We start from the raw sequence: 60,948 nt of genomic DNA, 5'->3' as shown, positions 1-60,948 counted from the left end.
TCAGATGGATGTCCATAATGCCTTTCTGCATGGTGACCTTCAGGAGGAAGTATACATGAAATTGCCTCCTGGTTTTGAGAGTTCTGATCCTGATTTGGTGTGTCGTTTGAGAAAGTCGTTGTATAGCTTGAAACAAGCTCCACGATGTTGGTTTGCAAAATTGACTACAACTCTGAAAAAGTACAACTTTTTACAATCTTACTCTGATTATTCTCTGTTTACATATATTAAAGGCAAAATTCAGATTAATGTCTTGGTGTATGTTGATGATCTTATTATTTCTGGTAACGATTCCGCCGCACTAGTTGGTTTCAAAGCTTATCTCAGTGATTGGTTCAAGATGAAGGATCTCGGTTCTTTGAAGTATTTTTTGGGTATTGAAGTTTCCCGTAGTTCGAGAGGTTTGTTTTTGTGCCAAAGAAAGTATACTTTGGATATCATTTCTGAGTCTGGTTTGTTAGGGGAAAAGCCAAGTGGCTTACCCATTGAACAAAATCATAAATTGGGTCGTGCTACTGGTGACTTACTTTCAGATCCCGAGGCTTATCGAAGGCTTGAGGGACGATTGATTTATCTTGGGGTCACTCGACCCGACTTGGCATATTCTATTCACATTCTTTCTCAGTTTATGCAGGCTCCTCACACCGAGCATTGGGAGGCAGCTCTGCGAGTGGTTCGGTACTTGAAAGGTACCTCGGGTCAAGGAATTTTGTTAAGTGCAGATAGTGAGTTGTCTCTGCAAGGTTGGTGTGATGCCGATTGGGCGGCATGTCCCTTGACTCGTCGTTCACTAACAGGTTGGCTCGTGATTCTTGGTCATTCTCCCATCTCTTGGGAGACTAAGAAACAACCTACTGTTTCAACGTCCTCTGCAGAAGCAGAGTACAGGTCTATGTCCGGGGCTACTTGTGAGTTAAAATGGCTCAAAGCTTTGTTGTTGAGCATGGCTATTAATCATCCCAAGGCAATTCCGTTGTTTTGTGATAGTCAGTCTGCTTTGCATATTGCAAAGAACCCCGTTTTTCATGAACGGACGAAGCACATTGAGATTGATTGTCACTTCATTCGTGATGCTATTAATGAAGGTCTTATTTCTCCATCGTATGTTTCTAATTTTTCTCAATTAGCTGATATCTTCACGAAGGCTCTTGGGAAGTCGCAGTTTGATAATCTTTTATCCAAGTTGGGCACTTTTGACTCCCGTGCTCCAACTTGAGGGGGGTATTGTGGATATATTTTCCGAGATATTATAGTATATTTGATAGAGTTTATTTATGGTAATTATGTTTATTTTTGTTATTGTTTCCTAGTTTCTAGGTTACCAAAGATAAGCTAATTCTAGGTTTGCTTGTACTCTATATGTTGAGGTTCCATAATTATGAGAATTGAGCCAAGTATTCACAAAGTTTAGCAAATATATAGTTTTGCAAATCCTCCACCCTCAAATTCTACACATTTTTTTTTTATTTTTTTCTTGGAGAAAATTAAACACCAATAATTATATATATTCAACTAAATTTTCCAATGTCGAATAAATATAAATTCACTCACAAACACACTGAAAACAACAATTGAATATGAGAGTACATAAAGATTTTGGGGTTATATTTTGATTTGTAGAATTTATAAATTTCTCTATCTTCAAACCCTAAAAATCTCTCAATCTTTAAACCCTAAAAATTTCTCTATTCTTTATCTTCAAACCTAGCCACCATAGTAAAACTTAAGAGCTATCATCGATTTTTATCAATGGTAAGCCCCAAATTCTTCTTCAATTTATGTTTTTAGCCAATAAAAATCACTAGCTGTATGGTGATTATAGTTAGTCCCTCTATGTAGGGTTTAGTAAGTCCCTTCATGTAAGGTTTAGTCAGTTCCCTAATGGTGGGATGTTTAGTATTATTTGTTTGTTTGTTTCTCGTATGTGCAAGACAAGGAAACAAATTTGAAAGATTCGTCTTGTAAATTTGTAGAATTGTGGGTTTGTTGGTATAGGGGTGCAGATTTAGAAGATTCGTCTTGCAAATTTGCATATCTTGATGGCTAATCAAGTTTTATTACTCTTGTGACTATACATCAATAGAGCTTCGTCAAGCACGATGCGAATACATCTAAAATTATTCAGGAGCAATTCAGAAGCGGTGATGTCATTAGTTTAGGAGTGTTTAATTCTTGCATTCAGAATTTAGATCACTTAAGGGATGATTGTAAGTGTCAAATGACTATTATTATGTAATTAAATCACCCCTCCCTAATCTTAAAAAAAAAAAAAAAAAATCAATAATTTGCTTTAGCAACTAAATACGTCTAAGATAATTTTTCGTTGTAAAAAATGTATCCCGCACATCTTAATTTTAACCCGAGGTGTTAGTGAACTAAATAATACGAAGTACGGATTATATTACTTAAAATAATATATTTTCACTTTTAATTCTCTTATCTAACAACTCATGATGCTTGTTAACTTTAACCATATAATAATTTTACAATAATCAACTTTTGGTGGAAAAATTTTGAAACTAATTTGATTTATTTCATTTTCCCCTTATGAAAAGGGTTTTCTAATGTTTTTTTTTCTTCCTATTGAAAAAAAAAAAAAAAACAAAAAATTAATTTATTTCAATCTGCGAGGTAGGAATGTAGGATGATTTTAAAACTAATTTGATTTATTTGAGTTCTAGATTTTTGGAACTAGTCACTACCGAGTCAATGAATCATACACTCAACCAAAAATATAGAGAAAAGATGAAATCTATAGTCATGATCCTTAAAAAAACAAAATTCTTTAATCATAAGAGTTAGGAAAATAAGTAATGAGGTGAATTTATAGATGCCACGTACCGAAATAGAATAGAGAAATCTAGAAATGTAGATGAGATCAAATCCTTGTTGGCAATGGTGGGTCCCTTTGCTCATGGTTGTTCCATAAACATACAGCATGCATACACGAGAAAGACGCATTAGTACTTCTTCTTGTCACATAAGCCGTCTGTATTGCTTACCACTCTCCGGCTATGTTCATTTTCCTTCAATGGAACATTACCATATTGATATTTCCTAGCTTTAACAAACTACTCCGTATTACTCGGTACATTATTTTAACAAAATTGCATGGAGTCGTAAATTATTTGCAAGTATATATTCATTGTTATTGATCATTTATGGAGTACGGAGTAGTATATAACTTTAATGGCAGAAAACAAAGCTTAACACTGAAAAATATGATCTTAGATATTCTCATTACAAGAGAAATTCTCTTAGCATATACTTCCATTGCTTTTACTATACTATATAGTACTCCATACAAAAACTTTGTTATTAAAGTATACATTGAGATTCGCATTTTCTCTTTAATTTACGTGTAACATTTTAACTTTTACACTATTTATATACTCATGTTAGGAGACGATCCCTTTTTAAAAGAGTATTACTCCCCCCATCCCTTAATTAGATTCCTACTTCTCTCTATTATGTGAGAAATAAATGATAAAAGTAGAAATCTAATTAAGAAATGAAGGGAGTATAAAATACAATTTTAGGCAATCCCAATTCTATTATGCACATGTTACAGCATTACATATTAGGTTCAATTAGAAAATTTCTTCAAAAGAGTACTATAAAATACAATTTTGTTACATCAAATACGAGAATGTCAAGGTACAACAAGATCCTACCGTATAAATTACAATATAAATTACCTTTGCTAGTTGTCCATAAACTTTGTAAAAATGCTATATATATTCCTAGCATTTCTTAAAATATTCCAAACTGGATCCCCCCAAAAGCAAAAACTACACAAAAATGAATTAATAATGAAAGAGGATAAACCAAAGAAAAAATGAGAATATTCGAGCATATTATACAAGTATGAAGTATATCCAAAAAGTATCACAACCAAAAATAACAAGCTAAAGGTAACTTAAATTAAATTTTTGAGAAAATTATTGAACAAAACAATAGTAAGAATCTGACGTGGAACTTAGCTGTCTACAGTCTACTCCTAGTTCACCATATGCGCGGCGACTCGATGGTCCCATGTTGATCCAAATTTGTGGGACCCATTTTTAAACATCATTCGCCTTATAAATATAACTATAAAACCAACCCCTTAAAATTCACATAAAACAACAAATACCATCAAATTTTTGTGGTAACAAAAATAAACCTACTACTAGAATATCCCTCCCTTTCTTTCTTGTGGTAACACGTGTTATATTATAATATATGGCTATCACCGGAGCACCGGGAAGGTTCCCGGCGGGTCGCCGGGTGTTGGCGTATGATAATTCGATGGGCGACGAAAAGTTGGAGTATTACGACGAGCTAGCGGTTAGCTCGTCGGATTCGGTGTTCGGGTTTTTGGAGGGGTCTATTGAGAGCACGACGAGTAACGAAGGGTATCATCAAGAGGGTGATGCTATATTTGATGATGAGGAAGAAGGGGAGAATTCGGGGAATAGTTTTGAAGAAAATAAGACTTTTTGGGAAAATCAGCATAATCTTTTGCAGGTATAGTTTTATCTTTGTTTTCTTTTGAGTTCTATATTAATTAGCTAACTTTTTAGGGTTGGTTATATGATAATTAATCATTTCATATAGCTAATTTCATGGGGTTTTATACTAGAAATGTTTTTTTGATTTTTATAGGGAAATTTCAAAACACCCCTGCAAAAATATAAAATAGAGTTGGTTGAATTAAGTTTCATACGACTTTAAAATGGTTCATGCAAATTTTTGTTTTTTTTCGTTCAATTTATAAAATTTAAATTATTGTACCAACTGATAATATGTACGAAATATAGATTATTGAATGTCTTGGTAATTAAGTTTGTTAGCTAGGATTAATAACTTCACCAGAATCATTACACAACTATGATAAATCGTTCTAAATGAGGTCACTTTAAGTTTATAATTTTTAAATCAGATTATTTTTTAGTACGAAATTATAATATATGTGAGTATTCCTTCAAAAAGAAAATACGACTATTAGATAACATATGAACTTTTGCATGAGATTGTCTCGAACTAATTTATTAATAATCATGTAACATATTTGTATGATAAATTACAGGCGACATTATGCCGGACTACATCTCTAGAAACAGGTATTAGAAATGTGACGAAAGAGGCATTGAAAGAGTTGCAAGGTCAAGGGCATTATTGTAAATGCGGCAAAGCAGTGGCGGGAAACAATTGCCGAAGTTGCTTGATAAGAGAGGTTTCTAGTCGGCTTCGAAACGCCGGATACAGCAGCGCGATTTGCCTGACTAAATGGAGAAGTACACCAGAAATCCCTGCAGGTATAAATTCGAATTGTTCATATTCTTATTGTAAATAATATTATCTCCGTTCTTTAAAATTATTTCCATTTATAATATTATCTATCCGTAATTAATAGTCAGGTTTCGAATAATTTTAACTCGTACCAATTTAATATTGATAGCTATCTACTCGACTACTCGTATAAAAATATGTATAATCGTCAGTTAATTAATAAAAATATGATTGTGCATTGATGACATGACTCTAATAAAAATATTCTAATTCTAAATAAAATTAAAATACTACATCCGTTAAATATTAGTTACTCCGTATAACTTTGGGTATTATTTGTAAGATATAAAATATTCCAAAGTTTCAATTAATTATAAAATTAATAATATTTTCATAGTTACCAAATTGCTTATTTTACACTGCTCAATCAAATGCATAAATGGTCAAAAGTGTCAAAACTAATATTGGAAGATTTTCTAAAGTATTCAATATAGTTAGTTGTATGTGCTGGATCTGTGTCATTTGATAAGTATTTTGAGCAAGTTTTGGATCGAATTTTACGGGTCTGCCTACCTTTAATTTCTTATACCTTTTCTTGTTTGTATTTTTTTAATCTTATTTATATGGTGGATTGAAAGTTGGTATAGATCTCATTCAATGATATGTACATGTAACGAGTATTTGGAAACATCTACGGATTAGTATTATTTATAGTATTTATCGTAAAAATAAAGTACCTCAAAAGTTTATAAAGTCTGAAAGCTAAAAGTCCATAATTTAACTTCCTTTTTTTTGCTAGTTGAATTCGACAAATTTACTTCTTTGATTTTAATTCCTTAATAAAATCCTCTAGAAATTATACACTATTATACTCCGTATTTTGTAGTCGGTTAAAGTTTTAGTTAACCACCCACCTCTAATTGTTGGTGTTATTAAAAGTATTAATCTTTGTAGACGAAATTGACTAACCTCACTATCAAATTTTTATTCGTCTTTTTTTATTGCCCTTTGTCTTTACTAGTTTAATATCTTCATCAAGGAATCTGTTTTTCATATAAGGGGGCCATAATGCAAGTTGTTTGTTGGTTACTCTACAATTAGATCTTTATGGACTTGGATCTAGATCCAGCCAGCGTTACTTAAGTGGGATTGAATTGACTAATGATCCATACTTTGAATTTGCTTAAATTAAAGATGTAGCATAATAACTCCAAAAACCCACTGCACAATAAGTAGTACAGTAATATACTAAGACAAAGACGAAAATACCCATCAAAATTGAGAGTAGCAACATAGACAAACCAATCGAAAATTCCCCTTCGCCTTACTAGCTAAGGCGAAGGAGGAAAATAAAGGGGCTTTGTGCAGGGGTATATATTACCATTTAATACATTCTTTATATTATAATAGGATTATGAATGAATACTGAATTACGAGTTGATCAATGTAATTAATACTGATATTTTATTAAGTTAATACTCTTCACTTTTGATTCTTATATACAACTCTAAGGGTTTTATGTGTATCGTTTAATTCTTGACCTCTAAGTGAATGTTAGAGCTCGAGTTATTTTTGTTTTAGCACAATTAATTGGAATGTTTGTGCTAAATGTTTACACATTTCTTCAACAGGTGAGCACACATTCATTGATGTAGTTGATAATTCAAGCTCGAAAAGGGGAGAAGTAAGGGTGATAATCGAAATAAGTTTCAGAGCGGACTTTGAGATAGCAAGAGCAAGCGACGATTACAACCGATTAGTCAATCGCTTGCCCGAGGTCTTTGTAGGGAAAGCCGAACGACTAAAGGCCTTGATCAAGGTATTGTGTGCTGCAGCCAAGAAGTGCATGAAGGACAAGAAAATGCACATGGGACCATGGAGGAAGCAAAAATACAAGCAAGCAAAGTGGTTTAGCACTCCTTATGAGAGAAAAGAGGAGGTTAATGCACCAGCAAATCGCGTTAATTCGAGTCAAATTAGCAAGCCTGCACGGACAGCTTCTATGCTAACAATAGCATTGATGGATATGCATAGGAAACCAGTTGCAGTTGTGTAACAATTCCTCCATTTCGCGGGTTTTCATCATTTTATTTTGTATTGTATGTAATCAATGATCGTTTCTTTAGTCTTGAAGAGTGTATAGGAATTGCGGAATGTATTACTAGTATAGTAGGTAAGAGTGTGTGTTGTAGTTGTGACTTTAGATTTCCAAAGTTGGCTTTGCAATAGTGTGAAATCTTCATTTCTTGTTACCAATTTTCTTGTTAGTTAATAGTTGATTGAAAAGAATTTAATACGGAGTACTTTCTCTTGTTATTTAGTAAAGTTTATATGTAATAGACTTTGATTCAATTGCTAAACAATTAAGAATTTAACTATTTTGATTTTCAATTGCTATAATACGGGTCGATTCTCACCAAAATCGTTATGACATTTTAATTTTGGTTGTGGATCCTCCCACAGTTGATGACTTCCAAAGTTCCAAGAGGCAAAAGGGAAAGGGGCAACATCAATCCACAGTTGTGCACAACTGGCTTGAGTTAGGCATCTTGGCCCATCTTTAGCGGGAAATCTGAGGTCTGAACCCGTATATTAAGTTGGGCTCGAATAATCTAATCCAGCAAGCTCTTTGCGAAATTATGGAAGGCCCAACTACTTTTTGCAAAACTAATTTTGTATTGGATGGCCTAGTCCGGAATAAATTGGGCCTGACTTTGATTAAAATCTAGTTGATTAAAACTCGTACTCCTTAGGACGTTCCCTCTATTTGATCAATAATATCTTTAATTAACACTATGTAAAGTATGAAATATAAAAAAGGAAATGTTGTCACCATGAATCCCAACTTTGCTCCATCCGCCTATATTAATCCCAACTTCAATTTATTCTCTATCATTCCCAACTTTGCACCCTATTAATTTTTATCATCCCCAACCGGTCATCCAACCTAATGTAGAAAGTTACCAGACACGTGTCAATACGTGATAGGTTCAAAAAAAAATTTAAATAAAATAAAAATTCAAAAAAATAAATAAATAAACCAACCTTACCCAACAGCAGCCAATAGGTGGCAGGCCTGCTACCTCCGAGAGGTGGCTCCCGAGTCTGCCCCTGTCATTTCCGGCAGGGAGGCAGCTTTCTCCGGCAAATTTCGACTTACCCGCTGCCTTCTACGCCAGACCCCTTTCTCCTCCCTCCCCCTGGTGCCATCTACCTGCGAATAACCCGAATAGCCAAGACCCACCACAAACTCAAATAGCCAAACCCCACCACCACCACAAACATGAATAGCAAAACCCCACCACTACCACAAACACGAACAGCAAAACCCCACCACTACCACAAACACGAGCAACCAAATCCACACCTACCCCTAACCCTTACCCTAGACCCACCACCACCAAGAATAACCACCACAAACACGAAAACATACCTTAAATTAGAAATTGGCTTCGAATTTCACCTCAAATTTGGTTAATTAGGCCAAATTCGACCATGAAAACTCTAGAATTTCCATAGTCGAAATTGACTTTAAAAACCATACAAAATCAAAAGCAAATACAGGGTAGGGCGGCATTAGGCGTTGAAGGGTGGCGGGGGGTTTGGCGTGGCGGTAACGGCGTCCGGTTGGGTTGGGAAATGAGTAGAAAGAAGAGAAAGGGAGGACGGGGAGAGGGAGAAGACAAGAGGAGGACGGAGAAGGAGAAGGAGACCGAGAAAGAGAAGCGGGAGGGCAGGAGAAGGAAGACGGAGATGAAGAAGAAGATTACAACGGCCAACGCTCCAGGGGGAAAGGGGGTTGGGTTGTCATGGCAGCAAGTGAAGGGGAGGCTGGCCATGGCTAAGGGAAGGGGATACCGGGATAGTGATTTTTTTTATTTTTTATTTTTTTTTCTTTTTTAACCTATCATGTTGCTACATGTGTGCAAATAATCACAAGTCAGCAAAGTTTACCTCTTCAACCGGATCCAAGTCACTTGGCGGTGATAAAAATTAATAGGGTGTAAAATTGGGAGTGCTAGGGAATAAACTGAAATTGGGATTATTATTGGCGGATGGAGCAAAGTTAGGACTAATGGTGGCAATTTTTCCTATAAAAAATTGATATTCAAAACTTATATTGGGATAATTCTAACAAGTACCCATGTGAGGACTATGTTTGATCTTACGTATAAAACATATCTCCTTCGTTCCAAATTAGATGACACATTTCTTATATCACGTTTGCCAATGCAAAAGTTCAATCGAATATATCTTTAATTATATTATTGTAAAAAATACTAAAAATTGAATTTTAATTAAGTACATATTGACTATGGTTTTTTATACCTAAAATCACAAATGTTAGTCAAGCAAAGTTAATGAATAGTGTCAAAAATCAAAACGTGTCATTTAATTTAGAGTGGAAGAAGTATTACACATATAATATTGGTTAAGGTGGTGTATTAAATAGTGCCAAAATCAAATAAGGACACTTAAAAATAAGAAGGGAGTACTCCATGCCTCCATGGTTTGACATAGTAGATTAATAATATTCCCTTCATTTTTCATGAGTGGTGGATGATTTAAAAAAATTAACAAAAAATAATAAAAATTGTTATAGAATAAATAAAGTTAAAGTGAATAGAACTTTAAATTACGTATAAAAACAATAAATGAGTAAAACCAATAAGGAGTTATAATAAAGAACATACTTGTAATAAAAGATCAATTGAAAACCTCCAACAATTTTATAGTTGAAATGATTCATATGAAAATCATTAAAGTAGCAAAAAGGGAATTCAAAAATATCCAAAAAGCAAAAAAATAAAAAAAATAATAAAAAAAAAAATTCTATAACATACTTGAACCAAAAGATCAATTACATTCTTACTTTTATGTTTTGGCATGCTCAGATAATAATTATCGGTTAGATGCTAAATTTCTCTCAAACATAACCAAGTGTAAAGAAATCACGGGTTCAAGCCATAATTTTTACCTTTTTAATAAATTGCTTTAGCATAATAAAACATAAAACAAGAAAATTCTTAGGCTCATTTCATTTTGAATCATCATTTATCACTTAATAGTTAATACTTCCTTGGTTAATTTAAATTGCTTATAAGTCTGCACTATTTCTATGCTACGGAGTTCTTGATCACATATTTTTACCAATCATTTAAAACAAATTTATTGTTAAAATGTTGTTAATACATTCATTTAAAAAATGAAAGACATATGCTGCTAGTGGGTTTTTCAGTAAAATCAGAAGAACTTTGACACGTTTATATCAATGCCAAGTTAGGAAAAAAAACTTTATATTTCTCTATTTGTCTTCAAGAAGTTTTATTTGTCCGGACATGATTGTCTCCTCACAAACAATTATTGATTAAAAAGAAAAAAAAAAGTTACTTGCGCCTAAACAATGCTCTAATGGAATATAAATATTGCACATTTAATACATTGTTTTCAAAAGTAAACATGAAATGTGATATAGCTTAGTAATAAACATTGAATGTGATATTTTGAGGTTGCATGTCAAGTTCTTGTATAACTTATATTTACATGTTTTAAAATTTAATATATGACATAAAAGGTCAAGACTATAAGTCTATAATGCATCACATTATATAAAACCTTTATTTTAACTCTTTTTAATATACTTTGTATAGATGGCGGGATTTGAGAGCAATAAATACTTCGTAATCTATAGTAGTCGATGACATAAAAGTTTAACTGTTTCAACAACATTTAGATATTTATTAAAGCAATCATAATTACATACATTTGATTTGTTCATTCCATGACAAAGACGCAATCTTAATCTATCATTCACGGAATTTGGAAGCATATTTGCGCCTTACCAGAGGAATTAGATATATGCAATTTAAGCGTCTTTTTCTCCTGACTTCATGTTTATTAGGCTCAGCCGCTCAGCCCCCCCTATTTTCGTGGGGGACCCTTATTCCACTTTCCCTTCAAATATTTCATCATTTTGATGCTTACAATTGGATATTCCTTCATATTCCCGTTTTATTTTGTGACATAAATTCTACTTTTCCCTTCTTTTTTTCCCCTCTCTCTAATAATAGTGGGTGAGGCTCGTATACAAGGGATGACAATAGGGCGAGGGACCTAAATATTAGGTCTCCTAAGTAAAGAGTGTCATTTTGATTAGCTTGTTTGCTAATTTATAATTTAGATTATTTAAGTATGTAATTATATAATAGTATAAAATTATAAAAGTTGGTATTATAATATCTCCTTCATTATACGGTTTTACTATGCAATCGAATATTATATCATTATTTGACACATGGGCCCCACATTCGTCCACTACTAGTCCTGATTAAGTCGAGCACAAGATTGTTTGTTAGCACAATATGTTTACCTTATTCACATGTTATGCACTTATGCACGGTGGTTTATCTCATAATGCCAGATAATACCTCCGTTTTTTTTAGGTGACACGTTTTGACTTTAACACTATTTACACACTTCTCTTTGGCCGTGTTTTGTGCTTTATATGTAATGAAAAATATAGTTATGTGGGATTTTGTTAGATTCATCACAATATATATTATCAAAATATCAACTTTTCATAATTTTTGCTTATCGGTAATTAAAGATATAAATGGTTAAAGTTATGTACTGGCAGACGTGACTAAAAAAACGTGTCAACTGAAAAGAAACGGAGGAAATATCATATTAGATCATGTCAACCTTCGTATTTATGGGCTAGGTTTTGGGAGGTAAAGAGAAGAGCTGAGGTAGGAGAGAATCCAACCTTTAAATACCCTTACAATGGAATAATAATTTAGTCCAAGAGTAAATTTTTTATGAAGTGAGCCGAGTCTTATTTAACGGATTTTCTATCATACTAATTGACCAAAATAATAAAAGTTGAGCCAATTAATTAATAAGAAAGGGTTTAATTTCACATATAACTAGTGGGTGACCCGGACGTTGCACCGGGTTACCACTTTGATTAAATTGTTTTTTTTATGAAATATATGATCATCTTTTTTGACAAAATGAAATATATTATCATCGATTATGTATGTTATGCATAAATGTTAAAAATAATTTTACTAATTGATAAAGAGTATAGAAAGATAATTTTTAACACCTTATTGTTTGTGAAATGTTGATTTTTTTCCTCTTATTTTTTTTTTCAAATTGCTTATCTCGTATTTCCCTTTTAATTGATGCATGTCATTTATAGTTATATTTATATGTATAGATGGCATCAATTATTATTGGCTAAGATGGTAAGAAAGTAGATCTTGTTTCCTTGAGGTCTAGTGTTCGAAATCCATCAATGACTTTTTAATAATAGTTGGAATGATTTGTTAATTGGTAATGACGTGTCATTAAGTGATGATGTGGCACAATACTATAAGAGGGGAATGACGTGGCACATAAACGATTTTAGATAAAAAATAAAATAGAAGAATTAAATGAGTTTATACTCCATTGTCCTTATTTTATTTTATGCCATTATGAAATTTTAAATTACTCGGACTCTTCATTTCATCTGAACTACCTGTGTCAGACCCTTGATACTCAGATATGGGTTGTAACTTATAAGACACTTGGACACTTTTTTTTTTTTTTAAGAGTTCAAAATCATGAATTTTTCCCACAAAACAGTCGAGTCGGACACTTGATCACGTACCCGTGTCGAATATGGATAACCGTGTCATTGACAAAGATGAACATATAAAATTGGATTTAAACATGGAATTATTGAGGATTACAATGTTTACACTTGTAAAAAAAAAAAGGGTGACCTAGAGAGAAAGTACATTGTTTGGCTCTTTGCACCTCACATTAGACAGTAGTCACAATCTTATGTTGTGTGATCAAACTCCGGTTGAAAATATTGATAGGATGAAAAAGCCCCTACCCTCTTTTTTTTTTTTTTTATTCAAATGAATATGCTTACATCCAAAGAAGAAAAAGAACGAAAATAGAGAACAAAACACACGCACACAAAGCTAGAAAAGAAGAGACAAACTACCAATGGAGGGATTAGATGTGGCAAAGCCACACCTCGAATATCCTCTTCTAAGATACGACTAAGTTCCACCATAACATTATTATTAAAAGAATCTAATCGAGAGTCCTGAATGACTCCATGGTTAGCCAACCAATCCGCCGCTCTATTGCCTTCTCTGAAAACGTGCACGACTTTTACTTATCATCGATCATCATTGAGTAGCTTGAGGCATTGCCGAATGTCATGGATGTTTTCACCATAAGCCACTTTTTGGGTGTGTAATGCGTGAACACGGGCTTGATTGTCAAGCTGAACTTTGAGCTTATCAATTTGCAAATTTCGTGCTATCTCCAATCCCCTTACAAGAGCTAGTACTTCAGCTCTAAAGGTAGTACTATACCCAAAATTCGCAGCAAAAGAAGCAATCTGATTTCCTGCATAATCACGAATGATGCCACCACCACCAGCTGGTCCAGGGCACCCTTTGGCTGCTTCATCACAATTTAGTACATACCAGCCATAAGGGGGAGCATGCCAAGTGATATTCGCCGGAACCTTGTATGCTTCTTCTTCTCTGTGTCCTCTAAAGAATCCCAAATTGCTCGACGTGCTTCATCATATCGAACTTGGAGAAAATGCCCCAATATCAATAGGTAATTCATCTCTTCAATTGTACACCTAACAATTTCTCCATCTCCATATCCACCAAACTGCTATGCCAAAAAACATCGGCCATGATTCTTTTCCTTCCAGCCCATCATCCCTAGCATTTTCAATTATCCAGTCTTTGATATTTCCCTGAAAAAATCTATGCATAATAGATTCGTCCACAACCTTTCACCTCACCAATTTTGCAGCAGACAATCCCGAATGATATGCAAGGTGCTTTCCTCCGCAGCACCACAAATGTAGCACTTGGGATTATCTGTCATTCGCCTCTTGAAGAGGTTCAAATTCCCTAACACACGGTCATGCAAGCTAACCACATGAAGGCCCTGATTCTTTGTTGAACTGGAGCTTGCCATACAACATCCCAGCAGTTCTCATCCAGTACATCCGTGTGGTGCTTCATAATTTGAATAGCAGATTTAATTGTAAACTTACCTTTCTCACCATCTTTCCAATAGACAAGATCACCTATCGAAGGGTCAGGCCGCACCTCATAATTATGTAATTTTCTCAAATTACTTTGATCCAAATATGGAGCAAATATGTTCCATCGCCAACCGTGGCCTTCCTCCCACATTTCCCCTACTGTCGAACCAGCTAGTTTAATAGGAAGAGGTTGGGTAACCATGCTGATAAGGGGTTCATCCGTGGCCCACTTATGGTCCCAAAAGAGTGTCTTTTCACCATTGCCCACCGCAACTCTTAAACCTTCACTTAGAGTTTTTTCACTCTTCGTTATCCCACTCCACACATTCGACATACCAACCTTGGGCTCAAACATATCCATGTCACATCGGCCTTTACAATATTTAGCACGCAACACCCTCGACCATAAAACATTGGGCTCCAATAACATCCTCCACCCAAGCTTTGTAAGGAAGGCTGCATTGACTTGCTTTGCCGAGAAAATGCCTATCCCACCCTTTTCAATTGGTCGCTGCAGCACTTCCCAGGAGATCAAGTGAACCTTTGTTTATCTTCGTTCCCTCCCCAAATAAACCTTCAGGTTTTTTTTTGTCAATTTCTTCACACACCGACCTTGGGATTTTGGCCGATTGCATTGTGTGCAGTGCCATTGTCGAGAGAGAAGATTTGGCGAGAATAATGCGACCAGCCAAAGAAAGATATTTTGTCTTCCATCCGGAAAGCCGTCTATCTATATTTTCACATAGATGATTAAAAGTTTCTTTCGTGACTCAACTTGTAAGTGTAGGCATGCCTAGATACATCCCAAGATCTGTGGTTGCTTCCATTTATAATGCTGTGCTAATTGACTACTGCTGCTCCTCATCCACGTTTGCCGAGAAATACACTCTAGACTTAGCAAGGCTAATTTTTTGCCCTGAAACTTGACAGAACCGATCTAAGCAAGCATGAATATTTTCTGCCTGTTCAACAGTAGCTTCGACAAATAGGATTATGTTGTCGGCAAAAAATAGATTGGATAATGTTGGACCATCACGACTCGCATAAATAGGCTTCCACTTTTTTTGAATAATCGATTCTTCAATCACTTGATAGAACCATTTTATGCACATCACAAAAAGATATGGTGATAGCGGATCACCGTGGCGAATTCCTCTACTTTGTTTAAAACTTTTTGAGGGTTCACTATTCCAAAGAACTTGCAAAGAAGCCGTTGAGAAACACTCCATAATTACTTCAATCATGAAAATCGGGAGATTCATTTGTACCATCGTGTCCCTAATGAAAGACCATCTTAATCTGTCATACGCCTTCTCGAAGTCAATTTTAATTGTCATGTACCCTTTCTTCCCTTGTTTTCTCCGCATTGTATGAATCACCTCTTGAACTATCACTATGTTATCAGTGATTTGTCGACCTAGAACGAAGCTAGCCTGTGTGTTCGATATCAAGTGAGGAAGCACCGGTTTAAGTCTGTTGACAATCACCTTGGTGACCACTTTGTATGCAACATTACAAAGTCCTATCGGCCGAAAGTGAGAAGCGAGCTCTGGATTGTCAATCTTCGGAAGTAAAGCAATGAAGGTCTCATCGAGTTGCTCAGGAAGCCCTTTTCCCTCTAGGATAGGCATTATGGTTTCATACACTGTATTTGCCACAACATCCCAATTCTTTTGATAAAATAAGGCTTGGAACCCTTCTGGACCCGGGGCTTTTAACGATCCCATTTCTTTTATCACTTCATCAATCTCCAACCTTGAATAAGGTCGAACTAAACTGCTCCAGTCTTGAGGGGATAATTCGGGAAAAATATCTTATGGCACATCGAAGATAGTAGGCTCATTCTCCTCTATAAACAGCTTAGAGAAATATTGAACAATGTGGTTTTGAATTTCAATCCCCTAACCTTCTTCTTTATACAATTTTCAATCGGGTCAAAATATTTAGTGAAAGATACAAAATAAATAAATACTCCTTGCGTTTTTAAATACTTGCTCCATTTCTATTTTTTGCACTATTTATTTGTGCTACTTTGACTAAAGTTTGTGATTTATAAATAAGAAAAGATATAGTCTTGTAGGTACTTGTTAGAATCATCTCAATGAATAGATTATTAATTTTCAATTGTTAAAATTTATAATTATTGATAATTAAAAATATTATTGATCAAAGATTAGCATCGACATACGTGCTCAAGAGAAATGGAGCAAGTATTTAAAAATGGAGGGAGTAAAGAATTTACATCAAAACCTATTCAATAAAATATAAATTTCATGAGAAACTATTTAATAAAAAACGTGGTAAGAAATTAAAGTAAAATGTTTTAAGCTACTATCTGAGGCCGAATTATTATTGTTGACTTGAATTCTACCAATTTACCATTGACCAAATTTTTCCACATCTACGGTCTGTATTTCTTCTTCTTACCACATTTGAGGAAAAAAAAAAAGAAAAAAAAAAAAATTCAAATATGGAGTACTGTACTTCAATATTGACATTTGTCGCTTTCCTTAGCATCGTATACAATTCGTATGCTATTAAAGGACACTTTTTATCAATTTAAAAAAGTTATATAAAGCTTTAAGGACACCTTGCTCATACTTTTCAGAATTTTGGGAGATTAATTTCTCCTTCATTCTCCTGTCCTTCATCCTCTCTAATTATTGTTTGAAGAGGAGAGAGAAAAATTTCAAAATTCAAAAACATTATGCTTTTGACTTTCTCCTAACTACCCTTCTGGTATGTAATTCCTTTTGATTCATATTTTATTTTCGATTCATTTTTGCTAATTTTTTTTTCTTAATCTCATTTATGGTTTCTGGGTCTTTCTTATTTTTAATATTAATATTACATTATTTGTTGTTGCTGTTGATGATGCTATTCTTCATTGATTTCTCGCAATAATTTGCCATTTTTATTGTTTTTTTTTAAATTTTTTTTTTGGGTTGTTTATGATTTTCGATAATTTATCTTAATTATGTCTTTCTTTGTTTGTTTGATTGCTAATTTAGTCGTCTATAGCTGTCGTTTTCTAGGTTTTAATTGAATTGTTTATGCATCTTATCTGAGTTGGGATTTTAAAGGGCTTTTAGGAATGGTGTTATTTGACTTTTAGTTTTGATTTTTCTTTGTGAAAGTAGTTTTCTTTTTGTGGGTGTTAAATTGTTTCTTGTCAATAATCGCAGGCTTAAGATTTCTGAAATTCGATTCGATTCGATTTTCGAAGATTAGTTGGTTTCTGGGTATTCAGAAATTCTGGGCTTGAAGCTCTATTTTGGTTTGTATATACATAGTGTAATGAGGTTGATGGATGTGGTTTTGGGTTCCGGTGTTGATAGTTTGGGGTTTATGTTTTGATGGAGGAGTTTGTATATTTGGGTGCGAGTAGATTTTTGATCATCACATTTTGTAGTTTTTAAGGGTTTTGATTTTGTGGGAGGCCAAATGGATGAAGAGTCTTCTTCCTGGATTAGGAGAGCAAAGTACTCGCACACCGTGTGTCATCGACTTGATTCATCTAAATTGGCCTCCGTTCCATTAAGATTTCGTACAGTTGAAATCCCGAAATTTAAGCCTAAGGAGCCTGATACCACCCCTGTACGCAAGGTTGGAGAGCCTTATCAGCCTCAGATTCAAAAGAATCCGTTGACAAATAAGCAAAGATCTGTATCACCTCTGCCGGAAACTTTTGTTTCTGATACATTTAAGGAAGCTCGGTTGGAGAAAAAGAGATCGTCTACTCCTCTTCCGAGAAGGAAGGAGTCTGATAAGAAAACAATTGATTTTCCTTTTAGTTTTGATTCTCAAGACGGCAGGAAATCCAATGGGAGGAATACTAGTCCATTGAGGAGTTTCTCTCCTATGAAAAGTTTTGGTAGATTGAAGCAGAGGAAGGATTCTGGTTGGGCAAAGTACTTTGATCATGGAGGGGGAAAAGTTACATCTGTAGAAGCTGCTGATGATTACATGGTCGATCTTTCACAATTATTTCTTGGGCTTAGGTTTGCTCATGGAGCTCATAGTCGGCTTTACCATGGAATATACAAGGATGAACCTGTTGCTGTGAAAATTATTAGAGTACCAGATGATGACGAAAATGGAAGCTTGGCTTCTCGATTAGAGAAGCAGTTTAATAGAGAAGTTTCTCTTCTATCACGCCTCCACCATCCTAATGTAATTAAGGTAAACTTGCTTTGCTCCATTTGTCACTTTGTAGGATAGGGAGTTTCTTTTTATTTAAGGTATCCTGTATCCATGTTTTTTGTTGCATATTTTCCATTATTTGCAGCTGATTCTTCCTGATTTTAATTTAGAATTGAACTTCGTAGTATTATATTAAGTATATATATGTGTTCATGGGGTTGTTTTCAATCTTTTCATGATTCGCTGTTGGTATCATCCAGGATACGGAGTTTTAATCTTTTTTTTTGGAAGTGATATAAGGATTTTGTTGTTAAATTGTATTGTAGTTGCAAACCATTTACTATATCTCATACTGAATGTGGTGATGACAATAATTTGGCTTCCTTATATAATGAATTATTAATTTATTATCATCTACAATTTTGTTTGTACCAGTTTGTGGCAGCATGTAGGCAACCGCCAGTATTCTGCATCGTTGCCGAATACTTGTCAGAGGGTTCTTTGAGGTCATATTTACACAAGCTTGAAAATGAAACACTTCCTTTACAGAAATTAATCCCTGTAGCACTCGATATTGCTCGTGGAATGGATTATGTGCACTCACAAGGTGTCATTCATCGGGATCTCAAACCTGAAAATGTTTTGATTGATCAATCTTTTCGCATGAAAATTGCTGATTTTGGGATTGCTTGTGAGGAAGTACATTGTGATCCTTTCGCTGATGATCCTGGAACATATCGCTGGATGGCCCCTGAGATGATTAGGCATAAACCTTACGGAAGGAAAGTGGATGTATACAGCTTTGGACTCATGTTATGGGAAATGGTATCAGGAAATATTCCTTATGAGGACATGACCCCTATCCAGGCCGCTTATGCTGTTGTTAATAAGGTTTGTTTGTGATTACTACTTACTAGTCAGTGGTTTTGCTAGTATTTGTTTGCTTGTATATCAAGTTGCATGTCTCTATTATGTGGGAATTTTTGATGGATCCAACTTGCTTAATTTCCACTTATTTACAATTAATATTAAATGTTAATGGTAAGATACGCTACCATGCCACATGTCACTCTTAGTCGGCTTCAATTTCAAAGATAATCCCTTTTCAGTTAAAAAAACGTGTCTAATAAGATAAGAATCATATGCTTTGGTCAGAGGTGTGAAGAACTTACCATCTAATTTACAACAAATTTATGTTTATTAAACCACCTTAACCTCTAATATCTTGTATCTAAAGGCGAGAGAAACTTCTCAAATTAGAAGAAAAAAAAATCATCTAAACAATGTTTAACTTTTATGCAAATAATTATTTTTTAATGTATATTCTCTTATGTATTAAATTTCATTTCTTATCAACAATTAGATCAATTTAACAATATTGACCTCATATTATCTGCATTGGCCTAGAGCATCACCTTGGCTGATAATTAGTTTGAGATTATGCTTTAAAATTGATTTTTCTTAAGTTTATGTTAACCTATTATCCCCTGTTGAAATTCAATTTTAAGTGGTTTCATTGTAATTTGAATGTACTAGCTTACACTGTTACAAGTCTCTACTCTCAAATGATTTTGTTAAGTGTAATATAACTAGGCTGCAAGCTGTGCAAATATAATTTTTTTTTTCCTCTTTCCGATTTTGTATCACATACTTGATTCAGGAGGCAAGCAATCTTGGTGACTTGGTGTTTTTCCAAAATTCAAAGCTATCTCATACCTTGGACTGAGGAATTGAGGATAGTATTGTTGTCTATAATGAAAGCAATTGATGTTGATATTTAGCTACAAGTTTGCAGATTAGTCTTTTAGAACTGTTGTCAGTGTCTTCCTTTTTAAATCTTGTAAATAATATGCACAAGTAGCTTATATCTGACCCAAAACCATCCGAGATTGCAGAATTTGCGGCCTGCTTTCCCAAAGAGCTGTCCTCCTGCCATGAGAGCTTTGATTGAACAATGCTGGTCTGCACAGCCAGAGAAGAGGCCTGAGTTTTGGCAGGTCGTGAAAGTTCTTGAACAGTTTGAATCTTCACTTGCCCATGATGGGACCTTGAAGTCAGTACAGAATTCTATTTTTCAAGATCATAGGAAGGGATTTCTTCATTGGATACAAAAGCTTGGTCCCCCTCATTCTCATTCCAAGTCAATGCCTAAACCTAAGTTCAACTGATTCTCCTTATGGCCTTGCTTTTGTAGTTCAATCAGATTACCTTGTAATTAATAGGCTTATTTTTAGTCTTTGTTGGTTGTATTACTATTTCACATCAATGCAAGTGGAGTCAATAGAATAGTGGGCATGCTCTGAGTTTGAACGCTTCTTTTACACACTACATGAGTACATGCACAGCAATATACATTTAAATATTGAAAAAGAGGTGGTTGGTTTTGATTGCAACATCATTAGTTTTTGTGGGGCATAATTTCGGATTGGCCTTTAAAAATAGAAATATATTTTCATTTAACTTTTTTTCCATTGGAGATTAGTCAATTAGTTATTGGCTGTTACTAGCATGATTGATGAAAGCTTTGTGATCTTAGAAGAGTTGTTGACAGGGGTTATGTTTCAAGCTATTCGATAGCTGATTTGTGCCTGTGTATATTTGAAAAGTTCACATGCCGTTAATATTTGTGTTACATGGAGATCTTGTTTTCAACTTGAATCTATATTTAACACTGAAAGTAACTGTAACTGGAGGAGAAACAGTTGTATCTGAAAGCGCTTGATGAGTGAACGCTTGTTGCTTCAGCCTCACGCATTTGAAGAGTCACTTGAATGTGTAACTAAAGCAGGTAAATCTCCCTTTATTTCTTTAAGAGATCTTTTTGTGTATCTAGAATTCTCCTACTTTCTAAGCCTCTGTTTTTTTCATGTCGGTAATAAGATGTTTAATCACTTGGTCCTCTTATCCTGTTCCTCCTGCAGACATTACTGGACTTTGCTCTGTCCACCAAGTTCACTCAGGTGTGATCTTAAAAAAAGGATGGGTGGCCCTAAAATTCTTTTGCAAGTTCTTCCATTGTTAGTTCTTATACATATAAGGTCTTGATTTGTGCTTTATTGGGCATGATCCTTCATTGAATGAGTGTTAACTGTTTGTTTTTAGAAGAGAAGAGAGGGGGGGGGGGGGGGGGGGGGGGGTGGGGGGTGTTATTGGTAACTTAGCATAATTTGTTTAGCTTGGAGAGAAAGCAAATAGTTAGTTCTAGTTAGTTCTATATATAGAAGAGATCTGTGTAAGGAAGGCATGGAAATATTAAGGAGTGTTTCATTTTATTTTAGTTGTATATGGGAGAAAATTAAGTGTTTTGTAAGCTTGAATATTATAACCTTTTCTGTAATTCTCATACTATCAATCCAATTCATCATCATCTTTTGTTACTTTCTGGCCAAAATCCAGTTCATTACTGAGGTGGTGATTAGACGCATGGCTAATTGCCTGCCTAATTGTTTTGTTGGTATGTGTGTGCGCGTGTGAGAGAGAGTTTTGACATATTACAATTGGGTTTGTAGGAAGACACAAAGGGTTGGATGTAGAATAAAGTTATTCTCCATGTCTTGGGTATCACCTGCTATAGATTTGTTGACATCTGCTGAGCATTTTACTTTTGATTTGTAAATGCATCGCTGGTCCTCTTCTAGGCGCCTCGCATTTTTTCGGACTAGTGGATTACTAAAATCCATCTTTTAGAGCCTGTCTTGATGAGGAGTATCTAATTATCTGTAGGTGGTGTAATCTCATATATACAAGGCTTTAGCAATTTTCAAGTGATTAAATGTATGGTGTTGCTTGCTGTCCTGAACAATAATGCTATGGATTTCCTGTAAAGCTTTAGTTTTATTTTTATTGGCGTCTGATATGCTTTGATATTGCCCTATTCTGCTAGCCTTTGTTGAGCATTGCTGACATGCCTGAGCACAGAGCAATTTGTGCTGGTCCAGTTGTCCTATAATATTGTTGTTTGTGCTGTCATAACCTGATGTGAAGCACTTCTTCTAACATTGTCTAAATAGACATAGATGTGGCCATAATTTGCTCTACAATCTGGCACATCGTAGCCTCAGTGTGCAATTGCTTGCAGTGTGCATCTTTTTCATGAAGATAGAGCATGTACATTTTATTTATATGAATTAACAGATTTAATTAGAGCTGCTTGGTTAACGTTGATTATATTCATGTTATTTTTTATGAATTAACAGAACCAAGAAGGGTTGCTAGAAGTTTTCTATAATTAATGGTCGTCCTGTCCCTGCATGCCTTACATGTCTGGCATCATATGCTGCTTTTATTGCCTTGACTATCTTCAATTCTATGGAGCTTCTGCAATGTGGATTCGTAACTATAGGAAGGTGGAGCATGTAGGTAAGTCGTCTGATTTTTATTTTCAGCATGGCAAAGAACAAACATCTTCTCGTGAATGCCCCCTCTATTTGTGAAAATTGTGATCACCTCTATGGGCGTAGATGCATAGTGCATCTGGAATTTGAGAGCTTCAACTCTCCATTTGGAAAGGGGGTGGGGTTGGGCTGTGTCTAGAAACCACTGTCGATTTGTTTACGTTTTGCCATATTGTCTCAACAATATTCTGTTTTGAGTGGTGTGATTTTATCTTTTGACATTCGAATGGTGTGATATATTTGCGGACATATTACAAACAGGCTCACTAGTAGTTCATTTTCCGATTGCTGTATGTGGTGATATATGTTAATAATTTTGGGATCAAGGGATTATACCCTCTTTTTTTCCTTCTTGTTGGGAAACACCTTTTAATAATTAGTAGCTGGAAGATTTTGGTCATTTTTTTACTGTATGTGTTTTACCAAAACAGTAGATGTCATGGAAGCCATGGTAGGGTTAATGTCTTACTAATGAGTGATGATCCTTATTTTGCAAAGGTCATGCTGATTAATGATTGGCCTTTTGGTAGCTGATCACTTTTGCTGACTACTTTTGTCCAGTAAATTTGCAATCACATATTTAGTTGGCTGATAGTAATGGGCTACTATATCCGTTTCATATTTTTTGCAACTTCTAAATATTTTACATCTCACAAATAATACCCAAAGTTGCAAAAAATATGAAACGGAGGTAGTAAATAAAAACATAAATTTTGGCGTGATCACCTTGTGTTCTGGAGGTTTCAGAAAATACAGGGTACTAGTGTAGTGCGTAACCCCATCTTTGGCCTTTTCTTTGTTGGAGGGAGGGATGACGTGATTGGGATCAATAACCTGTTACGTTGTTGCAGTGATCTTGAAGAGAATTTCCATGAGGACAGGAGTATTAGCTTTCTCCACTTTGAAGGTAATAGGGACATAGTTCTTGATATTTGAGATGGCAAGAGTGGTGTGAAAATGAGTTGTATGATTAGGTTTCGTTGATAGTGGTGGCATGATGGGCGAGGAAGAGAAGAGAGGAGGCGGAGAGATGTAGGTCATGGCGACATGGCTTGAAGAAGATGAGAACTTCCTTTGTTTTTACTTTTAACACATTCGCGGTGAGGGTTGATTTCACAGAGAAGGGTGAACTAGTTGAGTCAAGTAAATGAGGGGTGAAGTAGGTTATGAATTAATAAAAGCAAACTTGTGTATAAAAGTTTTAAAAAATAAAGATCCCTACTAATATAAGGGGGTGTTTGGTTCAAGCATATTAGGTATAAGGTATGGGTTTGGAATGACCAAAACCCATACCTTGTGTTTGTTTCTTGAAATTTCATTTTTCAAACCCAATACCTCAAACCCCCAAGGTATGGGTTTTTGAAACCCAAGGGGGAAGGTGGGTATGGCTCATACCCATACCTTTAGGTTTAAAATTAAAAGGAAAACTATCATTCCTAGATAACAACCAAACACATGAAATCAAGTATCAAGTTCCAACCCCATACCACCCAGGTTTCATTCCTCATTCCAAACCCATACCATTGTTTGAACCAAACGCCCCCTAAATTAGTGCAATTCTTAATTTTTAGTCAAGAGGTTGAACCCAAGTTAGATAAAAAAAATTTTGAATTTAGATTTGTAGTCTAAATTCAATTCAAATCCTATTCAAATTCAAGGTCCATTTATTTTATCTTATTTTAGAAAATTAAGTTTAGATAAAACAGAGCTTTGATCGGATTAGAGATGTCAAAAGATCGGATTCAAATTGGGTAGAGTTTTACCTGCATTCATCCATTATTCTAATCACTCCATCCACATCCATCCATCACCCACTTAATCCTTCATACATATCTGTCAGTCCATCATTTGCAGATGAAACAGATAGAGGCCATAGAGCGGATGATTAATGGATGAGTATTAAAGTGGAAAAAAAAAAAACTCATATAAACTCTAATGTTCGGTTATTTATACAATAATTTTTTTTTATTAATAAAAAAGGAAACAATAACAACATATTGTTTGAAAAATTAATTTGCAAAAAAAAAAAAAAAAAAAAAAGAAAAAGAAAAAAAGTTATTTTCTTGCATATTTCATATCTTATTATTAAATTTCTTATATAAAAAAATTTAATATATGTTTAACGGTGTGTGGATGGTTAGTGGGTGCATTAAAGTATCATCCATGTCCGATCCAAGCTATCACCTGCTTTATCCGTTACCATCTTTTTATCTATTTGATTTGGATTTTCGTCCATTTATTTAAAGCGGGTGAAGTGAATTAACAGATATCTACTTAATATTGCTGCCACCTATTCCCCCCTTGAACACTAGAGGCGTAATAGAAATTTTTTTGGATGGAGTCAATGATATTATCCTAACATGGATAAGATATTATATTATATTATATTACCATCCGATCCATTTCTTAATTGCTTATCATAAACTTTTAAAAAAATCGGGTGTACAATAATTATTGTACATCCACTATAAAGATAGACTAAAGTGATTAAAAGTTACCCCTGAAATGAATAAAAATTACTCCAATATGCATAAAAGTAACCCAATACAAATAAAAATTATCCACACTTTATTAGTATAGAATTACATTTTAAATGAATAAAATTAATTATTAGTAATTGAATGTAATTAAATTACCTTTATAAAATATTTCTTGTTCTCTATTTATATAAAAATTGTATTATGTTTAAAGTTATCCAAAAAAAGACAAAAAGTTACCCTAAAATTAGCTAAAAGTTATCCTTATACTGCTCGATCTACACTAATATTAGTATAAAACGGGTGTATACAAAAGTTTTTCAATGTTTAATACTCCGTATTTAAGACTTGTATCAAATTGGACAATTGATAGTTCATTTTTTCACTATGGATCATAAAAAGTATTTCTTTCGTTTTTTTTAAATGCACCAGTCTTATTTTTGCACTATTCAGTATTCACATATCATTTTTTTTTACCTATTATAAAATAAATAAATGTTATTATATAATACTTTTTACGTTTTTATTTATTTGCAACACAACCCTTTTGCCATGCATTTTGAGGGATATATTAAATTAGGTATATGGATAAATTAATTCACAAAATTATATCATTAATAAGACCAAAGGGATAAGTTGCTAGGTCTAAATTTTATAGCTTAATTCATTATTTTACCTAGTCTAATTACCTCCTCAAAAAGCATGATAAAAGGTGTGTTGTAACTTGCAAGTATTAAAAAACAGAGAAAGTATATCATTAGATTCATCGCAATGTTTACTTTAATATATTTTTGTTACAATTTTTACTAATAAACAACTAAAGATATTATGGTCAAAGTTATGTTTTGGAAAATGTGCCGATCAAGATGATACATTTAAAAAAAAAAATAGAGGAAGTAGAGAAACAAAAAAGTACTATTTCGTAGTAAAAAGGTATTTAAGCCAATATTCTTTATGATTGCTTCAAATGAGTTTGATATACTACTCATAATATCAAGATGCATATTCCTTTTAGGGAGCTCGTATGCTAAGCGTGTTTGGCTAGGATTGGTCTTAGGATGGAGGACCTCCTGGGAAGTCTTCCCAAGATATGCATGAGTCAGGATAAAATGCGACGGATGAACTTGTGTTGGTCTTTTAGGACAGTTATTGGCCCTTGATTTGCATTTCGTGACAATAGGCCTCACCCTAATTTGTTTAGGGTCAGAGTGTTACAAATGGCATTAGTGCAACCCTGTGATCGCGTGCTGATTGTAAATAAGTAATCCTATAGTAATCGCCTAGCGGGGAGAATTTTGGGGCTATTTGGCCGTATCCAGATTGGATGTAACACTTTGGCTACCTAAAGGCCATTAGGCGTACTATTGGGTCCTCAGGATTCCACGCGCAACAAGGGCGTTGCCGTTCTCAAGTGGGAGTGTATGTAAAGTTTCTCATGATTATTTTAAGAGAGTTTGATATACTACTCATACTAACAAAATGCATATTCTTTTTAGAAAGCTCATATTCTAAAATACTTCTCAGTTAAGCGTGATTGACTGGATTGTCTTATGATGGGTGACCCTCTGGGGAAGTTTTCTCAGGGTATGCATGAACGAGGACAAAATTCGTCATAACAACTTTAAGAGTTACAGGAAAATAGTTCCTCCTATTTTGTGAAGACAGTTATTGCTCCTTGATGTGCATTTCGTGATAATATACCTCACCCTATTTTGTTTAGGCTCGAGGTGTTACAAATATATTTAAGAGTTAGGCAAATAGTTCCTCCAACATAGCGTTAGATGCGTTTGATACCAACAACAATTTGGGTCTCGACGACGTGGTATTATTAGGGCTTTATAGAACAGATAAACAAGCCAATGATAGTGGGTTCCAACTTCCAAGATCCAAGACATGTCGAAATAAAGTTCTAAGAATACCCACAACCCACTTAAAGAAAGTTTGTTAAAGAAGAGTACCATTATTCTTATATTTTCTGTTGCCTGCAATTACAATCATATGCTTTGTATTTGATCAATTATTTAAAGTAAGACTTGATTAAAAAAATAATAAAAATATTAAAGTAAGATTTACGAAAAAATTATTAATACTCTTACAACATAAGTAAATGCTTGGAAACGTGGATCATTTAGAACAACACAAACGTTTTTCCGAATAGGATCCCATTAGCATGTTCACCATAACAATTTGACGAAGCTTTTTGTTGTTTACATGTGAGTTGTTCTACATTGAAGAAAGAGCCATAACAATTTGATGAGCTTTATTGTTGTTTACATGCGAGTTGTCTTACATTAAAGAAAGAAAAATGTATTACGTACTTTAAGTTTGAACAATTATATCTACTATCAAGAATTGATTTTTTTCTATAGAATAACTTTTAGGCTTATAAGTGAAACCGAATTCCACTCCTCCATAGGCCATATTTGGATTGTTCATGAGTCATGACATTCGTATGCTCTTTAATCTAACACAATTGATAGAGTATAAAACATATTCCTGGGCCTCAATCATCAGCTTAAACTTTTGGTTGAGTTGGTCCTCTAACATGGTATCGGAGCCAACATGACATAGAGGTCACGGGTTCGAATCTCATCCACCCCTCCTTCAAAGTGGAATTAATTCGCGCCAGGTATGGGTGGGCCTGTGGCCTTTCATGTGAGGGGGAGTGATAGAGTATAAAATATATTCCTAAACCTCAACCATCAGCTTAAAATTTTGGTTGAGTTGGTCCTCTAACAACAACTATGAGGCATTCTCAATCCATACCTAATAGTACGTTTTTCTTGTTCTATGATTGAAGTATCTTCTTTTCTAATTTTTTAAATATTAAATAAAAGTACAAAGTATTTTATCAAAAAAAAAAAAAAGAAAAGAAAGAAAGAAATGTAACAAGGTTATTTAAGATTTTTAATTGGTTAGATGAAAAAAGTAATACTCCTCCGTTTTTTTTAAATGCATTACTTTGATTTTTGCACTATTCACATATTATGGTCGACTTAATTTTTTCACCTCTATAAAATAAATAAATGTTATTATATAATATATCATTAGATTAGTCATAATGTATAGTTTCATAATATAATTTTGTTATAATTTTTACTAATAGACAATTAAAGATAATAATGGTCAAAGTTGGGTCTCGACAAATGTGCCGGTTAAACTGATGCAAATAAAAAATGACAGAGGGAGTACTCCATATATAGATATTCGATAGAATTTTAGAAAGGAGGAGAAAATGTTAGTGCCTTATTGCCCTTAAAAATAATTAGTTTGTCTCTTCATTTTAGTCGATTGATGTATGCAAACTGTAACGATTACGAGTAGATTTTGGTAATCGTAGAAAAAAGAAAACATTTTAAATTAAAATTTAAAACTATCTCTATTTCTTATTATATGCAACGATTTGATATAAAGTGTGAGTTGAAAATATCTAATCGGTGACATTGAAAATATCAATTAGCTTATAAGGATATTTGCTCAATCATCACCTACAATTTCATGTGAGTTTTTTTTTTCTTTTTTTTTTTATTTTTTGAGAAAGATATAAGAAACCAATTTTTTTTTTTATTTTTTTTAGAAATTTACTAGCATATAACTTTTTTTTTTTTTTTTTTTTTTTTTTTTTTTTTTTTTTATACAAGAAGAAGAATATTATCATTAATAAATAGCCATATGTCATCTACAATAATAATAAAGATTTGTAAACCACAGTCTAGAGTAAATGACATAACTTTTACAATCAAAATCATAGCTAATTTGCATATCGGGTATAGCTCACACTCCACCGCTTCAAACTTGACGCGAGTAGTGATTTTTGATGTCTTTGCATCTTTTCAAGTATAGACCTTCGCAATCTGTGCTACTGTTTTAATCATAGAGTTGATGACGAACCCTAAACCCATATGAATATAAATCACCTTCTCAATTATTATTAAAACCCAAAAAATAAAATTCTCATCCATAGATGAGAATCAAAATCCCTGAAAATTGAGAAACTCAAAAAAATTGGGGCAGACTCTTACAAACGGAGAGAAGAAAACAAAACAAATAACAAATAAGCGAATTAAATCAAAGAAAAAGGGTCGAAAATAGTTTAATTTCCGAAAAAATTAAACTATTTACGGCCTAAACGGCTAAGAAAAATAAAAACCCTAGAGAGAGAGGAGAGAGAAGAGGGAGGCGGGGGTGACTTTTTAGTTACAAACATAACTTCACCTAGCCAACGGGCCTGTTTATACAAAAGTGTCTTCATGTGGAACTTACTCGACAAAGAACTTTTAATTTGAAATGTTTCTACCGTATTCATCCTTAAAATGACTATTTATTTTTTTTATAGGTTGATTTTTGTTTAATTTTTTTTGGAAATTTTGTGAAAAACTACCTATTATAGTCCAGAATTTGCGAGAAACTACCTATTAAAAAAATGTTGTAATTAACTACCTAATTTTTGAAAAATGTTGTAATTTACTACCTTAGCTCGGAATATGAAATTATACCAAAATTCTCCGGTGTTGACTTGGTCATGTGACCATTACGTGACACTTAATGACCCCTTTCTTTCCCAAATCAACGTGTCCAATTCAACGTCGGACAATTTTGGTCAAACTTCATATTCCGGCCTAAGGTAGTAAATTACAACATTTTTCAAAAATTAGGCAGTCAATTACAACATTTTTTTTAATAGGTAATTTCTCGCAAATTCTGGACTATAATAGGTAGTTTTTCACAAAATTTCCATTTTTTTTATTAATCAAACTTATTAAAATGATTATTTTTAAAAAGTTTGACTAACAAAATAATAAATAAAAAATCGACCAATGAATTTTCATTTAATTTGCTATCTTAAAAACGTAATATATATTATGATTGGTGTTCAACTAACCTCCAAACAGTATCACCTCGCTCTAGCGTAAGGCGGTAAGGGCTTGGTTGTTTCGATTTAGGGTCATAAATGTTTTTGATGCCTAATTTATCATGAAGTGCGGCCAAATGTCACTCAACTTATTCAAGATTTGACCATAATCAAACTCACACTCTTTGTACCACTAAGCAAGAGTGCACCTTCTCCATTCAATACAAAATCTCTATGATCTTGTGCTTGTTGCACTTGTGTAAACCCTTTGCTACCACAATAAAAGAGGTGTTTGGTTCGTGGAATATAGGTATGAGGTATGAGTTTAGAATGACTAAAATTTATACCATATGTTTGGTTATCAAAAGTATGAATTTTAAATTGAAACTTTAAACTCATGTGGTATGAGGTTTAGAAACCTTGAAAAGGGGTGGGTTTGGCTCATTCCATTCCCTTAGGTATCAAATAAAAGGAGTGAACAATAAAAGATTTCATTCCAAAATTGAGCCAAACACATGGTAATAAGTATCAAGTTCCAATTTGATGTCACCTTAATCTCATTCCTGATTCCAAACTCAAACCACTTTGTGAACAAAATGCCCCCTAAGATTTCTATAATGTTGCTGCCATAAGGTAAGAGCGTGTTTCCGATTTGAGTGTCATAACATTATTGAACTATGATTTTATGTTACAAACTTACAATCCAAACCTATGCTAACTAATTCCAAACCTTTACAAGCTGAATAGTTGAACTCGTCAAGGTATCACATCCCTGATCCCTCAATGTTGTTTAAGTTCGGTCTAGTCTAATGTCATCAACAAAGCTAAGGGACCCTAGCTATAATATCGATAAAATTGTGCTAATATCTATTTATGGTTAGCCCTACCAATCCTTTTTAAACTTTTTGCTTTCTCTAATTCTTTGCCTCTATCTACAATCAATAATATTGCTCCACATTTGTGCTTTCACTATGTCCAGTCCTTTTCTTGCACTCATCAAATAGCTATTATTGGTTGGGATCGGATAACTAAAATTGAATTGGTACATGCACAAGAAATTAGGGCACATATCCCAAATCAATTAGCACTCAAGAACAATCATGGACGCCAAATCATCATCAAAGCCTACCACTCCCACTACAAAAATAGATAGAAAAACCATTGAGAAAAACAGAAGAAACCACATGAAATGCCTTCAGTCCCAACTCAACTCCCTTGTTCATCATGGTGCCTCTTCTTCTAAGGTTCGTTTTCTCTACTCAGTAATTTTATGCTTCGACTAGACTAGTACGGAGTGTTATTAGGAAGAACGGAAACTTTTGTGATGTGAGGTTTTCATGTTTCCGTACGTGTTAGTATTGTCTAGAAATGGATCGGACTTGAGGTTTTTTAGTTTTAATTTTCCAGAAACATTTTCATTTACAACACCCAATCCTTTTTTTTTTTTTTTTTTTAATTAATTAATTTATGTCAAGTTAACAATTATTGAATTTATTGTTGTATACTACCTTCGGTTTTTTTAGTTGATACCATTTGACTTTTACATAATCACAAACTATACTTTGACTACTTTCTGTGATTTATAGTTACGATAAAATATAGTCAAGTGAGATTTTGTTTAAATCGTCTCAATGTGATTTTGAGTAGCTTCTGTGATTTTAGTAGCGTTAACAAGTGTATATAAGAAAGATGTCAATTAAATAAAAATAAAAGAAGTATTATGCACGCTACTTGTTTAAATTTCACTCTCAAGTCTCAATCCACAATGACAAAACTAATTTCGGACAAAAATAGTTTTATCTAACGTACAAAACAAGAGAGATTGTTATATACTCTCGGGTGTACCGTACACCCAACTAAGTCAAGATTAGTTTTGCTCTTCATTTGATGATTAAATGAAAAAAATCATCAAAATGAGAACAAAATACATATGGGTGTACGGTATACCCGGGTGTATATAACAAATTCCACAAAACAAAGGTGACTAATGTGGTTTTTATTTTTCTTCCCAGGTGACCTTAACATTGTCGGATCAACTCGATGAAGCGACGAAATACATTAAGAACTTAGAAGAGAACGTGTCGAATTTGAAGCGAAAGAAGGAGAGTTTGCTTGCTGTTAATGGGAATAATTGTAGTAGTAGTAGCAGCAATAACACTAAGAAAAGAAGTTATTCCTTAAAATCGCCGGTCCAAATTGAGGTACATGAAAAAGAGAAAAATGCTATAGAAGTGATTTTGGTAACTGGTTTGGAATGTCAATTTGTTTTTACGGAAGCCATTCGAATTCTTAATGAAGAACTTGCTGAGATCGTCAATGCTAGTTATTCCGTTGTTGGGATCACTGTTTTTCACAGCATCCATGCCAAGGTACAAGATATATGGTTGATCCCAACCCGTCTTCTTACATTAATCGTGACTTTTGATTATTCCGAATGGTCCGTTTTCTTACTGTAATCCCAACTTTTGATTATTCTGAATGGGGAAGGGAGAATTCGAACTTGTGACTAATCATACACATGCTCTCTTCACCAAAATAAAAAAAATAAAAAAATCATACACATGCTCTTAGTTCTTGTTAATTAGTGATTATTTTAATTATTGTGTTATTGTAGATTAGTAAAATATGTGATTTAATTATTATAATTTAATGATAGTGTTTGTGTAGATTAGGGAGGATGCAACAAGCCATGGAGTCGCAAGGATCACTGAGAGGTTGAAGAAGTATGCCCTTTGATTGATAATCGTAATTTCATGCTCCTACAATTGAAATCAAGAGAGACCAATCACCCACATTTTATTAAATTGGAGCATATTATGTTGTACAACCGATTATATGTATATTAATAAATAGAAGAACTACTTTGATATTTTGCTATGAACAAAAATTATCTTATATTTTACCATTTTCATACAACACTATGAAGGTTTTGATTAGTTGCGATAATATTTATCAATTTAGTGTAAAAGTAAATATTGTTTGAGTCCAGATTCACAGTTAGGCGAATAATAGTCCCTTCAGTTTTTTTATAAGTTAGAGTTGGGATTTTCCACTATTCATGTGTCATTACTCATCATTGACTTAATTTTTTTTATCAATATATAATATTATAAATATAATCATATAATATGTTGTTGGATTTGTCATAATGCCTATTCTTATAAATTAATTTTTTCGTAATTTTACTAACCTATAATTAAAGATATTGAGGGTCAAAATTGTATCTTGGTAAATGTGCAAATCCAACTCTAGCTTATAAAAAAAAAAAAAAGTATTCAAGTTATTAGACATATATGTATGTTTTATTTATTTATTTATTTTTTAACTGGTGAGGAGGACCCTAATCATACATTGACCCTCACGATTTTGCAATGACGTTTCCTTTTTTTTTTTTTTGACGAGAAGCAATGACGTTTCTTAATTAGGTGCAAATTAGCTAGGTTAGACTTCGTGCGATGCACAATTTAAATAAAATCTATTTTTATATATAAATTGTACATTTTAAAAAATGGATTAGATAAATTAAATATAAATAAGAATGATACCCTTGTACAAAATTATCTGTAATTTTTCAAATTTTAGATTTTCATCAAAATTATGATATAATACTTGTTCTGCTATTCAACATTGCCTAATACATATTTCAATGTAGAAGTTCATTTATTAGTGTGCTATTTACAATTGTTTTATTTTTTAGGATAAATTGATAGTTTGAAGTTGTAATGTAGAAGATTCTAATATTCAAATTTCAAAATTGTTAAATATATATGGTTGCTCCACAAAAAATTAAAAAAAAAAAAGAAAAAAAAGACGACATCATCTTTGCATTTAGGTGGAAAAAAATATATTATGAGAGTAACATGTGTACATTGATAATGTCAGCAATTGACATTTTATTTTAATAATATTTAATAGATTTTACAAATACACAAATACATGTAGTGGAGCTATGCGGAGGTAATATTATGACAAAATGTTTCCTTGCTAGACTTCAACGCTCACAAATTTTTAAGATTGAAAGACATGTTTAAATTGGATTTTTTTGCTCATTATGCATAGGGATGTCAGTGGGGCGGGTCAAGTAGGAGACCTGTCCCAGTTGGGTGGGGATGGGTCTTTGGCAGGTGGTGGGGCGAGGATGGGGATAAAAATCATACCCACCATGGGTGATGGGGCGGGGGTAGATTTTACATTGTACCCGCCCCATCCCCATCCCCGCCCCACCCACCCCACTTCATACCCGCCTCATCCGTCCCCACCTCACACCTACTTATACATTTTTATACTATTTATAAAAAAAAATTATGTAAAATAAAATAGTAGATATAATAATTATAATACATTAATATTATAACTAAAAGAGTGTAAAATATTAACAATATTTTTTTTCTTATAATTTATGTTAATTATGTTAGATATGGTGTATTGGGAGGTGGGGACACTACTAGAAAACAGGTGATTTCCGACTAAAAATTTTTGTCGGAAACACCCTGTTTTCCGTCGGAAATCAGGGTTTCGTCGGAATTCCGTCGGAAAAGCATTGGTAGGAAAAACGGCCTTTTTCGACGAAATTTTCTGTCGAAAGCGATTTTCCGGCACTGAAAAAGTCCGTCTGAAACTTCTGACGGATACAAATCCGTAGGAAATTTTCGACGGAATTTCCGTCGGAAATCGCTGCAAAAAAAAAAAAAAAAGTCGCCCCACCACCAATACTGCCACCACCACAACCAAAAAACCACTACTTACTCCCCACAACCCCACCACTGCTACTAGCCCCCACCACCTTAATCCACGTTAACCCACGATCTGACCCCATTCCTAACCCAGATCTGCAACCACTTGAACATAGATCCTAACCCTAAACCCACCACCACCTTAACCCACCCAACCTACAATCCTAAACCCACCACCACCTTCACCCACCCAACCTAACCCAGATCTGCAACCACCCGAACCTACACACCCAAAACCAAACAATCCGGCTTAACAACCACCTGAACCCACGCACCTAAAACCAACCACCCAAAAACCACACCCACAACCACCCGAAAATCACAATTAACTTAACAAAAAAACCAAAAAAAATCAAGAAAAAAGAAAGAAAATTAAAAACAAGAAAACATACCTTATAAATCGAAAATGACCTTGATTTTCAACTCGAATTTTGTTTAAAACGGCCAAATTCGACCATGAAAACTCTAGATCTAGAGTTTTCATGGTCGAATTTGGCCATGAAACCTTCGTTTTGGCCAAATTTCACGAATATTGTGACGAAACCACTAATTCGGCCATGAAAACCACCAATATTCTTGCGTTAACCAGGAGAAAGAAAGAAGAAAAGGAAGGAGAAGAGGAGATAGAAAGACAAAGGAGAAGGGGGAAAGAACAGAGGAGAAGGAGGAAAGAACGGAGGAGATCGAACTGGAGAAGGAGGAAAGAGGAAAAGAGAAAGAGGAAAAGGAAAGAGAAAGGATGAGGGAAAGAAAAAAGCGGCGCCTCCTAAAACTAGGGTTAGGGATTTTTTTTTAAAAAAATATTATTTTATTAATTCTGACGGAAAAATCCGTTGGAAAGCACTAATTTTCCGACTGATTTCAATTCCGTTGAAATTTAAAAAATTCCTGACGAATTTATCCGTCGAAATTTTACGACGGAACTTAATCCGTCGTAAATTACCTATTTCCGACGGATTTAAGTTCCGTCGGAATGTAAATCCGTCGAAAAATTAAGTGTTTCCAACGGAATTACATGTCTGTCGGAATGTATTCGTCGGAAATCAGTTGATTTCTTGTAGTGGGATTAGGCGGGTCTTAGGTGGGGATAGATATCCAAGTAGAGAGTAGGGCGGGGATGGTTTTGGAATTGTACCCGCCGGGGCGGAGATGATTTTAGAATTATAGCAGCCGGGGCGGGGATGAGGATGAATTTTGGACCCATCGCGGGGATAGGATGAAAATTTTTGGTGGGGATGGGGATGGGAAGGTTAACATCCGCCCCGCCCCATTGACATCCTTAATTATGTACAATTTTGACTATTATATAATGTCGTAACTACTTACCTAGTACAGTATATAATAAATACTTTCTCCGTTTTTCTTTTATTGCACCATATGGACTTTTACACTATTCATTTAATCTTCTTTGACCATCTTTTGTGATTTATCTATTAGGAAAAATATAATTATGTGGGATCTAGTTACATTCGTCTCGAAATCTATTTTTCAAATATCAATTTTTTATAATTTTTACAAAATTATACTTAAAGATATTAATAGCCAAAGTAATGCATTGGTAAACGTGAAATCCCTTATGGTGCAATAAAAAAAGAACGGAGGAACTATAAGAAAAAGTTAATATTTTAAATAACTACACATTAAAATATACCCAAATATATTCTAACGCAAAAAAAAAAATGATTAAATTAGGTCATGTAAAAAGGATAGGAGTAGTAGCGGCATCGTATCGTCGTATGATGTAGATCTTTATGCATGATGACGACAACTATGACATGTGAAGAAACGTCATAAAGCTAAAGCCTTTATACATAATGCAATGAGATGACAAATCTTATCGTTTAGATGAGTATTATTATTGGACACTTTGTATGTGTGTGACTGTGTGCATCAAGTTTATCTTTTTTTTTCTTTTTCTTTTTTTAACAAAAAGTTTATCTTGAGAATTACTCTCTTCGTGTTTTAATAAGTGTTACACTTATCAAATTCGGCCGTGTTTTAATAAGTGTTACACTTCATTTTTTGGCAAAAAACTACCTTTAAATATTATATATCTCTCCTCTCATAATCCCCATCCAAACCCACTACTACTTTTTTTATTACTAGTATATACTTCCTTTTATTATTTTTCAATAAACTATTAACCCCACTATTTTTCTTTTACAATTTTTTAATACTCCAACTACCCCACTTACCTCTTATTTTATTTAAGTCAATTAAATTGCCTAAAACTATATGCCGGTCAAACTGTAACACTTATTAAAACACAGAGGGAGTATTGAAAGTTTAAATCGCTACGCTCTCTGTTTTAAATATTTGCTCCACTTTTTATTTCCAATCGTTTTTAAATATTTGTTCTATTTCTTATTTGAAAAGTTTTTATAATATTTAATTCATTTATCAATTAGCGGGCCTAATTAATTTCATATTATCTCCTCCAATTCTCTCAACTATTTTTGTTTTTTACAACTTTTTATTCTTCTACCTATCCCACTATCTCCATATTTATTACTTTCTCCAATTTCTCAACTCCTCACATGGAGAAATGGAGCAAGTTTTTTAAAAACGGAGAGAGTATAATTTAATGTACTACTTCTCCTAGTTAGAGTTCAAGCTATACTCGAATTTTAAAATTAATACTCCCACCGTACCTTAATACAAAGTTTCTTTTTAGCATTTATTACTCACATAATAAAGAGAAAGAAATTTTGTATTAAGGGACGGAGGGAGTAGTTGTTTGGTTATATCAATTGTAATTTACTCCATTGAATATAAATTGGCTATTATATTGTTAACAAAATACTTGTAAATTGTAAAATTACAAAGTAAGGAATAATTTAAAAATTTCTCTCGCCTTTCTTCTTCTCTCTTCCTCTCTTCAAGGGTTTCTCTAAAATATTGGCCGTTTTAGAAATTAGACTATTTCCGGCCCTTCTCCCTTAATTTTCTTTAGTTTTGCAATTTAGGTTTCAACAAATCTATACTAGTAGTGTAGATATTCGTTCGTCTTCCTATGGTGGAGTCGTTAGTTTTTATTAGTTTAGGATTCGTTTAGCATTGCTGTGGTTTTCTATTTTTTGGTTTTTTGTTTTTAAAAAGTATATGATATATGTCCCAAAATGAATCAAAAATTATATAAACTTATTAAAATCATGATAATTTTGAAAACTGACAACAAAAAAGTGATGAAAACATCTTTTTTTTTTTTTCTTGTTTTAGGTTTTTGGTTTTCAAAAAACAGGAATCTGAAAACAAAAAATGATGCCAAACAAGCCCTTAATTGTTTTGTTTATGTTTAGAGTTTTGTTGTGTGTTAGGGTTTATCAAAAAGGTAATCACCTTTTGCCCTATTGTCAGTTTGTTGGTAAAAATTTGTTCAGGATCGCAACAGTTTTTAAGTTTTCAAATGTTTTCAAGCGAATCAGATGAAAATCATCCTTACGGCTACAACAAATCATTAGACTGTCTCTTCGAAAATGCTGTATATTCCCGCAATGTGTGCGAGAGATTTACCACAGTGCAAGATCTTTTCAACAATCATAGTTTTAATGAAGGAAACCCTAGTTTGATTCATTTTTATCTATTTGTTAATGTAGATTTCATTTGTTGATGACAGATGGCTTTTTATTAATGAATTGATTTGCTTAAAAAAAATATACTTGTAAATTGTAATTATTTTAAGTTTATAGGTAGAGTGACTATAATATTGTTATGCTTTTTGGAAAATATACATTAGCATTTTTTTTAAAATAAAATAAAATAAATTAAAATTTCTATTAAAAAACTCATATTAATATATAAATTATAAAGTTTATATAACGATGTCAGTATAGAAACAATAATGTCTATATTATATACTTCCTCCATTCTATTTACTTGACTAACAATCCTAAAATGGAAATGTCATATTACTTGACCCATACTATATATGTGGTAAACTTTTGGTGGACAAATTCTCTAAATTACCCTTGAAAAGTGCACATAGAGACAACTTCATATGGGTAATAACTAATAAGGTAGGCCATTTGCAACAAGGGCCACAAAAATAAATTTTTTCTCTCTTCTCCTTAAATATTGTACCCAAGGCTATGGGTTAAGTAAATAGAAACAGATGAAGTATTTATATTGTCCAATACTTCGTTGATATTTGGTTGTCCATTTAATTGACGTTATTTTGTGATTAATTTGGATCGATGGAATATAAACTGGGTGTCAATTATTAAATTAGTACTTCGTAGTACTTTTTGGTTGTAATTTTATTTTTAAAGGGTAAATAATTGGCAAAAATATAAACTTTAAATGACTACAATTGATAAATTTTTCTAGTAATTCACAAAAGATGTTGATGTTTAATTTGAGATTATGATTATTTTTGTTGAGTTAGGACTAAAATTAACTAATATCTCCATGTTTTAGTAAGTGTTACAGTTTGATTTTTTTCAGTATTCACACAATAATTTTAACTTGATTAATTTACTAATGTATAAAAAACAAATATTATTTTATAATATATTGTTGAATTTCTTATAATATATAATTTCATAATATCAATTTTCCTATATCTTTACCAACATATAATTAGATAAATTAATGGTAAAAGTTATATCTCGACATATGTATTTAATAAAAGTGTAATACTTACGGAGTAATATTCATCCATTTAGAAAATCAGAAATATGAATGGAGGCATAAACAAGAGAGAGAAAACGTGGCACACGTGTATTGTATACATTGTCCAATGCAAAGGCATTATCATTGATAAGAGTGGTGGCACACTGGCAAATAGTTACAAAGAATGTCTAAGCAATTTAAGAGAATAACCAATAGAGTGGATCTTGACCAAAAATATTACGTAGAAGGGTCAAGATTTGAACTTTTAACCATTCTTTCAAAGCTAACCATTATGCCTAAATAATTTATAACTAAAAAAAAAACTTAATAACTAATTAATTAAAATCTTTAGTGGGGTTCTTACAAATAAAAAAAAAAAAAAAAATCTTTAGTGGGGTTTTGCTGGTTGAGGTCTGCGGTTATTAACGCATACTTGGAAAATAGTTTAGTCTCCATTACTACTTTTAACTTTTAAGTAATTTGTGTAACATCTTTCTCTAATTTTGAACTTCTTGAAATGGCTATACATATTAATTTTGAGCTATATTATTGTGGTTTGCTCTATTTTGTAAACACTTTTAACAGCGAAAAAAGCCAAAGAGAAGGAAAAAAAAGAAGGAAAAAGGACAGAAAATATGAGATATAGAGGAATAATTAAGATTAAGCATAGAAATTAATCAAGAAAAATTACAAGATAAGGTTTGATTACATAATTTGAGATTACATTGAGCTTTCAATTAATATGCAATATTCAATATTATATAGATAAATAAATTTTCTCCCAACTTCTTAATTATTAAACTAACATGCTAATTTCAATTACTTTTGAGACATTAAAATATCAAATCATAAGAATTTTTATTTGAGTTTTTTGTTTAGTATACTAGTAGTCTGTCTTTTTTTTTTTTTTTTTTTTTTTCGACTGATAATCTTAGATGCATGGACATGAAAGAGAGAATATTTGTCGTTAATAATGAGTATTAAGAATAACGAAAAATATTTCAAAAATTAAAACTAAACTACGGAGTAATAATTAAGCACTTACTCCGACAAGAAAAAAAGGGATTAAATGTCACATCTTGTTAATTTTTATACAAATATGTCACTCTTTATTAATTTTTATACCAAGATGCTGATGCTTATTTTTATACCATTAATATCAATATGTCACTAATATACTAACTTTTATATCAATATGATCAATTGATTGTACAAATACAACCGTTCATGAACAATAAATTACATACATTGTATATTGTCCGTGTCATCAACAATGGGACCGAAAACTTATCTATTTAACGTGTATATGGTACGGTAAGCCCTACCATTATTCACCTTTTACTTTATTTTTTCAGTCCCAAATTCTTTGTCTCAATAAATCACCATCTTCATTTTTGTGTTTTCACTTTGTACGGTGTTTTTTTTTTCTTTTTTTTTTTTGTGCTTGACAAATATCTTTTGTGGCTCAAATAATGTAAAATGCATCACAACACCAAAGTTTAGGGCACATAATCTTTCTAGCACTAAAAGAATCATGAACACTAACACATCTAATTCTCCCTCCACCAAAATAGATAGAAAAACCATTGAAAGAAATAGAAGAAATCACATGAAATGCCTTTACTCTCAACTCAACTCCCTTGTTCATCATGATTCCTCTTCTTCAAAGGTCTCTTTCTCCAATACTTCAATTCGTAAACGATTTCATATTATTACTATATGTTGTATAATTAATATACCGGTACATTTTTTTTTAATAGTGTTTAGAGAGCCATACGGGCGGATTGAACCCAGAATCTCCTAAACTAGGAAGGGAGTTCTAACCATTTGAACTATCTCTCACTCCCATACCAGTACGTATTATTGATTATTCATGACTTTTATTTTTTTTATTTTTTATTTTTTTAAATGCAGGAGACATTACCCTTGACGGATCAAATAGATGAAGCCATAAAATACATAGGAAAGTTGAACGATAATATAACGGAATTGAAGCGAAAGAAAGAAAGTTTGCCTGATGTTGATCAGAATTACAGCAGTATCGGTAGTAATTCTAGCAGAAGAGGTTTGTCCTTGAATTCGCCGGTCCAAATAGAAATACATGATAAGGGCAGTGCTATAGAAGTGACTTTGGTTACGGGTTTGGAGTGTCAATTTGTTTTCACCGAAGCAATTCGCATTCTTCATGAAGAACATACTCAGGTTGTTAATGCTAGTTATTCTGTTGTTGGGAGCACTGTTTTTCACAGCATTCATGCACAGGTTAGTTAACCAATTTCATATTCATCCAAAATTAGTTGTTACATTGTCATACTAATTTATATTTTTTAATTTTTTTTATTATATCACTAATTAATTATAGGACTTTTTGTAAGAAACTACCTAATAAACCTTAAATTTTGTAAAAAAGTACCTAATAAAAAAAATGTTGTAAGAAACTACCTAATAAAATGTAAAATGTTATAAGATATTACCCTTGACCAAATTTCCACCATTAACTTAATTTTATGACGTTGACCCACCTTAAACACCCTTAAAACCACCGTGAGGGTTGGTTTTCAAGGTGATAAGGTTATTTTTGGGGTGGTTGGAGGATATTTCGAGTTGGTGATGAGGGTAGATTAGTGCTTTGGGATGGTTGTTTTTGAGGTTAGAGGCGGTGGTTTTGGGGTTGAAAGGTGATTTAGGTGTGATGGAGGTGATTTCAAGCAAGTTATGTTAGTTTTGGGAATGAATGCGGTGGTTACAAGAGTGTTTTGAGGTCAGGTGTGGTAGTATTTTACAATATTTTACCTTTTCTTAGGTAGTTTATTATAATATTCCATCTTTATTGGGTAGTTTATTACAACATATTTTTTTATAGATAGTTTCTCACAAAATCTAGGTTTTATTATGTAGTTTTTTATAAGTCCTTAATTATAATACGAAGTACTGTATTTTTGTAAGAAAAAGGGAAACACAAATTGAAATATTCAAATAGGTTCAATCAGTCAAAATAATACAGTTCGATATTGGTTTGACTGTCAATGAGTCAAGCTTGAGATTATTCAATAATTATAGTTCCTAGATTATCAATTAAATGACAAAGATAGAAGAATTTTTAACAACGACTATTCAAGCTAAATTATTTTTGGGCTATTTTGTTTTTTACCACCTCACAAAAACACGAAAATCTCTTTTACCACCTCCCAAAAAAAGTATTTTACTTTACCACCTCATAAAAAACACGAATATAGGTTTTACCACCACTTAACTGATTCCGTTTAAGAATTCGTTAAGTGGGCCCATAAAGCCACGTGTCGTGCTATTATTGGCCAAAAAAAGAAAAAAATAAAAAAAAAAGAAAAAAAAATTAAAAAACTCTAAAGCTACCCAGCCACCGCCACAGCGCCACCACCACGCCACCACCTAACCCACAACTACCCCCCGAACCTACCACTGGCGGCGCAACTCCACCCCCTCCCTCTTCCAACCCACCTGAACGCCCCCTTCCATCTCCCGCAACCGCAATCGACCCAAAAACCACCAACCCACAACCCTCAATGACCACGAATCCCCCCAAAATAGCCACGATTTCGGCCACAAATGGCCGAAATCGGCCGGTTAAGGCCACTCAGCCTTAAAACCGGCCGATTTCGGCCATTTGTGGCCGAAATCGTGACCGTATTAGGGAAGGAGGGTTTTGGGTTTGGTGGTTTTTGGGGGTGTTACGGTTGCGGGAAAGGGAGGGGGAGGGTTTAGGTGGGTTGGGGCTGGTGGTGCGACGCAGGTGGTGGTTTCGGGGAGTGCTGTGGTGAGTTGGGGGGGAAGGCGGCGGTGGCGCGGGGGTGGTGCCGCGGTGGTGGCCGGAGTAGTTTTAGGTTTTTTTTTGTTTTTTTTTTTAATTTCTCTTTTTTTTTTAACAAATAAAATGCTGACACGTGTTACTGTGGGCCACACTTAACGGAATTTTTGGATGGAAACCGTTAAGTGGTGGTAAAACCTATATTCGTGTTTTTTATGAGGTGGTAAAGTAAAATACTTTTTTTGGGAGGTGGTAAAAGAGATTTTCGTGTTTTTGTGAGGTGGTAAAAAACAAAATTTCCTTATTTTTGTTTAGTAAATTTAAATTAACAACATTGATAGATATGAATCATGATGTTGTACATAATTATATATATTGAAACATGTTTTATCAAGTCGACTTGAACCCAACCGATGTTAATATTGAAAAACTTTCATGTGTTACATTTTGTCTCTTGTTAGTGAGAATCTGTCAATTTTGAAATTGTTTTTATTGCAGATTTGTGAGAATGCAACAAGCCATGGAGTCGCAAGGATTACTGAGAGGCTAAAGAGATTTGCACTTTAATTGATATTTTTTTATGGTCTAATAATTACTTGCAAAACTTTTGTTTCCATGATGATATTTCAACCTAGATTTCCAGATGTAGCACTTCTTTATGTTTTTTAAATGAAAGTCATGGACTCAAATCATGGTTGAGTATCTTAGAGATTAGATGGTTTAGTACTTTTTGTATTGAATATCTAAAACCTAATCACACTATAAGGGAACTCTCTTAATCACGACTTTCACAAGGTCAACAAATTCATTATTGTCTCATGAATGTTATCTCGATACTCACAAGGCCAACAAGATATCACGTAAACTACCCACTACTAATTAGTGTCGTGGAATTTATATCAACTTTATCTACTACCTCCGTTTGATATTATTTGCAACGATTTGACATAAAGTAGAGAGAAAAAATATCTACTCGTTGCCAATAATATGAAACGGAGATAGCATTATTTTTGTAAAGTCTATCAGCAGTGGGTAATCTACCTATTGGATCGATGTATCTGATAAGCTCACCTTTACTTATCATAAATTTTGAGCTCTAATCATCATTAAAAGGAAGATTAGGAGCCAACCAGCGCATCAACCAACAATTTGTGGTTCTTCTACATTTTAATCTAACATACTTGGTTAATGAACATGAATATGTGTAGTAGTTGACAATGCAAGGATAAAAACTTGAAGCAACAATATTGAACCAACTAACAGAAGAGAGAAAATAAATTTGAGCTATAAATATAAGATCAGATGAACTAATAACCTATTAGACAACTCATAATGATTGACAAAGGATGAAGGAAGTTTCATACATATAGAGTTACATATCGACTATGCAAGTGAAAAAAAAAACCATATCCACATAACCATATAATAATATTGTGTGATCAAAATTCAAATCTCACTATCTAGCACTTTGGAAACGGTCATATATATGGGGGATTACCTATGGGGATTACCTTATCCTTCTCACCTACTATCGCAAAAAGTCATCAAATCCGCTAACTTAGATCAAATTGATGTGTGAAAGGTTTTAGGCCGGACCTTTTTATTCCTACCAAAATGATGCAGATCAAGGATATTGGTCTAGTTTTATTTTAGGATTTATTTTTCTTTATTTATTTTATCTTGTTAGTATTTGGTTTAATATTATTAATTTGTTAGGATTTACTTTTATCTTTTAGTTTTAGTTTTCCTATCGGGCATGGGAGTTTATGCCTATAAATAGATTATTTTCATCAATAAAGTTAGATGTTTTTGAGTTTAAGAAAATTAATTGTGAGATTGATTCGAGTGAGTTAGTTTCGAAACATTTTTCTTCTAGTTTTAGTCAAAAAGATCAAAATATTTTGAATTAGGTTTAACCTTAATTGCTAGTATCCCTTATTAATAAGGGAATTATTTATGAATAATTATTCATTTTTAGGTTAAATGTTACCAAATTATATTGTTATGTTAAAGGATTAATCTCCCTGTCATGTTAGCCCCAATTTTTTTTTTTTTTTTTTTTTGAATTTTAACTAAAAAAGAAGGAAAACGTACATGATTAAAACAAAAAGAGTGCTTGCGTGGTAATAATGATGTCGGAGATTGACTATGCTTCCTTGTTGACATTGCATCTAACATCAATGTCTACAACAATAATGGTGAAGTGAAACCCTAAAAGGACTAATTTTGAGACTCCAATAATTTTTCTATTTGTTTAGACTTTAAAAATGAAGCAATAAAAAATATAAGAAATAGTATTCAATTAGCACTATTTTAATAATTTATTTATTTATGAACACCAATTTATTAACAAATCGTTCAAAGTAAATGTAGATCAACTTTGATCATTATTTAAATGCATTAAAACATATTTACAAATTTGGGTTTTTATGGAATGAGATAAAATTTTAATGGCCAAATTATACAACACACCTATTGTATAGGATTGTTTTAATATATATATAAATACTTGAATATATCTTGTATGGGATTTGCTGTGGAATCATTTTTTTTTTTTGAAGGAAATGGAAAAAAATTTATGAACAACAACAAAAAAAAATGTATAAAAAAAACATATTTTTGAAATAAAATGCATTAAAAAATGTGGTTGGCGTATGGACATTGATAAACGGGCCTGGGCCACACCTGTCACAACTGTCCACTTTATACGACCAAGGAGGTTCCACCTCAAAACCATATGGCAATGAGAGGATTAACCCCTTAGTCTTATAAAGTGACACAACTTTCTTGTTTTTCAATGTGGGATACACATCCCAATACTAACTTTCACTTATACACTCAACTAATGTGGGACAACACATTACTCACATGTGAGTTTTCTCATGGACTCAACACTCCCCTTTACATGTGAGTTGTCCATAATATTGGCCCATATCACAACATAACTCAACTTGGCTCAGATACCATGATAACGGGTCTGGGCCACACCTGTCATAACTGTCCACTTTATACAACCAAGGAGGGTCCATCTCAAAATTATATTCTATCGAAATTTAACATGGTATCAGAGCCCAGGTTTGTTGGGCCGTTCATAACTGGGCATTTGTGAAGCCACTGGTTAAGAGGCCTCTATTGGATTTATAAAGTAGATGAGTACCTCCTACTATTGTTTTAGTATGAAAGCTCCGAAGCCTAGTTTGTGGACCAAACTCTCCTCCTCCTTGTTCAGATTGCCCAGATCCATCTCATATTGATTCGAAATTTAACGGACATTAACAAACCCTTATCGTTAAGAATTTTCTTTGAATTAATTTGGTACCACCACATTTGTTGGAATTCAATGTATATATGCACAAGAATAGTGATGAATCATAAACTGATTAGTGATGACAAATGTGTAAGTTTGTACTGTAATACTGTTAATATGTCATTGGATCAGTCTGTTAAAATTGGGTCCCAAATTAATTAGCTCCATACAACAAACCATTTCTTTTTTTGAAGATAAGTTGCACATCAGCACATACTATATTGTCTACATACCTATATGGTCTAGCTGGTCCACGATAATAGTTACTTTTCGTTTGTCTCCAACACGACAACACTTTTAACTCTGTTTCTTACTGGTAATATTTTTGTGGTTGCATCTTTTGCTCAACCCACTTACCAAATCAGGACAAGGGCCATTACTAAATTTAGTAGTATCATTGGGTCAAAGGATTCTAATATTTCAACAATTGAGAAAAAAAAAAAAAAAAAATCTAATAGGATACGAGTAGAGCCTTTTTTTTTTTGTTGTTGTTATAATCCATATTGTGACTTTTTGTGGTGTTATTTTGTAAAAAAAATCCTTAAAAAAAAGGAAAACACACCAGCATCATAATTGGATAAAGGGTATAACCCTTCATACTTGGGCCGCCTTTGCCCTTATGGCTGAAACTATGGCTATCTCCACTCTGCTGCTTGGGCTATCAGGGAAGGCTGGGAGGAAGTATCTATAATATCTGACTATTAAACAGTTGTCTCAAGTATTACGAAAAAGAACACTCCTTTTGATGAAATGGGAAACCACTACCTATTTTGTAGGGACCTTCTAAATCTGATATCAAAGGGAAAGCTATCCAAGGGTCCCAGAGATCAAGTCAAGGAAGCCGATGTGGTGGCCAAGTTAGCCATGATGCATCTAACTCCCTCCAGTAGAGATGCCTGGCAATTTTATTGTCTTTAGAATATTTCTGTGCTTATTATGCCTCCTGCTGTGAGCAGTGAAACTTGTAATAGCAATAACTTTTCTTTTGGAAACAAACAAATTTCGACTACTCACCAAGGATGTAATTTGGGTTAATACACCACTTTTCAACCCACCTTAGTTATGGTGGTGTTATCTATAACTAGGCTTAAGCCTACAACTTGTATGACTTTTATTTCTATCTAATCTAGTTCCATTTTCAACAAAAAAAAAAAAAAAAAAAAAAAAAATTTACATAAAAAATAAATTTAATAAATCAGCGAATAAAGGACGACTACCAAAGAATTTTTTGTAAAAATAACATTATCTTCAACTTATTATCACTCATTGTACAAAAATCATAAGTTCAAATAACATACACTACTAGAAAACAGGTAAATTTTGATGGACTGGTTCCGACGGACACGAAATTATGTCGAAAAAGCAAAAAATCCGACGAATTTATGCTCTGTCGAATATTTTCGACGAATTCAACAGTTCTGACGGAAAAAAAATCCGTCAGAATATATGTGCGTTCTGACGGATTTTTTTCGTTGGAATTTACAATTTCCGACGAATTTGTAGTCTGTCAGAAATTTCCGTCGAAATATAATTTAAAAAATAATAAATTCCTTTTTACCAAACCCTAAAATGCAACCCCTTCCCCTTTCTATTTTCGCCTCTCTTTTCTTCTCTCCTCTTCTCTTTTGTTCTCTTCCCCTTTTCTCCTTCTCTCAACCCTTCTCCTTCTCTTTCTCACTTCTCCTTCCCTTTTTCTCTTCTCTTTCCTCGTCTCTTTTCTTTGTCGCCGGCGTGGGGTTGGGGTTTTCACGACGCCGATTTTGTCATCTTTTTCGCCAGCGTGGAGGTGCGGTGTTCTCTAGAAATTAATGGTTATTCAGGTTAATTCGACCATGAAAACTCTAGATGTAGAGTTTTCATGGTCGAATTTGGTCACATTAAACCGAATTCGAGGTGACATTCAAACTCAAATTCGATTTTAAAGGTATGTTTTCTTGTTTTTAATTTTCTCTTCTTTTTTTTTTTTAATTGTTTTGTTAATTTTTGGGTTGTGGTTGTGGTTTTGAGCGGTTGTGGTGGGTGGTTTATGGTGAGTAGTTGGTCGGAATAGGTAAGGTTAGGGTGGTAGACTGGTAGTTATGGGTTTTGTTTGGGTGAGTTTAGGTGATAGATTTGGGTTAGTTGGGTGGTTTAAGGTGGGTAGGATTAGGTGGGTTTAGGTGATTAATCTAGGTTAGTTAGATCTGGGTTAGTTGTGTGATTTTAGGTGGGTGAGGGTTAGGTTGGTTAAGGTGTGGTTCTGGTGGGTGGTTCGGGTTAGGTGGGTTAAGGTGGTGGGTTCGGGTTAGGTGGGTGAAGGTAGTGGATTTGGTGGGTTAAGGTGGTGCGACTGGTGGGTTTATTGGTTATGCGTATTGGCGATGGGGGCTGGAAGCGGTGGTGCGGTGGGATTTTTTTTTATAATTTCTTCCTTGGAATTTCCGTCAGAAATTTTCGGCGAATTACAATCCGTTGAAAATTTCCAATGGACTTTTCCGTGCCAGAAAACCTCTTCTAACGGGCTGAATTCCGCCGGAAAAGTGTTTCTGATGGAAATTATGTCGGAAAAGTGTTTCTGTCAGAAAAAGTCGTTTTTCCTACAAAAGGGTTTCCGACAACTGGTTCCGACACAGGGTATTTATTCCATCGAAATTTTCCTGTTTCCTAGTAGTGATACTTATTATAATATGTAAGAGCTAATAAGTTCAAACATTATAAGATACAGATTGATATGTTCATATAATACAAAGTAGGCAAATTTGTGAACCAGTATACGTACCTTACTTCAATAATTTTTTTTTTTTTGGTAAAATGATACCTTGAATTAAATTTTGCTTTAAACTAGGGTGGCTAACACACGCAATGTGCGCGCATAAGTAGCTATGTTTTAGAATATCTACGTTTTGGTTTTATGTCACAATATTAGTAGTTGGTAAAATTAATGAGGGAAAAAATATGTAAATAAAATTTTTTAGGGTTTAAATGTTCGCATTCTATTCTTAAGAATACGATAAAAGAGTCAACTAATATTAATGAGGGAAAATAAGTAGATAAACATTTTAAAATGTATAATTGTCCAAACGCTATTTATTAAAGTTATCTCAAACTTTCTAAAATGTTGGGAAGTGACATGATCTAGTCATATTACTAAATCAAAAGTAAATCCTATGTTATCTAATTAATGTAGATAGGGAAGTAGGGTCGAATCCACTGGAAAACATTGTCTTTCTATTCCTAAATCATTAATATAATCTAAACTATATATTAAGTAATCAAATTGATTTTATGAGAATTAAACTAAGAAGAATAAAATAACTAATGCGAATAAAAACAAGGGGAATAACAATAAATCAAGCCTAGGGTATAAGTTCACCAATAAATATTATTACAGGGTAAAGCATAACAATCAATTATCAATGCATCAATTAATTAGATCATAAAGGGTTTCGCTACGTATTACAATCATAGAATTAATCTAGCGGTATTAATCCGCATCTCTCGAATCTTGACTTAACCATTTATAGATTAACCTGCCTACTGAAACTAAGCTTAAACATCAATTCTCATTTGTCGAATCTTGAATCAATATTGCAAAACTCATACAATTAAACCAAACCTAATCCAATTGAATAGTATTAAATCAATCAATGGAAAATCAATCAAAGCATTAACAATCAATAATAAAAAATCACCCCTTCACATTATTTACGAATCCCCACAAACTCTAGAAATAAACTACTCACATATAATGAAATCTAAACTAAGCAAAGCAATAATAAAACAAGACATGATTAATCAAAACAATTAAATTACTAGAATTAAAAGGGAAGAAAATCATTACCAAATAAACAGAAATAATGAATTACATAAACTAAAGAGCGTTGAGAGAACAAAATATTAAAGAAAGCTTAAAACTAAAATCTGGAATTTTTAACTAATCAAAGACGTAAATATCTCGCTTAACAAAAGCGTATTTTTTATCTAACTAAGAAATCCTAAATCAAAACAAAGCTAAAAATGCTACTAATCTATCTCATTTACACGCGCCCGGTAGGGAGCCTGACTGCCCGGCTGGGCATGCCTTCGGGTGACATCTCTTTCTCACTTGCCCAGCAGGGCGCGCCTCCGGGTGAGAGCGAGAGGACTGATTTCATTCTCTTCCTCGCCCGTTCGGGCGCGCCTCAGGGTGAGGTCTTCCCGATCGGGCGGTCCACCGGGAAACTTTGAGACTTCATTTTGGGCTCCTTCGATGGCCTAATCCAGATTTTCCTCCTTAGGTCTTTAAAACTCGATCCACTGCCTCAGTTTCTTCTTTGTCGCTGAGCCCTTAATCACCGGTTTGATTACTCTAACGCTGTCTTGGGGTACGAAATACAGTCATATCAATGCGATCCAAATCCAATGTTGGTAGTGGCTCAAATAAGTCTGGAAAATGCTCCAGATCTGCAAGATATACCTCAATTCTATCCTCTCCGCATTCAATGGAGTGCATCACACGCGGCTAAAAATGAAGGTAAAATGAAAGCAAACACTGAAAACTTGACTTTTTGGTTGGCATCTGTCATTAAGGTCCCATTTTAAAAATAAAATTTCACTTAGATTATTACTTGTCAAACAAAATAAAGTAAGGTACTAGTCCACAATTTGACAATGGTATTTTTTGATAATTTTTTTAAAAATATTTTATACAAATATTATCTTATCTTTTTAATTTTGAATTTATCTTTATAGATTTGTATAAATATAAGATCAAGGTTTGGTCAAATAAAAATAAGTCTAAATTAGATCACATCAAATTAAAATAAGTTTAGATAGATTAGATAATAAGTAAAAACAAAAAGGTGAAATAAACAATGCCTTAATTTTATGAATTTGTAATTTTGAAATGATGAGGGATTAAAAATTAGGGGGCCTGGAACATGGGTTGTCAAGAAAGCTAGAAGAAACATCTATAGTAAATAGTAAGTCTTCTAACGAAGAGTATCTACTACAGTTCTAAAGGTTTCTATCACAAAAGAAAAAACAAGTTTTGAAAAGAAATTTGTTTCAGGATGGATTCTCCTCCTCCTTCAGATCATAATTATTGCTCTTTAATTAGTTTTTAAAAATTTTCTCACTTATTTTATTTAATTTCATTATTGTATATCATTGCTTGTATGATTTTTTTTTTTTTTTTTTTTTTTTTTTTTTTTTTTTTTTTTTTTTTTTTTTGCACTTTCACCTTATTTCATTATTGTTAAGACTTTACAAATTTAACCTCTTAAGTCCTAACCCCAAAAAGAATCTACGTTTTTGCCACTTACAATCCCATTTTTTTTTTTCACTTCCTTAATTTTTTTTGTTTACTTAATAATTCTTGTATAAAAACTAACTACCACCATCCCCCCCCCCCCCAAAAAAAAAAAAAAAAAAAAACCAAGAATTCAATATTATAAAAGAAAATTGGCTTCAAATAATACAAACTATCAATGGTGTGTGCAAAATAATATGAATTCAACTATTTGCTATTATTGGTACCACCTTATATTTGCTGGTCACCGAAAGAGTATTTCGAGGAAGACAAACTTTTAAATAAATCGAATATTCAATAAATATTGTACATCCGTTATAAAGTTACCATAAAATGAGCAAAAGTTACACTAATAAGAATAAAAATTACTCTGACATAAAAGTTACGAAATATTTATGCTTTACTCATGAAAGTTACCCAAAAAATTGTAAAAGTGACCCTAAATTTGAGAAAAATTACCCTCGATGTACAGTAAATTACTGTACATCAAATGTATACAAAAGTTAGTCTTTGGGGAATATTCTATTTATATTTATTATTATTTTATTTATTTTTATTAATTTTTCGTTTACTTTTCAAATTTCATATTATGTTAGCAATTTCCTTTATAATCCAATTTAATAATGCGATACCCCTTTGTTAGGATTTTTTTATTGAATTGTCAATATGTATTTAAATATATTTATTTCAAAATACATGTAGTAATTTATACTATCACACAATATTAAATAAGGTATTTAAATGAATTATTATGTTAAATAATTAGTTTAAAAAATTGGTTCAAAAATTCAAAATCTCCACACATTCACCAACCAAATAATGTGGGGATTTTTTTTTGAAGTTTTAAAACAATTATTGAAACTAATTACATCGAAATAATTAATAATGCGTTTAAATACCCTTTTACTATTGTATGGTAGTATAAATTACTATAGATAATTTGAAAAAGTAAATTTTAATACATATTGACAATTAAAAAAATAAAAATAAAATTCCCAATAAAAAGGGTGGGACATTATTAATTTGGATTGTAAAGGAAATTGTTAACATAATACGAAGTGAACATGTATTTTGAAAAGAATACCAAAAAATAATAATAAATGTAGACGAAATATTCCCCTAAACACTTTTTCAGTGACCGACATATTATTTTGTACATATAGCATAAAAGGTGGTACGTACCTTTAATAGCAAATTGTTGAGTTCATATAATTTTAGGAAAAATTGTCAAAAATAATACAAACTTTGAGCGGTCCGCTAAAAACAAGTCAATTTTTTAATTATTTCTAAATAATACAAACTTTGAAGGATATCTGCTCAGTTATTTTACCTACAACTTATTTAGCCGGTTAATTTATTTATTTATTTTATATAGTCGTTTAATAGTTTTAAAAAAATTAATACAATGTCACGTGTTCCATATAACCTGTTCATGAGGTAACTAATCGATTTTAACTTGTTTAAAGTGGATACCCCTCAAAGTTTGTATTGTTCAAAAATAATTAAAAGTTTGACTTGTTTTTGGCATATTGCTCAAAGTTTGTATTATTATTGTCAAATTTCCCTATAATTTTACACACATAGTTGATAGTTGGTATTATTTCATGCCAATTTTTCCTATTATATATAAGTTCGAAAAAGCTTAGTATTCAACTTGAAATTAAATGCATTAAGATGAGATTGAACAGTTCAAGCTCAATCTCGTCTCACTCAATTAGCACCCTAATCCCTAGTTATGATGTAAATAATGTACCTCGATCCACCACTCTAGAATGAAGCTAAGTTAGAGTATACATGCATATGTGGACGTTAGCATGTTCACATGAGCAAACGTGGTTCTTGCCCATACGTGTGATTGCGGCTGCAATGCCAACATGTGGGGATGCGATTTCAAAGCAGATTCTACAAATTGAGACTAATTAACTTCAGAACAAGAAATGTGGATGATATAATGACTGCTAATATGGAAACAATCTCACTTATACTAGCGACTATCACTTATCACTGTCCTTTCAAACATCTACAACTTCTCAAATCTCTATAATATTTGTGGTTCTACTCACTTCAACATATATATTGTGAAGCCGTGAATCATAGTCAATTCATATAAACACATGTAGTTAGTGTTGTACATTAATAAAATAGAAAAGAGTTAAAAACTTTAATGCTAAGGGGTTATTCCTCCTATTGCCATATGAGTTTGAGATCTCACTTGATGATGGACTCGATACATTTACTTAAACACAGAGGTGAATGAGATTTGATTTGTGAAATACCATTTTAAAGGGTCAATTCAACCAAATGCCTAATAATGAATTTTATACTCTATCAATAACTTTCAAGGTCAATGTTGTAAGATTTTGATTAAGAAAAAGTGATGGGACAATTTTTAGGGAACAAAATGAAGTTTACTCAGATTCAACAAGTTAAAATGAAAATAAGATCAGTATATTTAATTAAATTTTAGTTTTAAGAAAATGTGTATTGATAAGCGAAAATTATAATGACAATGATATGCAATTATTTTTACAAGTTAAGAAACACATACAATATGTGAAGGTGCAACATAAGAAAACTTTTAAGCTATATTCTTAGCACAAATTTAAAAGCCGATGATAAAATAAAAACTGTAAATATTAGTAATATAAAACGATTGATAATGTATTGGAGTATTTTGTCGTGTGTTTATTATTGAGTATTTTATAAAACGGTTGATAAGACTTCTTATTTTTTTTACAGTGCTTTTAAAAAAAAAAAAAGAATAAAATGGTTATTTTATTATTTATTTATTTTAAAGTTGAGATGGGGCATATATTACTAATTTACTATAGAAAACCCATAGTATTTTATGAGTATAACTTTTTAAATAAAACCATTTTATTATCATTATTATACTACAAAGTACATATCAATTTGAATATTCCACTGTCTCTCCTAAAGATTCAGTGAGTGTGAATGTCTAAATTTATGTTTAAAGCATTTACGGAAAGGACCTTTTTGCAATTTTACTATTCTTGCTTTAATTTATTCTCACAGTGTGATGATGTTGTTTAGCCCTGGCAAATGGGTCATTCGGGTCGGGTCATTTCGGGTCGGGTCAAGTTCGGGTCAAAAAGTTATCGGGTCATGTTCGGGTCGGGTCATTTCGGGTTTCGGGTTGATTTCGGGTCGACTGATGATCGGGTCGGGTCGGGTATCGGGTCAACACTTCGGGTCGAGTTTGGGTCGGGTCAGTTTTCGGGTCCAATTTTTGGGTCAACTTCGGGTTGGGTCAACTGCGAGTCGGGTCAATGCATTGAGTTAAATTCAACTCAGTATATATATTTATTTATTTTTAGACGAAAAACTCACTACATTTATTAAGGCTACTTTTTTCATGAAATATAGTAATTGTTTGACTTTTATTGACTTTGTTATTTTTTTATTTTTATTTTTTATTTTTTTTGTGTTTAGATTGAGAATCAATTTCAGGATCTCCTGAAACTAAGAGGGATGCTCTAACAAATTGAGTTATACGACTTATACCTCATAATTAGGTTTTTCTTGTTCAAGTTTTTTTAAACGAAACTCATAATAAGGTTTTTCTTATTCAAGGTAATTTGATCTCAAATTCAAACTTGATAGGATTAGATTAAACTTTTTCTGGGCTACTTAATAGCTCAGTCTCCGACTCTCCGGTTTAAATTACTTCATAGGATGTCTCATCACTATTAGTATATAATGAACTAATGACTTATGAACTATTGCAGTTATGTAACTATGCTTGTATCTATCTACCAGTCTACTATCCAATTAAAGAACTCAAGATCCTACATGACTATATTTTTCATTACATATAAAACACAAAATACGGTCAAAGAGAAGTGTGTGAATAAAGTCAAAACGGTCAACTAAAAAAAACGGAGGTACTATTAATTAAGCGAAATATTCTCATATTCAGATGTAAGATTACGGATACACTTGTTGATCAATTAAAAATTTTCAAAATTTCAATTTTAACAAAGTTACAACTTAAAAGTGAAAATTCAAGAGGGAAACAAAATAAAACTTTTAACTTGGTTAAAATTGTGGGAAATTCTTCCCCCAAATGGCTAAAACTCCAAAAGTATTTCATTATAAGGACCAGAGGTAAATTATAAGCGAGAATACTCCCTCCAAATTTCCATAAGTAAAAGGTAAAGTGACTAAATTCTAAAATACAGAAAAACAAAAATAAAAGTAAAAAAATAGGAAGATAAAAAAAATCCTTTAGCTTAAATAGATTTGGGTCAATTAATTCAATTTAATTGCGGTTTTTTTCTATTTCGGTTTGCTAAGGTCAAGTTTTTAACTTAAATAGATTCTGGTCATTTCAGGTATAAGATAATTTTGGTTTAGGTCACTCTGGGTTTCGACTCTATTTGGGTCAATTAATTCAAGTTAAAGATCGGGTCAACTTCGGGTCTCGGGTCACTTCGGGTCTCGGGTCAACTTCGGGTCGGGTCGTTTCGGGTCTCGGGTCATCTTGGGTCGGGTCGTTTCGGGTTGGGTCATTTCGGGTTTCGGGTCTAGGTCGGGTCATTTCCACTTCGGGTCGGGTTGATTTGGGTTTTGGGTCATTTCGGGTCACTGATTTTGGGTCATGGGTCGGGTCATCGGGTCTGGGTCAGGATTGCCAGGTCTAATGTTGTTGACGTGTTAACGAATTTTGTCTTATCCAATTTCGTGTTTCATGTTTTGGTCAACAAGATATCTAAGCAGTCAAAATGTAGGTTTTGTGTTGTATGAATAGCCAACCTTACGACGAAAAATAACATACTTCAAATCGACAATATGACAACGTTACTACTTGAGTTCGTATAAGGCGAATAATAATTGATCGAAGAAGTGATGAGTCCTTAGTTAAACTATTAATGGCGAATCTCAGATAAAAAGTTGGGCTTAAATTTCGAATTTTCAGTATCTTAGTTAACTATAAGATCACCTTACCATACATTGGTTTGAATTCCTAACCTCATGTAATGATTATTACGCATCTTGTTATCTTAACTAGCAATAATTAATTCTCTATTTATCCACGTCAATATATTTGAATATAGAACAAAAAAAAAAAAAAAATCCAAACTAATATAAAGAGACTCATAAAACCTTTTACACAAATTTTTATATGTGATTGATCACAAGTGTGACCGGAGTTACTTATTTAGGAGTAATCCATAGGCCCTGTTCTGTTCACCTTATTTCCACTTATTTCAGGGTTAATAAGTTCAGATAAGATTTAATAAGTTCAGATAAAATAAGTTCAGGAAAAATAAGTTCAGATAAGTTGTAATAAGGGTTAATCTAGTCTACCAAATTTAATTTATAACTAAAATAAGTTCTAACAAGGGCTAATAAATTTAGATAAATTCAAATAAGTTCAGATAATAATAGATAAGTAAAAATCAGGTGAATAGAATACACCCTAAATCCCTAATCGATCAAGCAACCCCTGACCGATCAAGTAACCCCTGACCGATCGAGTAACCCATGACTGAATAAGTAACCCCTAATCGAATAATCACTGACTGATCGAATAACCCCTAAATAAGTTAACTTTGATCGACCGAGTAACCTCTAAATAAGTAGCCTCGAGCACATAGTGTGGTCCATCACACAAAAAACACGTTGAATGTTGTGCGCTATCCAACATCATATTCCAAATTATTAATGCTAAAAAAAAATTCAAACACTTAGGCCCTTTTTGGTTGAAGGAATTTGGCTGGAAAAGAAAAGAAAGGAAAAGGTTTTAATATGTTCCCATGTTTGGTTGGATGAATGGAATGAAAATTTAAAAGAAAGGAAGGGAAGTGAAAGAAAATCCTCTTTATAATTTTTCAGCTTTCCTTTCCTCCCAAAATTGGAGGAATTCGACTGGCAAGAGAAAATAAAAGCATATTTCCTTTCTCTTCCCTTTATTACATTTCATTAACCAAACATTGGAAATAAAATCTCTTTCTCTTCCCTTCTCTTCCCATCCTTTCCTTTCTCTTCTTTTCCTTTACTAACAATGAACCAAACAAACTCTTAATAAAAAATAAATAAAATAAAAACTCAAATTAATATCCTGAGGCAATGCCTAGATCTTTAATAATTGTTAAAAACAGTGAGGTGATGTACTATAAAAAATAAAAAGTGTTAGTACACTAGTGTTGATGTTCCTTATTTACTTTAAAAATATTTTAGAAAGCAAACATCTTTACAACATACAATGATGTTCCTTATCTAGATTGTCTTGATGTCCTCTCCTAAAACTTCAAATCATCTCCAAAATTCTCTAGTATTGACGTATTGTTCCATTATTATGTTGGTAAAATACCTGTCGATTCCAATGACAAATAAAGAAGATGAAAGGGAAAAATACTTGATCTCAAACTCACAGTTGCGCCATGGAACATAATCCACTGCCTTAGAAGCGAAATACGCCACCACCGGTACAGGTTTCCTGATGATGCACGCCCCCCAAGTTTAACGCAACTCTCCTTCGTAATTCATGTACCCGAACCCGAAGCGTGGAATTACTCAAGAACTGTCCAGATCTCAAAGGGTAGGTTTGTGTTTATGTGTTTTGGGTTCCAGAGATAACAAAACTGTGTATTTCTCAATTTGAGGGTTTAGGAGGGTATATATATGTACAAAAGAAAGGATATAAATGAAGCAAACATGGCCTCCACGATAAGCCCACAAGCGGCCGAGCTCTCGCTCTCATATGAGCGAGCTATCGCTCGGCCCTGCCGCAAGCAATAAACGAAGTGAGCTAGCACGCGAGCTATAGCTCGCACCTACCGCAAGCAACAAGCGTAGCGAGCTAGCACGCGAGCTATAGCTCGCACCTGCCATAAGCAGAGCGACCATACGAGCTACCATCCGAGCTATAGCTCGGACTTGCAGTAGCTAATATGCCATGTGAGCTATAGCTCTAACGCTAGCTCGACCTTGCGTAGTCTACTTGCCATGCCATCTATAGCTCTCTCGCTAGCTCCATGCACACAACGTTGCTAACGGGTAACAACACTCACTTAGCAACACTCTGATTTTCATTACAAGTATTAAAACTCCAACAATCCCCCACTAATGCAAAACGGACTTGAGATCATGAAATCTGAACAGTAAAATGAAAGGTTAGGTACTTAAGCACTAGTATCCATAAGGTTTGAACTAATGCCTTAGTGACACAGGTATTCAACAATCTTCTGGTGAGTATCCAAAGGTTTGAACTCCCAGGAGCGAGGAAGGAACATGTATCACATACTTCACCTTTTGAACTTGAGTAATTCCGCCAATCTTGGCCAACACCTTGGGCTCTCATGAGTACTTCAGGAAAACTACACCACATTTTCCCTTGAAGGAGGCCAACCCTCGTACTCACGTAGGTGTTCCGTCTGTGTATAAACACATTCCCAGCACATCTAGGGTATTTCCATGCAGGCTTAAAACACATTCAAGCACCTTGCAAACCCAAGATTATCTATACAATGGAATAAGAACATTAAGAACGAAAAGTTCAACCCTATCAACTAGATGGTGCATCTATCAAGCCACTGCTCAACGAGCTCTTAGGCTAGATGCATTAAGGGTTACTCCTAACCTCAGTCATTCGGTACCACTATCGTTCCCTACTTGAGTAGTAACTGGGCTAGTGATTCTAATTCATTTAAGGATCACTATCGTTCCCTACTCTCAAGCAACTGGGCTAGTAGTATTAAGAGCAAGCAATGCTCAACCTTCCACCTTCGGTGTCATTATCAATCCTACTCTAAGAGCCACTGGGCTAATGGTCTTAAATCCACTTAAGAACCATTATCAATCCCTGCTCAAAGAATAACTGGACAAACGACATTAAGAGCCACGCTCAACCTTACTGAATCTACCTGGTCAACAAACCACTAAAAAGAGTTATAGATTCAATAAACATAAATGGTGTAAATCCAACAATGAGTCAACCAAAACAAGGCTCTAGACCCATTCAGAATAAAAGTTCAACAAATCAAAACACTTCGGTGTGTCCATGTGAGCCGTCTCAACTGACCACCCAACCTGGGTTATGGACATATTAAGAGCACTTAAAGCTTAACCTGTAAACATCAAACAACAAGTCTACCAAAGTATCTCATAACCATATAAATTAGAGGGTTATCAAGCCAGATCACTTCCAAACGTAGACTCATCTTTTAAATTTTCGTCTCTGGAATAATTTAAAATACCACACAGGATCTTAACTATATTCCCTTAGTCAAACAAGCACTTACCTGTGCTTCATCCTTGTATAAGGACTTGCTTGATTCTTCTTTGCTTTCACATACTCTAACATGAGTATCACCTCCACAAGATCTGTCTAACTCTATCACTACGTCCGTAGTTCCTAACAACATACATAGACACTTGTGAAAAAATAATGTAGAGAACATATATGAGGATTAACTTACCCCCACACTGGACAAACTTCCAGAGATTAATTTTTGCAACAATCATCTTCTTGACTCACGTCATCCAATCTTATGAACCTTTGCTTCATAATGGATAGTGTACAACAATTTGTTTTGCAGCTCGCTCGAAACAGAGCACCACCCCGTTGTTCATTCAATCATTGCCCTTTTAGAACTTATTGAACAGGTACTTGAGAAACTTTCTCACTTTAACCTTCATCCCTGTACTAATTGAAACTCAAAACAATAATTGAGTAATTCTCTCTTGGCAACCAGAATGAACAATATAGTTCACAACAAAACCACTACACGTCAAGAATAATTTGTTCATCATTTAGATTGCAAAACATTGGCACATTTGAATCAAACATCAAGGCCAAATCATAAAAAATGGCTTTAGCATGATAAATATAATTTACCAAAACACTTTCTCTACATCACAAAAATGAGATTAATGCGTACCTTTATTAGTTCATTGGCTTACTGCCTAGAACCATTCTGCTTATCTCATTATCTTGTACTTGTTTCTTGGCTTTGAGACACATATACATCTTTATCTCAATAAACAACATGCATGTGAAGTT

At 33.3% G+C, this 60,948-nt stretch overlaps 4 protein-coding genes across 7 annotated transcripts; all 4 read left to right on the top strand.

Annotated features, from left to right (window-relative positions):
• Window positions 1-4,128: 4,128 nt before the first annotated feature.
• On the top strand, window positions 4,129-7,577 carry LOC145579407 (uncharacterized). The gene is made up of 3 exons (XM_081636655.1): window positions 4,129-4,509; window positions 5,072-5,300; window positions 6,906-7,577. The coding sequence occupies exons 1-3, from the start codon at window positions 4,225-4,227 to the stop codon at window positions 7,328-7,330; spliced, it is 939 nt and encodes a 312-aa protein (XP_081492781.1). The 5' UTR covers window positions 4,129-4,224; the 3' UTR covers window positions 7,331-7,577.
• Window positions 7,578-16,935: 9,358 nt separating this feature from the next.
• Window positions 16,936-20,886, top strand: LOC145577397 (serine/threonine/tyrosine-protein kinase HT1-like). The gene is made up of 4 exons (XM_081634815.1): window positions 16,936-17,089; window positions 17,536-18,532; window positions 18,929-19,384; window positions 20,389-20,886. Exons 2-4 carry the CDS (start codon window positions 17,795-17,797, stop codon window positions 20,659-20,661), a joined length of 1,467 nt encoding a protein of 488 aa, XP_081490941.1. The 5' UTR covers window positions 16,936-17,089; window positions 17,536-17,794; the 3' UTR covers window positions 20,662-20,886.
• Window positions 20,887-31,244: 10,358 nt separating this feature from the next.
• On the top strand, window positions 31,245-33,202 carry LOC145579405 (transcription factor bHLH162-like). Of its 4 annotated transcripts, none has more exons than XM_081636653.1 (3): window positions 31,245-31,460; window positions 32,229-32,585; window positions 32,889-33,202. In XM_081636653.1, exons 1-3 carry the CDS (start codon window positions 31,317-31,319, stop codon window positions 32,925-32,927), a joined length of 540 nt encoding a protein of 179 aa, XP_081492779.1. In that variant the 5' UTR covers window positions 31,245-31,316; the 3' UTR covers window positions 32,928-33,202. The 4 variants fall into 4 exon arrangements, with proteins under 4 accessions (XP_081492779.1, XP_081492778.1, XP_081492780.1 ...); XM_081636652.1 differs by having other exon boundaries at window positions 32,873-33,202; XM_081636654.1 differs by having other exon boundaries at window positions 32,229-32,599; window positions 32,873-32,903.
• A 7,815-nt stretch (window positions 33,203-41,017) lies between these two features.
• LOC145579404 (transcription factor bHLH162-like) lies at window positions 41,018-44,049 on the top strand. The gene is made up of 3 exons (XM_081636650.1): window positions 41,018-41,229; window positions 41,475-41,822; window positions 43,843-44,049. The coding sequence occupies exons 1-3, from the start codon at window positions 41,095-41,097 to the stop codon at window positions 43,909-43,911; spliced, it is 552 nt and encodes a 183-aa protein (XP_081492776.1). The 5' UTR covers window positions 41,018-41,094; the 3' UTR covers window positions 43,912-44,049.
• Window positions 44,050-60,948: the final 16,899 nt, after the last annotated feature.

This window comes from Chenopodium album, chromosome 14 (genome assembly GCF_948465745.1).
Source record: "Chenopodium album chromosome 14, dcCheAlbu1.1, whole genome shotgun sequence".
In the NCBI taxonomy this organism is placed as follows: domain Eukaryota; kingdom Viridiplantae; phylum Streptophyta; class Magnoliopsida; order Caryophyllales; family Amaranthaceae; genus Chenopodium; species Chenopodium album.
This window is presented reverse-complemented; position numbering and strand designations above follow the sequence as displayed.

Bases quoted from the DNA above. Each gene is read 5' to 3' on its own strand.
- LOC145579404 (XM_081636650.1), top strand. From the start codon at position 41,095: ATGAACACTAACACATCTAATTCTCCCTCCACCAAAATAGATAGAAAA. The intron at 41,230-41,474 runs GTCTCTTTCTCC...TTTTAAATGCAG, and splicing joins ATGATTCCTCTTCTTCAAAG to GAGACATTACCCTTGACGGA. The intron at 41,823-43,842 runs GTTAGTTAACCA...TTTTTATTGCAG, and splicing joins TTCACAGCATTCATGCACAG to ATTTGTGAGAATGCAACAAG.
- LOC145579407 (XM_081636655.1), top strand. From the start codon at position 4,225: ATGGCTATCACCGGAGCACCGGGAAGGTTCCCGGCGGGTCGCCGGGTG. The intron at 4,510-5,071 runs GTATAGTTTTAT...GATAAATTACAG, and splicing joins ATCAGCATAATCTTTTGCAG to GCGACATTATGCCGGACTAC. The intron at 5,301-6,905 runs GTATAAATTCGA...TTTCTTCAACAG, and splicing joins TACACCAGAAATCCCTGCAG to GTGAGCACACATTCATTGAT.
- LOC145577397 (XM_081634815.1), top strand. From the start codon at position 17,795: ATGGATGAAGAGTCTTCTTCCTGGATTAGGAGAGCAAAGTACTCGCAC. The intron at 18,533-18,928 runs GTAAACTTGCTT...TGTTTGTACCAG, and splicing joins ACCATCCTAATGTAATTAAG to TTTGTGGCAGCATGTAGGCA. The intron at 19,385-20,388 runs GTTTGTTTGTGA...CCGAGATTGCAG, and splicing joins CTTATGCTGTTGTTAATAAG to AATTTGCGGCCTGCTTTCCC.
- LOC145579405 (XM_081636651.1), top strand. From the start codon at position 31,317: ATGGACGCCAAATCATCATCAAAGCCTACCACTCCCACTACAAAAATA. The intron at 31,461-32,228 runs GTTCGTTTTCTC...TTTTCTTCCCAG, and splicing joins ATGGTGCCTCTTCTTCTAAG to GTGACCTTAACATTGTCGGA. The intron at 32,586-32,883 runs GTACAAGATATA...GTGTTTGTGTAG, and splicing joins TTCACAGCATCCATGCCAAG to ATTAGGGAGGATGCAACAAG.